Raw genomic sequence first — 53,825 nt, 5'->3', positions numbered from 1 at the left:
TTATTGCAAGATGCCATTTTGCTTTAAGAAACATGTTTATTGCACCATTTTTTTCAAATTTATTTTTTGGGGGGAGGGGATGGTCAAAGTTCAGAGCCTCTCTGGTTGGCATCTCCTGGTCAGAGAGAAAGAGAGCAACGGGATGAGGGTGGCAAGGCGTGGTTCTTCTGGCAGGATTTCCTTTGAAAGATGAGGTAAAAATGTTTCCAAATTTCTGGATGGGTTGGCGCCAAGACTTGTCCAGAAAGGGACCCAGCAAGGGGCCATTTTTAAATAAATAAAATAAAATAAATAAAAGCCCACCCAACTTCCAAAGAGTTCAATCATAACAAGAGAAGCCAGGGAGGTGGCGTCAGGAGGGCTGGGCCAGGGTGGGGTGGGCTGGGCTGTCTCCCTTTTCATCACAGGCCTGGATGGAAAGGAAAAGAATTCACATTGATGGGAGATCAGGAAGAGGAAACCACACTGAGGCACTCCTCCCTTACAAGGAAGGCTTGGGTGGGGTCTGTGGCAATGCCACAGAGCTGGGTGCCTTCTTCCATCAGACAGTATTCAATGTGTGGCCAAGCCCGTAGGGGCTCGGAAGGGAGCCTGTGTGTGGAAGCGGAGGGCATCGGCTCTTCCTTCCATCAGATCTTCAGAGCCTCTCCTTCTTGACAAAAGCTCCCCGAGCGGTTATTATACGGTCGTCACCCTCATGACCACTTCACGGCTGGTACCGGACCCCCCACGATGTTCATTAGGCCGCAGGTGGCTGAGAATGTGCAGAATTGTATAACCACAGTGATGGTTCAAAATAGTCCTAACTCGTTGGCCCCGCTGGGAGGTCCTCTCACTCCCTGAGGAGGGATTCGTCCGTGAATTCCGACCCCCTGGCTTTGTGCTCCCGCCAAGGGGTTCCCCCAGGTCCTTGGCTTTGTCGTAATTCAGCACCTTCCATTGCTGGTTCACTGCCTGCCAGCGCTTGAATATTCGATACACCGAGGAGCCTTCGTGAGTGATCAGGCCTGGGGAAAGAGACAAGAGACAACAGTTGTGATCCTTGCACAGACAAAGAGGGTGGCTTGAAACAACACGCTTAGATTACAGGACATTGCCCGATTTGCAAAAGTCTCAGCAGCCAGTAGAAAAATAGTCAACAGCTCAAAAAGATGGGCCAAGACCAGGAAGTGGGTGGCTTGGGCTACATTATTACTTCTCAGGCCAATCCCACAGAATTATTGTAAGGATTAAATCGAGGATGTGTCGCCACCTTCCGTCCTTGAGGGAAGGTGGGGTAGAAATGCAACAATCAATCAATTGCCCATTTTGCATATTCAGTCAGTTGCCATGCAGAACAAATCATTTCCCTCAAATATTTCAGCCCATCTTCTGTGTTCCTGCAGGCCACCTCTCACACCGTATAAAGCTATGATTGGCTTAACTGTAGGATGATGAATAAGCCAAAACTGGCTGGGTTCACAGTATTTGCTAAGCTGTCCTTTTCCCTTATTCCGCTGCTTTATTTCCAACTGAACCTGTAGCAAAGCGTGAGCATTTTATTTTTTTTACCGTTGCCATATCTCCATTTTCTGAACTTCAGACTAAGCTCTTCAGAGCAGGAAATTTCCCCCCACCCCCACACTTCTGTATAGTGCTGGGCACTACCTAATTAGATGAATGAATAAATGAAATAAAGCTCAGGGATAATTGGCTGATGGGTTGAATTCACTTGGGCAGCCCTTCTTTTTATTTCCTCTTCCAACTTTCCTGAAATTCATTACTCTGCCACAAAACACCCATATCTCTCTGATCATTTATCTTCTGCTCCTCACTTGTGTACATTCAATTTTCACGGAGGAACAAAGAGCTCTGTTTTGGGCTATGAGAGATCTAAAGATTTTCATACATTTGGAAGCCAAGAAAAATGATACAGAAATTTGGGGTGGGGGGGTGGGGTGGGGTGGGGAATGAAGTGTTTTTCTTCAATGCTTTCTGTGGATTTAAAATCTCCTTGTCACTTTTGGAATATACATTACATTATGCATAATTTGGTATGCTCTAAAATACTAATCTTTGGCTCCTCCAGTTTAAAAATGTAAGGATCTTTTAGTTTAAAAGTGTGTATAGTGTTCAGCTTTAACCACAAAACTTCTAATAAATAACCGTGACATAGGCTAAAAACAATAACAAAGAGGTCTGAGGGACTTTAAAGCTCATATGCTGGATTGGAAAGTTGAAAAATATTGCAGAAGGCAATTGCAAACTACTTCTGTAGTTTGCATGAACTGTGTCTGTGTAAGTCACCTGATGTACTCATTTTTATTTTTTTAAAAAAACTAATCTATTTATGATCGCAGATATGCTTTTTTGGATTACAATCCACCTAATGAACTACAGGAAGCCCTTGCTTAGTGACTGCCTCACACATTGACCTTTTGAAGTTACAGCAGTGACAAAGAAATACCTTGGCAACTAACCCTTGCAGTCACAGGTTCATCAAGCAAAGGAGAGCTGAAGTAAGACCGTTAAAATCATGATTATTCGCTTAATGACCATTTTGATCAATGACCAAGTTGCTGGTCCCAACCGTGGGCATTAAACAAGAACTACCTGTATATGGACAATGCACCACCACCGAAGCGGTGCCAAGCGCTTCATTATTGTTTTTGCAGGAAACCAACTTGGCTTCTCATCTAAAACTACATTATTGAGGCTACAATACGGCTTGATGAATTCAGCGTTCCCAACATTCAGGACAGAAGTATGTTTTCATTTCTTTTAGCTGCCTTGACCTTCTCTTTTATTTTACAGGGACGGGAAGCAGAGTTCCTTCCAACATTAAGATCTGCTCTTCTGAGGAGGCAGGACTGCTGCTGGGTCCGCTCTGTCCCGCTGACCTCTACCACAGCAAACGTGCGTGCACTCAAGAGAAAAATGGTAGTGAATTCTTGGTTTTCTCTGGTGAAAGCAGCAGTACTAGCTGGAGCCTCCTGCAAGGATTGCATATCCTTAGCATAAAATTTTAATGATTCTGGGTGAACAAAGTCTTCTGGTTGCATAGTCATAACTTGGGTAAACAAAGTCTTTTCCTAGATGTAACTTGGGGACAGAAAAAAAATAGAGTGCACTACCGTATTTTCCGGCGTATAAGACGACCCGGCGTATAAGACGACCCCCCAACTTTTGAGAAGATTTTCAGGGGTTAAAAAGTCGTCTTATATGCCGGAAAATACGGTATATATTTTATTCATCATTCTAAAGGAAAATATTCATGATTAGTATGAGAACTTTCCTCCCATTTTCCCCCCCAAGAAACAAACTCAAACTAACCTTCTCCCCATTTGATTTGTTTTTTTTTTTTTGGTGGTGGTGGTGGGAAATCTCCGTGTCTGTAAAACAAGATTTGAATCTTTTGCTCAAACACAAAAATTGACTTGACCTTCAGCAAGTTACTACAGGTAGTCCTTGACGTACAATAATTCATTTAGTGACCATTCAAAGTTACAACGGTCCTTAAAAATGTGACTTATGACCGTTTTTCATAAAGTTACAACCTTTGCAGCATCCTCATGATCGTATGGATCAAAATTCGGATGCTTGGCCAACCGGTTCATATTTATGACGGTTGCTGTGTCCCGGGGTCATGTGACCACTTTTTGCAACCTTCTGACAAGCAAAGACAATGGAGAAGCCAGATTCCTTTAACAACTAGGTTACTAACTTATCAACTGCAGTGATTCACTTAACAACTGTCGCTGGAAAGGTCATAAAATGGGGTAAAATTCACTTAACAACAGAAATTTGGGGCTTAAGTGTGGTCATAAGTCAAGGACTAGCTGTACTTACTCAGACTTAGAGGGTTCAGTTTTCAGGACTGGGTATCAGAATAGAATTTTTAAAACTGCCCATACGTCTTAAAGGAAGAAACTGTCCATAAAAAAACTCATCTGAATGTTTTCTTCATACAGACAAATTACTGAGCACGTTTATATGCAAAAGAGACTACCAAAGATTTCCTTGGCTAAATTGAGATTATATTTTAATGCTGGTGATTTCAAAAATATCACTGAGCTTTTATCGTATCAGCATACGCTTATGTGGAATGGAAATTTAGTAGACTGTCATCGTTTGTGGATTTATTTCCATTAAGGGCTTGGCAATTACTTGGTCAATATATAGTAAAAAGGACCTTTCAATTCTGGGACTGAAAAAAGCCGGAGATGTTTGGGCCCTGTTGGGTTGTAGACCGGATTGCTGACATTGAAGCTCATGAATATTTAATTTTATGGAAGAGGTCACTGACTTGTATCATATTTTCATTTGAGTTGGCATCTTTTTGGAGCAATATTTTAATGTACGCAAGTCAATTTATGGGGAAATCATTTAACGTTAAAGATGCTAATGTTACATTGGATTATGTTTCAATAATGTGGAATCTGACTATTTTTGAACAGCTTTGGCTATGTTGGGCTTGTGGAATTGTTAAAGACAATTATTTTGAGAAATTGGAAAAATATTATTTTATTATTATTATTATTATTTCAGACATGAAGTGCAATTATCCAGATCATTAAAAATGTCATAGCATCTTTCTCTTTGACACAGATGTCCTGATATTTATAATAATAGAGTCTTATTCTCTTTTAAGTTTGAAAACTAATACAGGTAGTCCTCACTTACCATGGTTCGTTTACTGTCGTGATTGTTCGAAGTTAGAACAGAACTGAAAGAAGTGACTTATGACCATTTTTCACACTTACAACTGTTGCAGCATCCCCAGGGTCAGGTGATCGAATATGGGCTGCTTGGCAACTGACTTGTATTTATGACTGTTGCAGTGTCCTGGGGTCATGTGATCACCTTTTGCAACCTTCTGACAAGCAAAGACAATGGGGAAGCCAGATTCACTTCACAACTGTGTTACTATCTTAACAACCTGCAGTGAGTCACTTAACAACTGTGGCAAGAAAGGTCATAAAATGGGGGTAAAACTCACTTAACCAATGTCTCACTTAGCAACAGAAACTTTAGGCTCAACTGTGGTTGTAAGTTGAGGGCAACCTGTATATTGTTTAATATTGAGGAATAGGTGATTTACTTAGATGGTTTATAATTTTTCCTTCTCTCTTTGTTTATTTATCACTAGTTATTTATCACAAAGTATTCCTTTTAGCTTTGCCCTTTGTTTTTATAATTTTGTGTTTAGGGGGGCACTTTTTGGTGTATTGTTTAAAAGTGTATAACAAAGGGTTATGACCGGAGCAGCATATAATGGCTATAAAATATGTAAGTAAATAAATTGTGTTTGAAAAAATTCTTGTAAGCCATATGTAGCTCTTAACTAGAATAAGAAAAAATTGAACATAAAAAGCTACCCAAGTATCTGACATAAACACTGGCAGAACACATCCTTCTGTTTCTTACTAGTCCTAACCATGGTGTAAGAGTTAACTATTCTATTACAAAATCTTTGGTTTGGAAAACTGCCACCAAATTTTAGATTGGGATGGGGAGAGATGGCCCTTTTGTGATTCGAGGATTTCAACTCCCAGAATTCCTGAGGCTGGCTCAGGAATTTGGGGAACTGAAGTCCACAAAAGGCTATTGTTCCCCAGCCCTGCATTAGATGAGCTCAGCCTATCTATGGTTATTAGCACAAATCGTGGGAAAAATAATGAACATTTATAGTTTTCAGTGAGAAATATTTATTTTACGTGCATAGGGAATTGCCATAAAATTAATTCTCCGAGTTGAACTATTGATGGGAAATGCACATTTGTTGACCTTTTTGTCATAAAAGACAACATAAAGGCTTTGGTTCTGGATACAGTCTTTAGGAATGTCTATGGCAGCGTTTCCCAACCTTAGGAACTTGAAGATGCGTGGACTTCAACTCCCAGAATTCCCCAGCCAGCATAGCTGGCTGGGGAATTCTGGGAGTTGAAGTCCACGCATCTTCAAGTTCCTAAGGTTGGGAAACGCTGGTCTATGGAGATTCTCAGTCATCCAGGTCATGACTTTTGTCCCAAAAGCGCTTTTTCAAGAGGCAACTGGACTTTTTTGTTTTTCTTTGAAGAAAAGAAAGAAAAGAAAAACAAGAAAGTTCAGTTGCCTCTTGAAAAAAAGTACCTTTGGGGCAGTGTGTTTAAGAATAAAAAAAAATTCTCAATCAACTCTCTTTATGTAAATAAATGGAATGATCAGAATGTTCAACCAGAACTTTTCCAGAAACCATTCAGTAGATGAGATGTTAGAATAGGGTTTACATATATTTCAACAAGTGAAATTGATTTCTGATTACAGGTACCTGTATTTTTCTATTTTTTTAAAAAAATGAATTTTGTGAAAGAAATACAAGTCTTCCCTCTTGGTCTGTTCACACGTTCAAACTTCTAGTTCACCAATCAAATATAAATATGTACCAAAGAAGCAATCATTTGAGCGCCCAGCTGCCATCTCCCAAGGTGGGTCATTACCATGTAATACAGGTTCAATCAAATCAAGGGGGAACAGAAAAAGTCATTCATCCATTTCTCAGTGACGGCACATGGCTCCTGCCCACAAGGACCTGCCTGTTATCCTGCCCATCTCAGCACAGCTCATCCATCAGTGCCATAGACTTGGCTCGGTCACTGTGTGTTGTGGGGAGAGAGCACGGGGGGGGGGGGGAGGCTCAGCTAATGTCAATGTACACATGTTGTACTTTGACAATAAAGGTTTATTATTATTATTATTTACTGAATGTCAATAGCTTCCCATTTAAAACGGGTTTCTTTCAAATCGAGGTTGTATAGTGCTAAAGGAAAAATATCCAGTCATTTGATGAGAAACCCACCTGCAACTTACACCACAGGGCGCGCCGAGGACAAATTACTAAGACTGAATATGCTTCAAAAATGATTCAGAGCTCAGGGGGGAAAAAAGGAAGCACCCTTTTTTGTCATTCATTAAAGCACTAGGGTCAGCTTTTTTTTCAATTGGTAGGTGGGCCTAAATAAAAAGATCTGACTCTTTTTAAGGAACCTACTCCTTAAAATTAATACCATTCTTAAAGCAGCCGATTAATGCAATTAAATTCATATTTGTAGTCAACCACACATACTTTTAGAAGCCACTGTTTTTTTTAATGGAAATATCTCAGGAAGGTATTCTTTCCATAAAAATCAATGTCTCTTAAAAGTATGCATTTCAACTGTTATTTAATTAAATAATAATTTAAATAAATAAAGGATTTGGGCTGAATTACTGACAATGTCAATTGGCAATGATAAAGAAGGTCCTTGATTTAACAGATTTTGGTTTAGAAGATTTTGGATGAATAACACCAAATTTTATTTTATACTTTCTTCCATTTACACGTGCCATGTGAAACGCTTTTCCACCCAGAACCAATCTTCCAATCATTTGTGCCTCCAACCTCCTACTATTTTATTTTTTGCTACTCAACTGCGTGCTAGGGAAGGATGAAGACATTAAACAAGGGTCCATCATTTCCCTATCCTCCAAAACTGGCAATATTTTCAATATCCTTTTATACTCAGATAATTTGATTCCATCGTGCTTAGTAAGGGTAAAAAAGTATTTATCACATTTCTTTGTAAGTAAATCTGGTAGTTTTGCACAAACAAAAAAACCCACTACAGAAGGATTGAAAAAAATATTATTATTATTATTAGTATTAGTATTATTATAGATTTAGTCTTCAGTTCAATTCATAGTCTGGGACTGGTAAAAACCTAACAATTCAATCCTATCCAAGGACCTAAGAGCTGTTAAGGTAACGTCTGAGTATATAGGCAGTTCCAAGTAGTGTGGTTTGTTGCAAAGTCAGAATATTCAGGTCTGATAAGTTCAAAATTTCCATTTATCTAGGTAGCCCTTTGGGTATTGCTCCAAGGGCTCCTACTGTATTACTATTGGTATAACCATTGATTTCTTCCTCCACAATTGCTCAACTTCAATTTGCAGATCACAGTATTTCGTTATTTTTCCTAGTTGTTTCTCTTCAATTTGTGCATCACCTGATATTGCAATATCAATGAACCAGATTATTGTTGTTGTTGTTGCCCATGTGGTCTTGAAATATTCAATCTGCTTCCCTCCACCATAATGCTATTCATTTTGCCTGCTTGAAAGTACCGGAATGGGAATTATACCCTTTCAATCTGCTAGGGATTACAAGGGTGGGGACTGGCTCACTTATGCCTGTCATTATGGCGTATTTGGCACATAAGGATAAAGCAGAAGTGAGGGGGAAGAAGGAACCAGAAGGTTGTCCCATGGATGAGAGTGGGTAGCAGAGAAGGGCGGGGTTGATTTGTAAACTAAACAATGATGACATGCCAGCCCAGAAGACAGACGGTTTCTCCTTTCTCCAGCAATGGGCTGTGTGTTCAGCTCTGAAGGCCTCAACAGAAATATTTTGCAAATTCTAAGGCTATGACTAAGCTGCATGATGTAGCGTCATGCAGTTAATATTAGGAAAGTACATGCGTCACAAGAAGAAATGCTTCTGACCGTTTAGAAGCAGAGTTTCCCTCTGACCCCCATTAAAAGATCCAAGTCTTTTGCAGGCTATTGCTTACCCTAAAAATAATATATGCCACCACTTTAAGAGTCCTTTGGGTCCTTTAAAGTAGCAACATCTTTTCTTCTTTTCAGCCCCCACGCTTCACCCTGAACAATGCTGGGCTCCTTTAATTACTGTTAGATGTCTTCCTTAAATATCCCTATAAAAGATAAAATCTCCAACTCAAGCTGAACTCTGCTGCATTCATAGATATATCCATGTAGTTTCTTTGACAGCAATATTTGACTGTTGTCTTTTTAAAGTACTTTTGTTTTTAATTTAACAGCTTAGCCTATAATTCAGGTTTCCTGGTAGTCTACCAGCCAAGCACTAACCAAGTTCAAGCCCACTTGCTTTTTTGAGCTCTGCTAAGATTATGGGAAAAGGGACGCGGTGGCTCAGTGGGTTAGGACGCTGAGCTTGTCGATCAGAAGGTCGGCAGTTTGGCGGGTCGAATCCCGAGTGCCGCGTAACAGAGTGAGCGCCTGTTATTCGTCCCAGCTTCTGCCAACCTAGCAGTTCGAAAGCACGTAAAAAATGCAAGTAGAAAAATAGGGACCACTACGGTGGGAAGGTAACAGCGCTCCGTGTGCCTTTGGGGTCTAGTCATGCCGGCCACATGACCACGGAGATGTCCTCGGACAAGCGCTGGCTCTTCAGCTTTGAAATGGAGATGAGCACTGGCCCCTAGAGTCGGAAACGACTACCACGCATGTGCGGGGGAACCTTTACCTTTACCTAAGATTATGGGAGTCCTTGGTGCTCTCTAAGCTTGACTGTTTTCTAGCAGATGTTTCATTACCAAAGAATGGTGATATTACCTACTTCAGTAATGAAACAAAGTAGAAAACAACCAAACCCCGAAAGGACCAAGGACCGCACATTTAAAGCCTGAGCTACCAATATTCTCTTCTTTTGGTATCTGCTAAGATTGTCTAGGTGCTGACACCCAGCTGGGGTAATTTTTCTATATTTTTAAAAATTGAATTTCTCCTAAGCGCCCAAGTTCGGGAAGTCGGGAATGTGTCTGTCAAACTAAAAGGCACTCCTTATTCTAAGCAAAGCTGATCTTGATCCTAGAAAGAGCAAAAGCAACCTCAGAATTCATGTGTAAGTCCTAAAATAAAACCCAGTGGCTTTGAACACAGTGTGAAAGCTTAGCAATTTAAATCCCTTATTTCAGTGTCCAAATGTTCACACACACATAAAATATATATTATATTTATATTTATTAAATTTTTATACCGCCCTTCTCCCGAAGGACTCAGGGCGGTGTACAGGGCAATAAATATAAAAAAACAATGTACAAAAGTTAAAAAAACAATTAAATAATTTATGCCCGATATATACAATAATTAAAACCATGTTAAAAACCCAACCCCAAACCCATCAGACCAGGCCGGATTGCTCAAATAAATAAGTTTTTAGATCCCGCTGGAAGGAGCGAAGGTCGGGGGCCATCCGGAGCTCAACCGGCAAGCAGTTCCACAGGTCTAGCGCGCCCACAGAGAACGCCCTCCCCCTGGGGGCCACCAGTTGACATTCTCTGATCGGAGGCACCCTGAGGAGGCCCTCTCTGTGGGAGCGCACTGGACGGAGGGAAGTTGATGCCGGCCGCAGGTACTGCCGTAGGTAATCCGGACCCATGCCATGTAGGGCTTTGTAGGTCATTACCAGCACCTTGAATCTCACCCGGAGGGCAACCGGCAGCCAATGCAGCTCGCGGAGCAAAGATGTAACATGTGAGTATCGGGAGACTCCCAACACAACTCGCGCGGCTGTATTCTGCACCAGTTGGAGCCTCCGAATGGTCTTCAAGGGCAGCCCCATGTAGAGAGCATTACAGTAGTCCAAACGAAAGGTCACGAGCGCATGAGTGACTGTACACAAGGCATCCTGGTTCAGATAGGGCCGCAACTGGCGCACCAGGCGAACCTGGGCAAAGGCCCCCCTAGTCACAGCTCCTATATGATCTTCTAAAGAGAGCTGTGAGTCTAGGAGGACCCCCAAGTTGTGCACCCTATCTACGGGGGGCAATAGCTCACCCCCCATAGCAAGAGATGGAGTAATCTGAATTTCCCGGGATGCCGGCACGAACAGCCACTCAGTCTTGTCAGGGTTGAGCCGAAGCCTGTTCCTCCCCATCCAGACCCGGACCGCCTCCAGGCAAGGGGACATCACGTCGAGGGCATCACTGGGGTGGTTTGGGGTTGAAATGAAAATCTGGCACGAACAGCTTACTGATGATACCCAACTCCAAAAACCACGAATGATCTCACCCAGAGGCTTCATATAGATGTTGAACAGGAGAGGCGAGAGGACCGACCCCTGGGGAACTCCACAAATGAGAGGCCTCAAGGTCGACCTCTGCCCCCCTGCCAACACCGACTGCGAACGTCCCAGAAGGTAGGAGGAGAACCACTGAAAAACTGTGCCTCCCACTCCCAACCCCCTGAGACGCCGCAGTAGGACACCATGGTCGATGGTATCGAAAGAGGTCTAACAGGACTAGGACAGAGGAACAACCCCTGTCCCGAGCCCGCCAGAGATCATTCACCAGCGCGACCAATGCCGTCTCCGTGCTGTACCCGGGCCTGAAACCCGATTGGTACGGGTCCAGATAATCAGCTTCCTCCAAGAACAAAGGGAGCTGATGCGCCACCACGCTCTCAACAACCTTCGCAAGAAAGCGAAGGTTGGAGACCGGACGAAAGTTGTTTAATATTGCTGGGTCCAAGGCAGGCTTCTTGAGGAGGGGTCTCACCACTGCCTCCTTCAAGGCGGCGGGAAAGCTACCCTCACTCAAAGAGGCAGTGATCACTGCCTGGAGCCAGCCTCGTGTCCCATCCCGGGCCGCATAAACCAGCCAGGAGGGACACGGGTCCAATAAACACGTGGTGGAGCTCAGCTTCCCCATGATCCTGTCCACGTCTTCAGGAGTCACAGGGTTGAACTCCTCCCAGATAACATCGACAAGAACCAACTACAAAATCACCAACTACATCCTGTCTTCACATGTTGGAGACTGGTGCTGTCTGGTGAATTTGAATTTCAGAATTGACTTTAGGTGCTGTGTAAATTCTGTATGAAAAACAGCTAAATTCTGCATTTTACAGTATCTAAATTATGAAAATAATGCATATTAGTGTGTGGCATATTGTGTGGCATAGTGTTTGGCATATTTTAAGAAGGGAAAAGGATCGTGGAAATCAGCTCATTGGTTCAATCTCTGTCTCTTCTAGAATTATTCAGATATAATTATCTACATATAAAGAGCATGTGTCTGAGATATAGCTATATGTGTATGTTCTGGAGATGAATTAGAGATTTTAGCCGTCTGAATGAGAAACAGGACCAGCTATATTGGCATTATGTGCAGGGAGAGCAGAAAACTTTAAAGTGATTTTCAAGATGTTGAGTTCAGAGTATAGTACGTTTGCATTAACTATATAAACATGCAAAGGACTCCAAGTGTTCAAAGTTATTTTAAAAAACAAAAGAAAATGAAAACAAAAACATAGTAAGGTATGGCAGCAAATTGTTTCAAACTCAAATTCAAGTAGGCCGCAATAAAAACATGTTTGTCACTGCCTGTCATAGTTTCATCCAGCATGTCTCTATACCCATAAGTGTTCCTAGAAGACACTCTAGGAAACCTGGATTTCTCTAATGATCACAATACAAACCTGCTGAAATCTGTCCTGGATTGGCAATTTTTGATGAAAGTATTAGAGAAAATGGAATTTGGGGATCAATTTTTACAACCAATTAGGGCGATATATCAAAAGCAAAAAGCCCGTATAATAGTTAACAATAACTTGACTGAACCATGTAATATTGAGAAGGGCACAAGGCAGGGGTCACCTCTATTATTTGTTTTAACATTGGAAATATTACTGATTAAAATACGTGATTTGGAAAAAAATTAGGGGAGTTCAAATAAGAGATCAGGACTGTAGATTGAGGGCGTTTGTAGATGATCTGGTTGTTACAGTAACTCAGCCGGATTATTCGGTTGTAGAATTGATGGAGATAATAATGCAATATGGAAAAGTTTCTGGATTTAAGATCAATATACAAAAAACTAAAATATTGTCTAAAAATATAACAGTATCACAAAAGGCTGTTTTAGAAGAATTAACGGGATTTGAAATAGTCAAAAGGATTAAATATTTGGGGATATATCTGTCAGCCTCGAATGTGAAGTTATATAAAAATAATTATGAAATGTTATGGGGAAAAATACAAAAAGAATTAGATAGTTGGAAAAAACTACAATTGTCTTTATTGGGAAGAATAGCGGCAGTGAACATGAATGTTTTGCCAAAATTTTTATTTTTATTTCAAATGATACCTATACTTAAAAAGGATTTAAATTTGGAGGAATGGCAAAAAGGAATTAATAAATTTGTTTGGGCAGGAAAAAAACCACGAGTTAAATTTAAAATAATGCAAGATACGCGTGAAAGAGGTGGTCTTAAAATGCCGAATTTTAAATTATATTATGAGGCTGCTGCTTTGTCAGCGATAAGTGACTGGTTTAATTTAACACAAGGGAGATTATTGAATCTTGAGGGTCATTATTTGTTATTTGGTTGGCATGCATATTTATTGTATGATAAGAAGGTGGATAGTGTGTTTAAGACACATATTTTAAGGTGTGCTCTGTTGCGAGTTTGGAAAAAGTATAGACATAAGTTAAGTTACAAGATACCCATGTGGGCAATACCTAAACACGCAATAGAAAATATAAATGTGGGATTTAAACATGATGAGACTACATATAAGGAAATTTTAAGTTTAGAAAGGAATGTATGGCAACTAAAGCCATATAATATGGCCATATATAATACTGGTTATGACCTACAAAGCCCTACATGGCATGGGTCCGGAGTACCTTAGGGAGCACCTGCAGCCAGCATCAACTTCCCTCCACCCAGTGCGCTCCCACAGAGAGGGCCTCCTCAGGGTGCCGCCGTTTGGAGAATGCCGTCTGGTGACCCCCAGGGGGAGGGCATTCTCTGTGGGTGCGCCTGACCTGTGGAACCGTTTACCGGTTGAGCTCCGGATGGCTCCCGACCTTCGCTCCTTCCGATGCAACCTAAAAACCTATTTGTTTGAATAAGCCAGTCTGGTCTGATGGGTTTTGTTTTAATTATTGTTTCAATGTAATTTATTTTCTGCATTTGGGCACTAGGGTTTAATTTGTTTTTAATTTCTGTATTTTGGGTACTTTGGTATTTATGTCCCTATTCACCGCCCTGAGTCCTTCGGGAAAAGGGCGGTATACAAATCAAATAAATAAATAAATAAAATAAATAATATTTTTAAAGAAGAAAAGATTGTACAAACTTGGTTCCAGTATGGGCAATTACAGGCTAGATGGAAAGAGGACCAGAAAACTGGTTTTTCAATGACTGATGAAAACTTGGTAAAGCAAATCAGAGATCAAGGACAAGCACATATAAAAAGGATATATAATGCATTGATAGAAATTGATTCAGAAACGGAACTTGTTAAAGACTGTATGATAAAGTGGGCTCAAAATTTTCAAGAAGTTATAATAATGGATACTTGGGAAAAGATCTGGGTTAGAAATGTAAAATTTACACAGGCCCAAAATTTAAGAGAGAATTTTTATAAAATGTTTTATAGATGGCATTTAGATCCTAAAAAATTAGCAAGTATGTATCCGAATTGTCAGACCAAATGTTGGAGGTGTGGTTGTGAGGACGCAATGTATTTTCATATATGGTGGACATGTAAAAAGGTTAAAGCTTTTTGGATTAAAATTTGGTGGAATATGCAAAAGATATTTAAGAAGAGGATAAACTTCTCTCCGCAATTGTTTCTATTGGGTATTGTTACAGATACTACTGTTATAGATATTAAGTTGATGTTGAATTTAATTACGGCAGCGAGACTTTTAGTAGCGCAATATTGGAAGAAGGAAGAACTGCCGACTATAGAAGAGTGGAATTTAAAAGTTTATAATTTGGCGGAAATGGCGAAGATCTCAGCGTACTTGAAAGAACAGTCGCAGCAGAGATATATTGTGGAATGGAGGAGATGGATTGATTATATTCAGAACAAACATGGGACTAAAAAGTTTCATTTAGCATTTGAATGAGTAGTGGAGTTATATGATGTATAGTAGTTATTTTGTTATTATCTTGACGATGGAGAGTTAAAGTGCGATAGACTTTAATGTTTTATTGTTGTTAGCATATTTTAGATTATGTTTGTTTGTATTTTTATACCCTGTATTCAGCTCTGGGAAGTCGGGGAAGGGGAGGGCGGGGTTGGGGAGAGGGGGGGAGGGTTTTTTTTTCTTTTTTGTATTCTAAAATGTATTTTAAAACTCTTCAATAATAAAAAAAGACTGTTCCTAGAAGACACTCTAGGAAACCTGGATTTCTCTAATGATCACAATACAAACCTGCTGAAATCTGTCCTGGTACTTCTATGCTTTGATTTTCATAGGGCAAGCCTAGAAACATGAGAAATTAGGAGGAAGGAAGTTCTCACCTATGCAGACGATATCCATAAAACCGTACATCCCATAGCAGATCTGGAAGAGCAGGTCCTGCCGTTGCCACTTGGCCGAGGGGCTGAGTGACGACCAAATCAGCCAGGAGATGCTGGCAATGAGGAAGAGGGAACCCAGGATGATGGCTGCAATTTGTACTTTTTCAATCACCGTCAGGGAAATTGCCTGCCACTGTAAGGAGAAAACAAGTGCAAGAGTTGATCCTGACCAATTACTCTTGTGGATCTGATGGGCATCCCTATCCAATAGGGCTGACAGACCCAAATCTGAAGAGCATCTCAGAAGCAATACAAATCACCTTCAGGATGATCAGAGTAAGTCTAATGTTACTTTCCCTCCCATCCTAGTTGCAAGTTCTCTTCCGGTTTCTTCTCTTTGTAGTAAGGTGGGAGAGGGGCAGTGGCCCACCAGATTACTGAAGCATCCCAGCATCCATCACTGGGATTACAAAGGCATTCCTCCACATCTTGAGAGCCCCCAATTCCTTACCCTTCCCTGTCATACTCAACCCCGTCAAATTAAAAAACCATCCATTCTAATAGGGAAGGGTGGCTTCTTTTCATAAAAAGGGAGAGCGGGCATGTGCATACAGTGGACAAGGAAGTCACACAAGCTTCACTCTTATCCATCCCAAAGAGTGTGTCTGGATCATCTGATTATTTGGGAGGTTAGTCAGTGTCCATGACATGTGGTGGCTTTTGTCATTGTGGGTATGATACAGTTAGATTTAAGTGTTATGGATCTGGGTTTGCATATATTGTTGTTTAGTTTTTCATGCTCTGTTAGTTCTTCACAGTCACTGTGGTGAGTTGGGCAGCCACATGAAATACCTAAATAAATCAACACATCATATTTGCTAGGTTGAGTTGTTCATTCCTCTCCTTTAGTCCACTTCCAGCACCAGAACCCACTGCTGAAACTTATATATATATGTGTGTGTGTGTGTGTAAATATGTGTGTATATATATATATGTATGTCTGTGTGTGTGTATATGTGTATGTGTGTGTGTGTGTGTGTATGTATATGTATATGTGTATATATGTATATATATAAAATTTTACAGTTCCTTCCATGGGAAAGGAAGAGAGGAAGCAGCTTCTCTCTGAACATCTTGTCCCTGGAGTTAACGACAAGGATTGATGTTGCCAAGCAAACTGTCCGCCTGTGCATGACTCAGGATCAATTCGTTTCTTTTGTCACTGGCAGAGTCACTACAAGATTTTTTCCCCCTGTCACTTGGTACAATTTTCCTTCTCCATTCACCAGATGAGAGGCTATGCACAGAGAGAGAGAGAACCGAGCACCCAAAATTGAAGGAGACCGTTATGCTACATTGTGATGAAAGAAAGAAAGAAAGAAAGAAGGAAGGAAGGAAGGAAGGAAGGAAGGAAGGAAGGAAGGAAGGAAGGAAGGAAGAAAGAAAGAAAGAAAGAAAGAAAGAAAGAAAGAAAGAAAGAAAGAAAGAAAGAAAGAAAGAAAGACTATGTACGAGACTTTTCCAGCCTAAATGTTGTCTGCCAGATTATGTTGCACTTGCAGAAGTGAAAAGGGAATACAGGCAGATATCTCTTGATCTGCCAAGATCGCTTCCAGGGAGACACTCCTGCTGGAGGTTACTCGACTGCCTCTGCTGATATATTTGGAGTGAATGACAGCTCCAAAGCGGAACCTGCTCCCTCTGGGCAGTTTCTTCAGCAGCATTTGGGGCTGCTAAGGACAGCGTATGGGTGGAGAAACAAAAAAGAGAAGAGGGAAGGGAGATGCGCATCCAAGAACACATACATTTCTGGGGAACCTTCTCATTTGCCCCATAACTCAGAGGGGAACAGATGGAGTAATAATTGAATGTGATGGTAACTTTTATGTACTGGGCTCATTAGTAATACCACGTGGGTTGCTGGAGCAGCTAACGGCTCTCCAGCAACCCAGACTACAAGTCTCCAGTGCTGCTATTGGCTATCTCCAGGCAGCAATGGTTGCTTCAAACCTATTGGCTGCCGCCTAGGGGCTAGACTATATATTGCGGCTAGTTGCAGCCATTTGCCCAGTTCAGATTCAGCACAAAATAAACTGAGTTTTCCTGTACTCATTTACCTGTCTTCATTCCTGCGTCAAAGAACCCGCTACACAACACTGGCGACGAAGGTGGGATCCTGCTTCCCTGAAAAAGAGCTGAAGTCTACGAGGGGAAGGCAGTGCACGCCGGAGGGAAAAGGCATTTCCCTCTCCCCCTCTCAAGGTCGGCTAGCAAGCTACGCTAGCGACCTCGTGCTCAGAGGACTCATTCCCTGAGCCTGGAAAGCAGGATTCGGAAGAAAACGCAGGAACCAGCAAAGACAGAATACCAAAGGTCGGGAGACTTCGAGAATTCAATGTGAAGCACCCAGAGGAATGGCCATCCTATGTGTCCCAGGTAGAAAACTACCTCCGGGCAAATCAGATCGCAGAAGAAGGACTGAAGGCCGCAACGCTACTCTGCCTGTGCGGCCCAGCAACCTTTGATTTGGCTGAGAACCTCTTCATTCCGACGCCGATAGAATCAGTCTCCTACGCAGACCTCAGAAAGAAGCGAACCAAACATTTCCAGCCCAAGATGTCTGAAATGGCTTGGAGGTTTAAGTTTGACCAGAGAGTGCAGCAACCCAGTGAATCAGTTTCAGAATTCAACGTGGGACTGAGGCAGGCCGCTCACGTATGCAAATTCTCAAACTTAGAAGAGAGACTACGAGAACGGCTCGTCTGCGGCTTACAGAACCAAACGCTTCAAAAGAGACTCTTTGCCAGACCGAACTTAACGTTTTCAGAAGCACAAGACGAAGTAATGGCTGAGGCCGCCGAGAGCGCAGTTCAAACAGTACAGCCCGCCAAAACGACAAAGCATGAAGAAACGGTCCACAACAAGGACGCCAAATGCACCGAAGAATCTTCCGAGGAAGAAGAGCCTGAAATCAACAGACTCCAAAAGCAACCCAACGCAAAACACCGCAATAGCCAGCTGCAAGAGAACACTTACAAGGCAGTTCTCTTTCCTAGATGTAAAGGGTGCGGTGGCAACCATTTTCATGCCGATTGCAGATTCCGATCAGCCACGTGCAGAGCTTGCAGAAGGACAGGCCACATTGCAGTGGTTTGCAGAGCCCGCCAGAGAGATGGGCCACCCAAACACCAGTCGAAAGAACCGACTAGGAGAGGTACTGGAGCCCAGGGTCCAGTTAGTGTGGGGTTTTTCAGAAGCCGTAGAAGCGTGTGCCGCACTGGGGCCCGACGCCCACTCAAACCTAAACTCAGACTCTTGGTAGAGCTACAAGGAGTTCCACGTAAGATGGAATTGGACTCTGACTCTGCAGTCTCAATTATTTCTCAAGATACTTTTAACTTCGTGTGTAGGCGCAGTAAAAATTGGGTGAAACTAAGGCCCTCAAACATAATCCTAACTGACTTTCAAAATGCTCAAGTTAAAGTTAAGGGAGAAGCCACTTTGACGGTAAAATTTAAGGGGTTTTATGGGCACCTGGATGTCATAGTAGTAGGGGGCCAGAGAATGAGTCTCATTGGACTCGATTGGTTTGATGCCTTAGGTATTCAGATTACTGGTATCAACCAGACACAAACTGTAGACCTCGCATCAGTATGCGAGGACTATGCAGATGTTTTTGATTCAGCCCTAGGAACATACACAGGCCCATCTATCTCATTTAAGCTAGATCCCAACGTAGTTCCAATCAGGGTTAAGCCTCGCAGGGTCCCCTTTGCCTTAAAACATAAAATTGATTGAGAAATTGATAAGCTTGTAGAACAGGGTGTTTTACAGCCTGTTGATGGTGGGGAGTGGGAAACTCCTATAGTCACTCCACTTAAAGCCAACGGGGAAATTCACATTTGCGCTGACTATAAATGCACTCTAAATAAAGCCCTCAAGCAACACGCTTACCTGGTCCCAGTGGTCAACCACATTTTAGCCTCCTTGCAAGGGGGTACTATCTTTGCTAAACTTGATTTAGCACAGGCCTATCAGCAATTGCTGGTTGATGAGGTCACAGCTGCAGCTCAGATGATCGTGACTCACAGGGGGGCTTTCAAAGTTAAACGCTTACAGTTTGGAGTCAGTGTTGCACATGGCATTTTCCAGGGGATCATGGAGTGTACACTTAAGGGTATTCAGGGCATCTGCCCATATTTTGATGATGTTCTTATTGCAGGGGAATCCCCAGAAGTGCTAGCCAGTAGGCTCAGAGCTGTTTTGCAGAGGCTTCGCAAAGCAGGCCTCAAATTAAAAAAGAGCAAGTATAGTATTGGGGTTCCTTCAACAGAATTCCTGGGTTTCCGAATTGATGCTAACGGCATTCACCCTACTGATTCTAAAGTGAAGGCCATTAAAATGGCTCCTAGTCCCAGATCCAAAGGAGAGCTACAAGCATTCTTGGGCCTCCTAAAGTTCTATCACACATTTCTACCTCATAAGGCCGCACTAGCAGAGCCCCTCCACAGGCTTCTAGATAAGAAAGCTCCATGGAAATGGACTAATTTACATGAAAAAAGGTTTCCAGGACTTAAAAGCACTTTTGTCAGAAATGTCCACTGTAACTCCCTACAAAGAGTCTAAACCAGTATGTCTTGCATGTGATGCATCTCCCTATGGGGTGGGGGCAGTTTTAAGTCACATAGAAAGGAATGGAACACAGGTTCCTATAGCATTTTAGTCAAGGACATTGTCCTCTGCTGAGCGCAACTATGCTCAGATTGACAAAGAGGCCCTAGCCATTGTTGCTGGAATAAAAAAATCCCATAACTATTTATATGGCAGGGACTTCACGGTCTTTACAGACCACAAACTTCTGTTAGGACTTTTCACAACAAACAAACCCCCCACATACTTTCACCAAGAATGCTGAGATGGTCTATTTTTCTATCTGCATACACTTTTAAATTGATTCACAAACTGGGTAAAGAAATGGGCCATGCTGATGGCCTCAGCAGACTACCACTGCCACTAATGGAACCAGATCCGGCTCCAGCTGCTAGAATACTGTCCATACAGGACCTACCTGAATTCCCCCTCCATGCGGGGGACATTGCTGCTGAAACTGCCACAGATAGAACACTTAGTAGAGTATTGCAATGGGTACACATGGGCTGGTTGGATAAAAGCCCAGGTTCTGAATTTCAGAACTATTTTGTCAGGAGGCATGAGTTATCTGCCCACAAGAATGAAAGCTTTAGCTAGAAGCTACCTTTGGTGGCCTGGTCTTGATAAGGACATTGAGGCACAAGTCCATGGTTGTTATACATGCCAGCAATCTAGGCCTGAAATGTCACAGGCCCCAGTTCACAGGTGGGAGGAAACACACACTCCCTGGTCTAGGATTCACATAGACTATGCTGGGCCCTTTCAGGGACAGCTCTTCCTTATAGTAGTGGATAGCCATTCCAAATGGCTGGAAGTAATTCCAGTTCCTAACATGACTACTGCTAGGACCATCCAGGTGCTGAGAAAACTCTTTGCCACACATGGGCTGCCAGATGTCCTTAGTTTCAGACAATGGGGCCCAATTCACTGCTGCTGAATTTCAGGCCTTCCTTAGAGCTAATCTTATCAGACATGCAATGTCTGCGCCTTTTCATCTGTCTTCTAATGGTCAAGCTGAACGCATGGTGAGGACAACGAAGGAATCACTCAAGCGCATTGTAACAGGTGACTGGCATCACAGATTGGCAGATTTTCTACTCTGCCAGCATTCCACGCCCTGCACTGCTACAGGCAAAAGTCCTGCAGAACTACGTTGGGGGGAGGCGTTTGATCGCTAAACTAGACAGGTTGCATCCAGATAGAGTGGCAGCAGAAGCCTGTCGACCAAAACCCGCTAGGGGGCTGCAAATGGGTGATTGGGTTTGGGCCAGGAACTATGGTCATGGGAATCTTTGGGTTCCTGGTCAAATTACCAAAGCATCCAGGCCCCTGTCTTATGAAGTGGGGTTGGAGGGAGGGCGAGTTGTCAGATGCCACATTGATCAACTCAGAAAACGGTTTCCAAGGTCCTCAAACTTGTGGCCAAGCCAGTCCTCACATGAACTCTCAGAACTTTTCTTTCATAACTGAGGAGGAACCAGAGGGAGAAGTGGGGAGTCCAGGAATGCAACATGGATCCCCTGAAGGAGCAAGCCAGCCGGACTTCAGCAACTGCTGTGCCTACTCTGCTGATCAGTCTGACTCTGGGGTGGGTCAACCTGGACAGGCCAGCCAGAGAGCATCTAATCCCCTTGACTCAGGAGCACCAAGGGACACAGGTCTCCCCAGCCCACTGGGTAAACTGGTAGACCACAAAGTGACTGGAACTCTGAGATGTTCCGCTAGGACACACAAGCCTCCTTCATATCTTGTTGATTACGTTGTAAAATAAAGAGCTATAATATTGTTGCATTGCAGCTTGCCACTGTACTACAGAAAGTAGTGTTATGATGTTAACTGTCTAGTGTGCTGTCAATGAAGCCTATTCATTCAGACGTTGTTTAATAACATTGTAACCTATATGGGTTTTTTTCTATTACTATTATTTAAGTTTGTTTTTGATAATGAGTCTTGATAATTGTATTAAGACTAACTTGTGTTAATACTGTCTGATCTAAGAGGGGAGGGGTGTTATGTACTGGGCTCATTAGTAATACCACGTGGGTTGCTGGAGCAGCTAATGGCTCTCCAGCAACCCAGACTACAAGTCTCCAGTGCTGCTATTGGCTATCCCTAGGCGGCAATGGATGCTTCAAACCTATTGGCTGCTGCCTAGGGGCTAGACTATATATTGCGACTAGTTGCAGCCATTTGCCCAGTTCAGATTCTGTACAAAATAAACCATGAGTTTTCCTGTACTCATTTACCTCGTCTTCATTCCTGCACCAAAGAACCCTCTACACAACAGTAACCATGTGTGTGTGTGTGTGTGTGTGTGTGTGTGTGTGTGTACGTGTGTACGTGTGTGTGTACATGTGTAAGAGGAAGAGGAAGACAAGGAAGAGGAGGAGGAGGAGGAGGTTTATGTAAGGTACATGGGCCAGAGGCAGTGGTGGGATTTTTTGTTGCCCAGGCCCAGAATGGACTTCCGGAAGCGGCATCCACACAGAGAACTGGTTTTTCACATATTTGAATCCCACCACTGGGCAAAGGTACTATATCCACCATCGTCTGCTCTTGAATCGTCTATTTCTCCTTCCAGCCAATATTCCTAAAGCTCCTTTGCCAGGCAAGGCTTACCTGCAACGGATTCTTTGTGCTAATGGCTAAGACCTGGTACTTGAAGTAGCACAGCTCACAGCTCCAGGAGCCCCTCTCACTGATCCAGCGAATCAAGCAAGGCTGGTGGGTACAACGGACAGAACCATCACAGCGGCAGGGGCTGAGCAGCTCCCCCTGCAAGAAAAGAGAGTTGGAAGAGTCACATTAAAGCAGGGAATCCTTCATTACTTAGAGCAGAGGAACAGACTCTATAGTCTTTGGCTGGACTCCTAGTCCCAGCATCCCCAATAATGATCCAGGATAGCTGGGGATGATGGACACTGGTGTCTGGCGACATCTGCAAAACTATAGTTCCCTATTCGTAACGTATATCCTATATCCTTCCATATCTTGGCTAATATCTAATAACAATAATAATTAATAATAATAATGCCACAAAGAGGAGGGACTCAATTTATTTTCCAAAGCACCAGAAGGCAAGACAAGAAACAATGGATGGAAACTAATCAAGGAGAAAAGCAACTTGGAATTAAGAAGTGAGGACAATTAACCAGTGGAACAGCTTGCCTTCAGAAGTTGTAAGTGCTTCATCACTAGAGGTTTTTTTTTTAAAAAAAAGACTGGACAACCACCTGTCTGAAATGATACAGGGTCTCCTGTTTGAGCAGGGGTTGGACTAGAAGACCTCCAAGGTCCCTTCCAGCTCTATTTTGATTGATTAATCTCCCATCGTGCCAAGCACACCCAATCTGAGCAAACAATCCCCTGAAAGCCTGCTCAGAGAATTCTGGGTAATAAGGCCCATCTCTAGGCTGGCTATCCATTAGGCCTGTTTCATTATTTTTAAAAGTGGCTTGTTACGTCTCCCTGCTTAATGTGCTGCTAGGCAAACCAAAAGAGCAATTAGCATCAATATTTCAGACCTGCTTTCAGGAAGTATTAATGATGTGTTATGGATATAAGCCTCAGAAAGGAAATTGCTGTGGGTTATTGTCAAATGGAGGACAGGCAACACAGGGGTCAGCAACAGTTCTCTCATCTTGTTTCAGATGCGACTGATCACGTTCAGAATCCCATTACTCTGAGCATTGCAACAAAGAGGAGACCAAGTACAAAAGACTAAAAGACACTGACTGGGGTCACCCGTTTCTAAAGCAAAACTCAGACACACACGCATACTCACACATGAATACTTTTTTACTTAAGGTGCTGGGCATTTTCACTTTGAAAGAAAAACTGAAGTAGTGGACCTCTGTCCACACTGCATTCCATACCGGCATCCTGCTAAAAAAATATCTCCCAACCTATGAACACACAGAGAGATACAAGAAGCAGTTAAAGGACTTCAGAATTTAATCAGAGATTTTGTTGGGGATGGCTTCATAGATATGCCTTTGGGTACACAGCTTTCACAGCAATGACCACACACACATAACGCACAGTTTATGAATGTTGCCCAGCACAATAACAGATAACAGAAACGAAGCGGAAGAATTATAATTAAAATTAGAATCATGATTTACAGTACATGCTCTGAAGGGAGGAAAAAGACTCCCCTTTCAGAGCCACAAACTCTTGGAAAGAAAAACATCAATGACTAACTGAATTACTGAATCCCTCCGTGGGATTTGTGAAAGTCTAGGCTTCTGGTTTGCTTTAGATAAATAGGAAGATGAGGGACAGGATAAAGGGGAAAGGGGAACAAGATATGGAAAGACAAGATGGGAGGTATATATTTCCGTTTGTCAACAAGGCGAGGAGTTAAAAGCTTCAGGTCAGAACAGCAATTGCTGTTTCAGGCACACAGTACAGTATAGTCATAGCAGAGGTGAAGTCTAGTTGGGTCCTAGATAGAATATGAATTCCATATGCAATCTATACACTGTAACAGTACAAAATTGTAGTGCTGCAGCTTTGTCTATGCTAACAACCAACTCTGGCTTCTCGTGATGTGTACAATGCCATGATGTTAGACCTATTTGAAGCCATTCTGCCAAGCAAAGTGACACCCCACTTTTAGGTGTAGTAACAGCCACTGCAGTACATCAAAGCATCTGCTTGGTGAACTAAGGTCTGGAGATGGCAACTGTGCAAAGCGGTGTGACTGTGTACAGTCTAGCACACCTATAATCATGCATGTTTCTAGACTGGGTTCTGGAAGCCTCAAGAATACCTCCTTCTGTTCATGAGTGAAGAACAACTGTATTGATGGCTATTAAACAAGATATTTACATATTATCTGCATTTTCAGAGTTCAAAACCTCTCAGTGCCAGTTGCTGCAGAATATGAGCAGCAGAATCCTGCTGTTGCACCCATGTCCACCCATTGTCTGGTTGGGATTTGGTTAGGAACAAGACACTAGATTAGATGAGTCTCCAGTTTGGTTCAACACAACACTGTCTTTTCCCCCTCTTATTTCTCCTTGTATATTAAAAATGATCAGGTGTGGACTTATTTTCTGTGTGCCTCTAAGTCAGACATGTCAAACACAAGGCCCAGAGGCTGGATCCGGCCCGCAAAGTGGTTTCATGCGGCCTGCGAAGCCATCCTGGAAACAGTGAGGGAACGGCCCCCACTGCCTTGGCCCTGGCCCAGAGACCCTCCTTCTGCCAGAGACCCTCAGATCTGTCCCACTCCTGCCCAGGCCCCCATAGGCACCCTTGATGCGAATGATGTAGAGCTGGCCACGCCCACCCAGTAGGCCATACGCACTCTAGCCACACCCACCCAGTAGGCCACGCCCACCCAAGCCATACCCACCCGGCCCCCTGAGGGCAACCGCAGTGCTGATGCGGCCCTCAATGAAATTGAGTTTGACACCCCTGCTCTAAGTGTTGATTACTATCCCATTTTTTTTTATCTGGCAGCTCAAAATGGCATCCATAGGCCTTCATCCTCCAATTTTATTCCCACAGCAATCACTCTGTGAAATGTGTTGATTGCAGAGAGAGAATCTGGCTCCAAGCTGCTTCATCAGTTTCTACAGCTGACAGGATGGACTTGGACTTGAATTTCCTTGGTGTCTTCCCATACACTAACCTTCACACTATACTGGTACTCAAAAACTTCCTCTATAATTGTGCTTTCCTGCTTGAATGCACCAGTTTGCCTCTGAATTTTAGCCAGTTAGTTACAATCTTTAGGCTTTCAGGAAGACCCAAAGTAGTACATCTGGAATAACTAACACTAGCTTTTTAGTGGATTTCATGGGCTTTTTTCTGTGAATATAGTTTCACTGAATGTTATAAGGATCATCGTACTTTATCAGGATTCTTACACTGTCTGACTTTTAAATTGTAGGGAGTTTCAAAAGCCTACAAAAATACAGCAAGGCACGACACACATGCATACACAGAAATAAAATGCTATAATCAAGTGGTGACAAAGCGCAGAGATGTCATACTTTCTGAGAAGGAAGTAAATGTTGCAGAGAACCACTCTAAGCACTCTTGGGAAAGTTCCAGCTTGATCTGTCCTGAGCATGGCAGCAGACATAAATTTATAAATTAAAAAAAAACACCATTTATAAATATAAATTGGGCTTCGTAGCCCCCAGTGAACATGGCAGAGAATTGTGGGAGTGAACAGATTTGGAAGGAGCCATCTTGAAAAAGCAATCATACTCAACCTCAGTATAGCCATGCAATACCATTACTTCGTGAGCTGCACTGGCTCCAGATGGTTGGCTTCCAGATGACTTTGAATATTGCCTACAGTATTGTAGAGGTGTACAGAGACGGCTTTGAAAAAAATACGCAGGTGACCAATGTTAGGTAAACATGAATTTAGCTTAGAAATACAGAAAGGCATTGGGTGGGGGCAGTGCTTTTTTTGTAAGAGAAAAAGGTGCCGGAACTCACACATGTCATATAACCCGCCTTGCCTACCCTACAAGTTTCCATCCAAAAAAGGTGCCGGAACTCCATTCTGAGTGTTCTATGAGAAAAAAAGCCCTGGATGGGCGGGGAGAAACCCCTCAAGACTGCCCTCATATCAACACTCTGGTATAACAGGGAACAAAGGAGAAAAACCATTAGGCCTTCAAGTTTCAGTTATTGTAGCCTAAATCAATAAAAGTCTAGCATTACTTGTGATATCTGTTTCCTGAGCGGATTTGCCTTGGATTGCTGACCCTTACAAAGCTCTACAAGGTACAGGACTGGGTTCTTTGTGGGACTGCCTTTCTCCGATTATCTGCCCATTCCAAAGTCCTTTCCCATTGCAACTCCTCCCCCCTAGATTCAGTACCTCTCCCTAACCCTCCAACATACAGGTTGTCCTGGCCTTTCTCATTTTAGAAAGACATCAGAAACTTGGTTCTTCTCCCAATCCCCATATTTTGGGGCCTGGATGATAGGAGATCCTGCCTTGTGAAGTGTAGTGTATGTTGAGATATGCTCATGGTCTCCTAACTATTGTTATACTTTTAATTGTATGAATAGAATAGAGCTGGAAGGGACCTTGGAGGCCTTCTAGTCCAACCCCCTGCTCAAGCAGAGAACCTATACCGTCTCAGACAGGTGAATGTCTAGTCTCCTCTTAAAAATCTCCAGTGATGGAGTGCCCATGATTTCTGGAGGCAAGTTTGTTCCATTAGTTAATTGTCCTCACAGTCAGGAAGTTTCTCCTTAGTCCCAGGTTGCTTCTCTCTTTGATCAGTTTCCAACCATTGTTTCTCGTCCTGCCCTTTGGTGCTCTGGTGAACAACCTGACCCCCTCTGCCTTGTGGCAGACCCTCAGATACTGGAACACTGCTATCATGTCTCCCCTACTTCTTCTTTTCTTTAGACTAGCCAAACCCAAGTCCTGCAGCCGTTCTTTGTATGTTTTAGTCTCCAGGCCTTTGATCATCTTAGTTGCTCTTCTCTGAATTTTTTCCAAACTCTCAACATCTTTTTTTGTGATATGGTGACCAAAATTGGCTGCAGTATTCCAGGTGTGGTCTTACTTGTAACTGAATTCTTTTGGTTTTGATAGATATATGCTGCTCAGAATCACATTTAAATGAGTTTGGCAGGTACATCAAATAATTTTTTGTTCTTTATGCTTGACCAATTGTTTGCTCACCACCAGAATATACTAAAGGATTGTGCCCTCCTATTTTACAATTGTCTAGACTAAACTCAAAGAAAGTCATCCGTAAGTCACTCTTGTAGCATAGCAACCATTAGCCCTGTTCCTTCTGTCCATGAAATAAGAAGGGTCAGGCTTTCAAGGATGCTGCCTAAAACCTTGTATATGTTATGTGTCTGATCTGGAATGTGGAATAAGGAAGGCACTAGATCATGTAGAAGCTTAATCGTGCACATTTTTGAATGCACAGTTCAAAGTTGATTGGAATGTCGGAAAGCAAGGTAGCATTGTAAGATATGATAAGCTTTATTGACATTTTTTTACTGTGGGCACACTGGCACTCATTAAAAATGACATTCTATTGTTTGCTCTCAAAAGTGTACACATACATAACACACGTATAAACATGCTATATACAACATATGTATATGCCTACACTCTTACATATAAATATTAATCACTGTCCATCTGGAATACATAGCAGAAAGAGGAAGCTTGAGAGTTCACAAAGTAAATACTGTATGGAATAAAACTGTGACCGAACATGGACTGTATTGACCTTCCAGAATAGCTGAAGCTCAACATAACTAGAAATAGCCTGAAATTCAGAGTAACATGGCCGATGCTAGGGGTAGGAAACCTTGGCTCTTTTATGACTCGTGGACTTCAACTCCCAGAATTCCTGAGCCAGCCATGCTGAAGGAAAAGGGAGAGGTTTCTAAGCTGAGCCATGCTGGCTCAGGAATTCTGGGAGGTGAAGTCCACGAGTCAAAAAAGAGCCAAGGTTGCCTACCCCTATGCACAATCCTCCCTTCCAACAGGTTGTTCCCACTTCTTACCCAGCAACTGTTGCTTCACTCTACCCAACAATAGGGCCAGCCATGAGGTGGGCACGATGCTTTCTTCTCACAGCACCTACAGCCATGACTGTACAGCTGAACATATGACTACAGCTATTGTCATCCAAATAAGTCTAACTACTTCTCTTGAGGCTGAGGGCAATCTGCATCTAATAAAATCAAATTTAATTAAATGGGAAAGTCAAATGTTACAGTGCAATTTTCATAATTATTCAGCTCATGTCAGGGTTGGTTGCAGAATCCGACTGACAACCCACCCCCCTCTTCACAACCTCTCGGCATCCTCTCCTGCCTCTTCACACTCAAATCATTAAAGCCTCTGATACAAATTCTGGAGACACAGAGCCTTTTCACACATTCCTAAGCAGTAAACTCCAGTTTGTTCCTAAAAATATGCCTAACAAGCAGCTGCAGATATCTCTGTGGCTTCCTAATGAATGTATGTTTGCAAACAAGTTTGCCCCTATTTGTTTTTCACACTTTGTTTCCCCAAGGAAACATCAAAGAGAGCTTTCCCCACCTGGCACCTTGTAGATGTGTCAGAACTGCAAAATCCGGAATTCATAGCCAGCCAGCCAGCCCAAGGCATAGACTGTTACTAAGATGAGTAACTTGTGTCTCAGCTTCATACATTGCAGTTGTGCTGATGATGACGACAGTGTTCGTGTAAAGAAGTGTTACTATTAGAAGTGTGCAGAGGCTTTTGTTGTCCTGTTCAAAGGAGAAAAACCTGTTCTGCATCCCTTGCTTCCACCTCAGTTGTTGAACTTCTGTCCACACAAAATGCCTCCCTGTAGAAAACAGGGAAGCAAGGAGACTAAACTTCTTTATCATAAGGCATCCTTCGCAAGCATATCAACATATGAAGAATGGTTGTAGGAATTGGGTATGTCTAGTTTAATGAAGAGAAGAGTGAGGGGTGACATGATAGCAGTGTTCCAATCTCTCAGGGGCTGCCACAAAGAAGAGGGAGCCAAGCTATTCTCCAAAGCACCCGAAGGCAGGACAAGAAGCAGCGGATAGAAACTAATAAAGGAGAGAAGCAACCTAGAACTAAGGAGAAACTTCCTGACAGTTAGAACAACTAACATTCACCAGAGGCGGTGAATGCTCCAACACTGGAAGTTTTTAAGAAGAGACTGGACAGCCATTTGTCTGAAATGGTATAGGCCAGGGTTTCCTGCTTGCAGGGGGTTGGACTAGAAGACCTCCAAGGTCCCTTCCAACTCTGTTATTCTGCATTTCTGAAAGCAAAACTCCAGATGGTCACTAAATGGCAGCAAGGAGACATGAGAAAATTTGGTTATCTAGAATTTGGCAACCCAAATGTAATGCTTATGACAGTCCTAGACCGGCATAAGGCAACCCAAATCTGTTGTCAGGGACTGAAGGTCAGTACGTGCTGCTGCTAAGGCATTGCACAGAGACTACATTTGAACTCTAAGCCTGCCTTTCAAACGTTCGGTTTTGGTGATCGTTTTCTTTAATTGGGATAAAATTAAAGCTCTCGCCTACCAGAGCTGAACATTTTTGTGCAATATCACTCAAAAATACGTGAACATGGATTTATCTTTACCTGGACATAATCATGTTTGTTTGCCTGTCGTTACAAAAGAAATGTAAGCAGGCTGGGGGGGGAAGGGCGAGTAATACAGGCAGCCTTCGACTTACAACAGATCGTTGAGTGACTGTTCGAAGTTAGAACAAAAAAGTAACTTACAACCATTTTTCACACTTATGACCACTGCAGCAACCCCATGGTCATGTGATTTACTTTTCAGATGCTTGACAACTGGATCATATCCGTGACAGTTTCAGTGTCCTGGGGTCATTGCGACCCTCTGACAAAGCCAGTGGGAAAGCCATTGTGACTAATTTAACAGCTGCAGTGATTCACTTAACAAAAAGTGGCCAGAAAAGTTGTAAAATGGGGCAAACCTCACTTAACAAATGTCTCGCTTAGCAACATAAATTGTGGGCTCAATTGTGGTCGTAAGTCGAGGACTGCCAGTAATGTTTTTGCATTCTCACCAGATCTCCTAAGCAATGAAGAGAATTTAAAACAGTTTGTAGCATAGGGCTTTTTTTCCCCTAAGGAAAGGGAGAGTTAGAAACTCAATCACACACACACACACACACACACACACACACACACAGAGGCATTACACAGCCTGAGCAGCAGGTATTCTGCCAGAAGGGAGCACACAGGCATGCATTGCTGGCCCCATGAAACATCAGGCTTGTCTGCCAAAGTTTTCTCCAGCTCTACAAGCCAAACTGGCACTTCTGCTTCTTTCAATCTCGCTTTCCAACAGACTGTAGGTTTAAAATAGGCAGGTCAAGTTCAGCCGCCTGCAGTGGGCTTATTTTTCAGTTCCACAGAAAAGGCCACGAGCCACTCAAGACCACTGCTGTCCACTCTTAACCAAGCCGCACACCTAGATGGACAGATGCAGAGCGTTTTGACTCCCAGCAGATCTTCAACGGGAAAGAAGGTGGCTTTCCCTAAAATGTGTACGGAGATTCTCAGTCATCTGAGTCATGGTTGTCCCAAAGGTGTTTTTTTTCAAGAGGCAACTGGATTTCCTTGTTTTCCTTTGAAGACGTTTCGCTTCTCATCCAAGAAGCTTCTTCTGCTCTGACTGGATTAAAAAAAGCACCTTTGGGACTTTCCCTAAAATGACTTCTTTGCAACCCCTTCATGGAAACATGTCTTGGTTCTCTCAAACCTCCTCGTCAGTAGCTGTCGATGAAGGGATGGCAGAGGATGCCTTTCCTGCATTTATATCTGTATGACGATTCACATCAATTGAGCCAATTTTAAGCTGCGGAATCACTGTGTGGTGCTAACCACTTTGCTTAGCTATTTATGACACACTTGCAGGTTCCGGTGGTATAATGGGATCCATTTTACACAACAGGGAAAATTACTCCAATTGCTGTTACTACCAATTTCTACCAGTCTTCCACACTCCCCCTTAGTTTTAGCTTCTGAGTGCTCACGGGTGGGGCAGGGGGGGGAGTCCATCAGCCTCCTCCATCTGCTAAATGCCAACTGGAATTTATCCTGCCCCCAACACGGGCTTACAGGAGCCCATGGAAGCTCAAACCGGCTAATACCCTCATAGGAAGTACATATGCCAGTGGATGATATGTCTCACTAGCCAGTTGTGCCCAGGATACATTTGCCAATTTGTGCCAGGAGCGCTCTACCGGCATGGAGGGATATTGTAATCGGCAATTTCACAGCTAGCTAATTCCTTTTGCTGCTGCCTTGTTCGCCCTCATTCCAATGTGTGTGCTCTGCCTTTCTGTCACAAATGCAGACACATACATTTACTGGGAGGAAAAAAAAACCACCCTGAAGGCTGCTGAAAATAGAAGAGATTCTGGAAGCCGGCAGTGAAAATATGTCAGAAGCTCACAGGAGGCAAGTATCCTTGTTGCCCTGCTTAGTTCAGTTGTCCACCTGAGCTTCTGTCTGTTATCATGCCTAGATGCTAAGGGTATATTAATCTATGACATATCCAGGGATTTCTATGTTCAACGGAAGACCTTTAGCTCCTCAAATGTGGAAATACCACACTGGGTAAAAATAAAGCAGGGAAAATGGGCTGAGGTCAGTTTAATACCAAGACACCATCACAGATGCCAGGTTGACTTGAAGGATGCTGGTAGATGTAGTCAAATCCTCCTCTCAGATGAAATATCACTTATTGGGCCAGGATCGCAGGTATCAAGGCAGGAGAAAACACATTTGTAGATGAGGGTTGAACTGTAGAGTCTTTGATGCTCTCTGAGCTTGGTTGTGTTCTTGCGAATGTTTCATTACCCAACTAGGTAACATCTTCAGCATTAAAAGGCAGTGTGGTTTGTTCTCAGAAAACAACATTCCCACCAAGACTGACAGGGCAAGCCACTAAATACAGAGAGCAAACCTATTCCCTTCTAGCACTGAAGGTGTTACCCAGTTGGGTAATGAAACGTCTGCAAATAAATTAAAAAACAACAACAACCAACCTCAGAGAGTACCGAGGACTCTCCAGAAAACAGTAGGCTAGAGGATGGCCTTTGTCTGGGCCAGGGGTAGGCAACCTTGGCTCTTTGATGACTCGTGGACTTCAACTCCCAGAATTCCTGAGCCAGTATGGCTCAGCTTGGAAACCTCTGCCTTTCCCCTCAGCGTGGCTGGCTCAGGAATTCTGGGAGTTGAAGTCCAAGAGTCATAAAAGAAACAAGGTTGCCTACCCCTGGTCTAGATCATGCTCTATAATCCATGCCAAAGCTCACACCAGGCCCTGGTTTGGCTTCAAGTGAAGCAAGATCTTTGTCATCTCAGTCTTGTCGGGGTTGAGTTGAAGTCTGTCCCTCCCCATCCAGACCCGAACCGCCTCCAGGCAACGGGACATCACGTTGAGGGCATCACTGGGGTGGTTTGGGGTTGAAAGGAAAAGTTGGGTATCATCTGCATACTGATGATACCCAACTCCAAAACCACGAATGATCTCACCCAGCGGTTTCATGTAGATGTTGAAAAGGAGAGGCGAGAGGACCGACCCCTGAGGAACTCCACAAACGAGAGACCTCGCGGTCGACCTCTGCCCCCCTGCCAACACCGACTGCGAACGTCCCTGGAGATAGGAGGAGAACCACTGTAAGACCGTGCCTCCCACTCCCAATCCCCTGAGACGCCGCAGCAAGATACCATGGTTGATGGTATCGAAAGCCGCTGAGAGGTCTAATAGGACTAGAACAGAGGAATATCCCCTGTCCCGAGCCCTCCAGAGATCATTCACCAGCGCAACCAATGCCGTCTCCGTGCTGTGCCCAGGCCTGAAACCCGATTGGTACGGGTCTAGATAATCCGCTTCATCCAGGACCAGAGGGAGCTGATGTGCCACCACACTCTCAACAACCTTCGCAAGAAAACGAAGGTTGGAGACAGGACGGAAGTTATTCAATACAGCTGGGTCCAAGGCAGGCTTCTTGAGGAGGGGCCTCACCACTGCCTCTTTCAAGACGGCGGGGAAGCTACCCTCGTTCAAAGAAGCCAATATAACTGCCTGGAACCAGCTGCGTGTCCTCTCCCGGGCTGCATAAACCAGCCAGGAAGGGCACGGGTCCAATAAACATGTGGTGGTACTCAGCCTCCCCATGATCCTGTCCACTTCCTCCGGAGTCACAGAATCAAACTCATCCCAGGTGGTATTGACAAGACCGCCCGTGTCCTGATTGCCAGACTCTGCCCAGTCAGAGTCCAGACCGGTCCGAATCCGAGCGATTTTGTCCGACAGATGCTGGTTAAACTCCTCGGCACGACCCTGCAAGGGGTCCTACCTCACCTCCTGATTTAGGAGCGAGCAAGTCACCCTGAACAGGGCGGCCGGGCGATTATCTGCGGACGCGATAAGGGTGGCGAAGTGGTTAGACCTCGCCTCCCTTATCGCAGCGAGATAAGACCTAATGTGGGCTCTTAGTCGCAATCGGTCGGATTCGGATCGGCTGGATCTCCAACCGCTCTCTAGGCCCCGTCTCCGACGCTTCATCTCCCGGAGCTCCGCAGAGAACCATGGAGCTCGACGGGATCTGCACCGGGTCAGGGGCCGCAGGGGTACAACTCAGTCAAGAGCCTCAGTGGCCGTCCTTTCCCAGGCTTCCACTAAGGCATCTGCCGAGCTGTGAGCAAAGGAGGCAGGTGGGGACCCCAGCGCCGCCTGGAACCTCTGGGGATCCATTAAGCGTCTGGGGCGGTACCATTTAATTGGTTCCATACACCCACTGCGGGGGGTGGCAAAACGGAAGACCAGCCGCAGGAGATGATGATCGGTCCATGACAGGGGCATAATAATTGGAGAGCCCCCACCAAGATCATCTAACCACCGTCCAGATAAGAAAACTAAGTCAAGGGTGTGGCCTCCCTCATGAGTCGGTCCCAAAATTACTTGCGTCAGGTCCATGGCCGTCATGGAAGCCATGAACTCCCGAGCCAACTCAGATGATCCTCCCAGCGATGGTAGATTGAAGTCCCCCAAAACTATAAGTTTTGGGAACTCAATCACCAGCCCAGAGAGGACATCGAGCAGCTCAGGCAGGGCTGCTGCTGCGTGACTAGGCGAAAGATACACCAGCAGCAAGCCCAACTGCGCACCAGGGTCGCATCTCAGAAAGAGAGACTCACACCCGACTATCTGGGGAACGGTGGCCTCCCGCGGACACAAGGTCTCCCTCATAACAACAGCCACACCCCCACCCCTACCCTGAGCCCAAGGCCGGTGCAGCACCCGGAAACCTGGTGGGCAAAGGTCAACCAGAGGAATCCCGCCCTCTGGGCCCAACCAAGTCTCCGTGATGCAAGCCAGGTCCGCCTGCTCACCCTCGACCAAGTCGCGGACGAGAGGAGCCTTATTAGCGACAGACCTGGCATTCAAGTACACCAGCCGGAGCTCAGGAGGCTGCACAACCTCACTCCCGGGACCTTGGGGCAGAGCCAGAGGGTCGGAGTGCCCCACCGCTTGTAAGCAGCGGAGAGGCCTTCCCTGAGATCGATACGGCCCTCTGCTCCTACATCTGCTGCCATTCCCTGATGTCGTGGGAATAGGTAACCCCACGACCAGCCCTGAAGCCCCGGAGGCAACCGACCCCCGCTCCTCCCCCCTGCGATCTACATCGGCACTGGCCTGAACAGAGGTTGTTGGATCGCCCCCCTTGTCCAAACAACCAAAAGAACCCTCCCGCCTCCCTAACCCCCTAAAAAATTTAGACAAGAAAATAAGCAGGGGCCTCTTGTTAGGCCTCTACGTCGAAGGCCCCTACCCGTGCCCAGCCAACTCTCAGGGTCCCAATAAATGGGCCCTTCCTCGAGGTTATAATCGGCTAGAAAGGCGGGTCGCACCCAGGAAGGGGGAGCACCCCTGAGGGCGAACAAGTCCGTGGAAGAATATTTAAAGGAAGGCATAAGAAGCAGTCCGGATCGCAGGCAGTCCATAGATAATAGTCCGTGAGGAGGATCTGTTCAGAGGATAGATAGGTGTCCCAGGCCTACGTCCAGCCGCTGCCACTCAGCTGGGTAAACCCCCCGGGCAGGCCCACCACCGTCCTCTCACGACGGCCGCAGAGCCAGTTCTCAGGGGGATGGTAGTCTGGAACAACCGCTCTGGGTATAGCATGCCCCCTAGAGCTCTCACCTCTAGGGGCAGCAGATGGATGCCGCTTGTCAGTGCCAGGAGTTGGGATTAATTCAAGAAGGAAAAGCAAGCGAGTGGATTTGTTGTCATTTGCAAGCCCATCTGCGAGTGAGGAGCAGCCACAGCAGAATCCATTGGCGGCCCCACAATCGGCAAGCAGTGTTCTTGTGTATGGCCTGCCCATTTCCAGGCCACTCCAACTAACTTCCTCCTTTCGCACTAAAAGAGAATTCAGCCTGCCAAACTGAATAACCCGCTAGGATCTCCAACAACTTAACTTCAGCAAGATTTTGGCTACCGTGCCCTCCTGTAATTAGTGGCACACTCACACAACTCCGGGAATGGCAACTGAGAATCAGACACCGCTTGCTGATCAAGCAGCTGTTTTGTAGGCAGAAGAAGTCAGGCTCCACTGAGGCTACTCCAGAGGACTCTTTCAAGTCAGTTTTACTTCCATTAATACCAGTTGACCTAGCCAGGAATCCAACTCGGGGCAAGATAGTTTGCTGTTTTGCTTATGGGTGTCAGAAAGAGAAGTGGGGGGAGATCAACATCTTTATTTAGGGATTTAGAGGCACAATGTGGTGTACGCCTGTTTCTCCTGCTTCTCTCATGAAGTAATGAAAAACCAAAGTATTAGCAAGGATCTGCACATCCTAAAACCTAATGAACCTGCTCTGTTCCTGCTTTGGATTCTGAAATTTTATGGCATGCATATCTGTTGAGACAACTCACTAATTTTGCAGGTAAGCAAACAACAAGGGACGCGGTGGCTCAGGGGGTTAGGACGCTGAGCTTGTCGATCAGAAGGTCGGCAGTTTGGCGGGTCGAATCCCGAGTGCCGCGTAACAGAGTGAGCGCCTGTTACTTGTCCCAGCTTCTGCCAACCTAGCAGTTCGAAAGCACGTAAAAATGCAAGTAGAAAAATAGGGACCACTACGGTGGGAAGGTAACAGCGTTCCGTGCGCCTTTGGCGTCTAGTCATGCCGGCCACATGACCACGGAGACGTCCTCGGACAAGCGCTGGCTCTTCGGCTATGAAACGGAGATGAGCACCGGCCCCTAGAGTTGGAAACGACTAGCACGCATGTGCGGGGGAACCTTTACCTTTACCTTAAACAACAAAAGTCATTCTGCCTAGAGATGTAAGAATTTTAAAAAGGGGATTTTTCAGGATGTACCATTCTCTCAATTCTCCAGTATGGTTCACAGTACAACCCCAATAAATTGATGATGATGATGATGATGATGATGATGATGATGATGATGATGATTTTCTCTAGCAAAACAGGTAGCTAAGTGGAACTTTCAAACCATGTCTTCTCCAACACTGGTCCAAATTTCTATCAGCTAAACTGAAGGTGGGCAGCTCCGAGGCTTACAAGAACTATTTTATGTTTTGATAGAACCTTGAGATTTCCCATCTACAGTTTCATGAAATTTATTGGCAGACAGCTCAGAAACAGAGATCATCACTCTTTATGCAAACTTAGCCCAAAATTATAAATCAAGGTAATGTATCTTTTTTTTTTAAAAAAAAATTGCCACTCCTAGCTTTTCCACAAGCAATCTTTTTCCTCCCCAATGTTCACTTTTAGGAGGAAAAATGGTTCTTAAGTTGTTACTGCTATAGAGAATATATTACCAAAAGTCTTAAACCAATCCAGTGCAAATCAGCTAGAATCTACCAACAAATTCCAATCGGTCTCTTCCTTGTTGCTGTTCTATATTACACCAATTTTGTTCTCATGTTAATGTGAGACACAGCTGCTAGTAAAAAAAAATAGCAATGTGGTTGGCCTCAAACCACAGTTATATATTCTGTCGATAAATAACCACATGAAGAAAAGTTATGTTCAATGTTACAGCTACCAGCATTATATATGCAAGTCTGACTGCTGCACCCACAGGCATGTTCTCTCTAAATTTGGTCCTCCTTAGTATGTTGCCAAGCCACGAATCTTATGAATGCAATCTAGCCTTCCACCATACAAAGAGTCCTTGGATCACGATGGCAATTGGAACTAGAATGTCTGTCACTAACTGATGCAGTCATAAAGTGGGATGTCAAATGACTTTGTTTACTAATGGCAATTCCAGCAATCCTGGTTAAACGAGGCTATTAACTGAAGATCTCATGTGATTGCTCCTTCTGACTTCCTGCTGGCTTCCCAAATGACTTTGCTTGTGGGAAGCTGGCAGGGCACATCAGAAATCATAATCATGTGACCGTGCTTGTTGTGAGGTTGTGATACTGAGCTGGGTGCTGAGTGTGTGGATTACAATCATGTGGCTGAGGGGATGTGGTGATGGCTGGAAACTCTAAGGACTGATCATAAAGCCTTCTATTCAGCATCATTGTAAGTCTGAACAATTGTAACTGTACAATTGTGGTTTTAATTGAAGGACTACCTGTATTGACTAGAATATAGTGACCACTGCAGTAAAGCAATATTGCAATCCTGCATTTCAGTACATTTTCAGTACAGGTAGCCACAGGTGGCAAGGAATTGCATGCAGAATGAAAGAATGAAATTTCATGCAGGTGAGGTGAGTCAACATCCACACTCAACATAGAAATCAGCAATCTGATCTCCTCCTCCTCCTCTTTCTCCTCCTGCAGCTGTTGTCTTCTTTACATTCTAATAATGACTGCTTTAGAATCAGTGAGATCAACAAAATACAGTGACAGTTTCAGAATCGGGTCACCGTTTCAGACCATGCAACAGCAGGTCCTGATATACCTCACCAAGGATCTGAGGAGTGGTGCACATACAACTTCATGATACTTAGCCCCTTAAGCAAAGAGCTGTCACTTCAAAGCTCAGCACAGTTCCTAGCAAGCTGTTTGGCATTGAATGCATGTTAAGTGGTAGTAAAGCAAGCTGTCACTCACTGCCTGTAGTCATATTGTTTCCCTGCCCCTACAGTCTTGTTCTGTGTGACCAAATTCCAAAGGCAGGACAAGATATGCCATTTGCCTAAGTCAGGAGGAGGCAACCTTGGCTCTTTTGTGACTCGTGGACTTCAACTCCCAGAATTCCTGAGCCAGCCATGCTGAGGGGAAAGGAAGAGGTTTCCAAGCTGAGCCATGCTGGCTTAGGAATTCTGGGAGTTGAAGTCCACGAGTCATAAAAGAGCCAAGGTTGCCTACTCCTGGCCTAAGTAAATTTATTTATTTTTTAATCCCATTTATATCCCGCCCTTCTCCGGAGACTCAGGGCGGCTTACAATTTAAGCACAAACCAATGTGCTTAGCAGTAGCCTTCATTCTATGTATATGCCTGCTTATCAGGGCTTTCACACACACCCCAAGCGGCATTATTACAAAGTCAGCTTAATTGCCCCCAACAATCTGGGTCCTCATTTTACCTACCTCGGAAGGATGGAAGGCTGAGTCAACCTTGAGCCTGGTGGGATGTGAACCTGCACTAATTGCAGGCAGCTGGTGTTACTTAAGGAGGCATTAGCCCACTGTTAATGAAAACCCAAATGTCCTAGCTTCACTACACATAGTCCTCAACTTATGACTGGAACTTCTATCACTGAGCAATGCAGTCATTAAATGAATCATGCCTGATTTTACAATCTTTTTTTGCTGAGGCCATTATCACAATTATTACGTGAATCACATGGGCATTAAGTGAAGCTGGCTTCCCCATTGACTTGGCTTGTCAGAAGCCTGCTGGGAAGGTCCCAAATGATGATCACATGACCCTGGGATGCTGCAACCATCCTAAGAGCCCTGGTGGCGCAGTGTTTAGAATGCAGTATTGCAGGCTGATTCTGCCGACTGCCAGTAGTTCGATCCTGACCGGCTCAAGGTTGACTCAGCCTTCCATCCTTCTGAGGCTGCTAAAATGAGGACCCAGATTGTTGGGGGCCATAGGCTGACATTTGTAAACTGCTCAGAGAGGGTTGTGAAGCACTGTGAAGCGGTATATAAGTCTAAGTGCTATTGCTGTTGCTATAAAAGCATGTTGGTTACCAAGGGCCCAAATTTTGATCATGTGACCAGGAGGACATAGCAATGATCATAAGCGCAAGTATCAGTCATGAGTGTTTCCTTTCGGTGCCATTGTAACTTTGAGCAGTCACTAAATGTATAGTTATAAATTGAGGACTACCCGTAGCCTGCGGAGAAACCAAACTGGATTACGCTTCCTGAAAACCCTTTTCTTTCCTGCACACATTTTTAAACGAGAAGACAGGAAAGAAAGAAATAATAACACACATTATGATCTCCTTACATGATGCATTTGATCCAAAAGTCCCCATAGGTGGCTAATGGAAAGCAACATTGAAGTGCCAAAGCTCAACTCAGCTATCTGAACAGATGTTGTAATTAATTTATAGCTGGGAAAAAAATGCTGCAAAGTTCATCCTGCGTATCTTTCAAAGCACAGTTACCTTGAAATTCAGAAAGGTTATAGTGCTCACTCATTAATTCCACGGAGTGCCAGCAGTAGCAATTCAATATGTTTTGGAGCTACTAATTGGCACGGGGTTTCAGAAAATTTCCATGTTCGATCTTTTACTGATCTTGGTCTTGTGAGGAAAGGAGGACATAACAATTAGTGTAATTAGAAAATGTCCATGTTAGGAAAAATACTTTAGAAAGATGAGAAATTAATATTGGCATTGACATAACCATGACAAATATTGGCCTCGATGACCATAACTCTCTAGGCAGCCTCATCTTAGTTACCCAACACCACAAAATTCCAGAACAAGTTAAGCAGGATCACAAGAGCTGGAAAAGAAGGAATTCTTTCGCAGTGGTTGACAAATAAATAAACTCATTAAAAGTCACAATGAAAACTGCAGATGGATGATAGGAGAAACAAAGATCTTAAAATCCACAACAAAATTTTGCAAAGGACTAAAGCACTCGTCACAGAGAAAGCAGGTAGAAAAAGACAATAGAGGAGTGGAGACAAAGAGGAAGAAAAAGATTCTGATGATGACGATGGGGGAGGGAGATAGGAAAAAGAAAAAGAATCAGAGAGCTATTTGCCAGTTCTGGCTTCACCCACTTTAGGCTTCAGATTCACCCTTCACTGATTTCCTGATTTATGTCCCCAGAGATTTCCGTCTCCCTGGAAATTTAGTTCTTGACCTACAAAAGATTTCCCATCTCTCTTTTATTTTTTTCCCCCTTGCTCCTGCAGTTGTGCTTTAACCATTCTCCTCTATTGTATTCTGATTCAGATTATGCTTCCTAGCATTTCCCCACCTTTGTTCTCTTTTTGTTCCGCCTTTTCGGCATTTAGCAATAGTGTCCCCATGGCTTACAAGGCAATGCTACCCTCTTTACTAGGTCCACGCTTTTGTCCTACTTCTCCTTCCCGGCTTAGTTTGTCTGACCTGAACCTGCCCTGAGATGGTTAAACCAAGGGCAAACCAACCTCCTCCTGGGAGTTAGCCAAGCAGCTCACATGCTCAGATTCTTGTTTAACTCCTGTGATGTTAGTCAAAGAACTTACAAGCTCAGATGTCCACTTTAACGCCCGTGACATGAAGATGGGTGGCATAGCTAAATCAAGGAAGATGAAGCTTTGGAACCATTTTCTAGACAGGAGGAATCTGAGGTATTTTGGCACCTTGGATCTGCTCATAAATATATGTGTGTGTGTATATATGTAATATATTAATGTATGTGTGTGCATATATGTATTATATTTATGTATGTCTGTGTATATATGTAATACATTTATGTGTGTGTATATATGTAATATATGTATGTGTGTGTATATATGTAATATATTTATGTATGTGTGTATATATATGTAATATTTTATATGTGTGTGTGTGTGTATGCATGTACGTATGTATGTGTATGTATATTCTTTTGAGAGCGGGCATCAGAATTTCAATTTTTAATGTGTGCCAGTATGTTTACAGAAAAAAGTCACAATACAGGTTGTTGTTGTTAGCTGCGAAGTCGTGTCCGACCCATCGCGACCCCATGGACAATGTTCCTCCAGGGCCATCTTCTGGAGTCCATTTAAGCTCACGCCTACAATACAGGTTATCTTATCTTAAATGTGGAAGGGGAGTTGATTCAGGAAGTTTCAGCATAGACATCTGGATCCACTTTTTTTCAAAAAGATCTGTTCGAAAGAATTACAATGGAAACCACTCTTCCTGTGTGAGTTAGTCGAGGAACTTGTATCATCTAATGAGCCACTTATCAGGCAGTTTAGCTCCACCGATCTATCATCATGCAACCATACCAGAAAGGTGGTTATGAGGCATTGTGCATGCGTTCAGAAGATTCCCCTTCTTATATAGGTTGAATCCTGGCACAAAGTATATAAACCTCAACTGATTTTTAAGTCCTTCTTATCAATTGGTTAGCCAAAGTTTCAACAGGGACATCTCTGCATCAGCTGGGAAATGTCTCAACCATTGCCAGTAGGATAAGTCAGCCCTACAATTAAAATGACATTTCCGTGCACAACCTGCCTCTCCAATGACTCATTCCTTTGCCAGACTCCATTCTCTTGGAAGCCTCCGGCGCTAACAGCAACACAGTCTGATTCGCTCAAGGAAAGACCTCTCGCTGGGCACATGGCCATGCCACCTGAAACAGGGGAGGCCCAAATCACAGGTTCCAAAGGTGGCAAAGGAGAATTTCAGTGTCTTCTTGGAAGTAGGGTACTAAAATACAGCTAGTCCTCAACTTACAACAGTTCATTTAGGGACCGTTCAAAGTTACAATGACACTGAAAAAAGTGACTTATGATTATTTTTCACACTTAGGATGCACTTGTGGCATCCCCATGTTCACGTGATCAGAATACCAGATGCTTGGCAACTGTCTCCTATTTCTGACGGTAGCAGTATCCCAGGGCCGTGTGATCACTTTTTGCAACCTTCTGACAAGCAAAGTCAATGGGGAAGCCAGATTCACTTAACAACCGTGTCACTAGCTGAACAATCGCAGTGGTTCGCTTATCAACTGTGGCAAGCAAGGCTGTCAAATGGGGGCAAAACTCACTTAATAAATGTCTCACTTAACAACAGAAATGTTGGGCTCAATTGTGGTCATAAGTCAAGGATTACCTGCAATAGCGACAACCATCATTCAGAAGCAGGAATGAAAATCCATCCATTAGGCGGAGGGAAAGCATGTTGGACCACACAAAAATTCTTTTTATATGTTCTTAAATGATAACGTAACCTCATATTTTTGTATCCAATAAACCTGAGCTGTGAAGCCCTATCACTTTTACTGGCCATTCCCATTTCACATGCTTCTGGTGTAAGTACTGAAATGATTCTGACAAAAGGCTAACTAGCTAATCACACAGCAAAGACCAAGATCATTTTCTTCTGAAATTCATTAAACATTTGAACCATATGTTTTGTCCCAGTGGAGACACTCCCACTCACTCCTTCCAAGAACCTTTATGGAGAGGGAAATCAGCTGTGATCCATCTGTTTCACGTGCAAAACCCAGGGGCTTATTGCTAACAAACAGCTTTTTTAAAAAAAGATCCCTTTTGGGATCTGCATTTGGTCAGCCACAGGGACTAGGAGTATGGCCACAGCAGACTGGACAAATTTACAACCCTTCAGTTAAAAATTAAAGAACTGCTTTCCTAAATCAGAGCCAGGCCAGTCATGCACTGTTCTGCACTTAATGGCAGCCAGCTTGGTTTTTTTCAAAAAGTGAAGATAGGTGAAAGGCTTTATTCCACTGTTTCTGATATACAAAGACATGATGCCTCTGTCTCAAAACTAAAAGGAAGCAACATCAAAGAAGATGAAACAGGATACAAGTTTACACGTAGCCTCCCCCCCATACTAATTTACATCTGCAGATCCCAATTTAGAAGGTATAATTTAAATCTGCGTTTCCCAACTTTGGCAATCTTTTCTAGATGCTTGGGCTTCAACTCTCAGAAGTCTCAGCAATGACCTTTGCTGATTGGGGGATTCCGGGAGTCAAAGCCCACAAATCTGGAAGAAAGCCAATGTAGTGGGATGGCTAAGATGTTGGACTATAAGTGCAGAGATCCAGATTCAGGATGATTTTGGAGCAACCTGAACTCCTGATTGAAAAGCGGGATATGCATTTAATAAAGACAAAAAAATAGAAGTTGGACTCTGTGTAGGAGCTGTCCAGGTGCTGATGGTTGAAAGGCAACATTAGGCTGCTCCATAGTCCCTTGGCTCTTTTATGACTTGTGGACTTCAACTCCCAGAAATCCTGAGCCAGCATGGCTCAGTATGGAAACCTCTCCCTTTCCCCTCAGCATGGCTGGCTCAGGAATTCTGGGAGTTGAAGTCCACGAGTCCTAAAAGAGCCAAGATTGCCTACCCCTGCCTTGGACTCTGCTAGTTAGAAGCCAGCTGGGAAGGTTGCAAATGGTGGCCATGTAACCCTGGGATGCTGAAACCTTTGTAAACAGGAGCTGGCTGCCAAACACTTAGTTCATGATCATATAACAATGAGCGTGCAGTGATGGTCATAACTGTGAAATCAGACATGAATCACTTTTTTCCAGTGCCGTTATAACTTTGAATGCCACTAAATGAAATGCTGTAAAGTTGTAACGGTCCTTATTCTTAAATCAGCTTTGAGTCAAACTTTGCAAGAGAGGGATGCACTTCTCAAACTTGAATATCTGCAAACTTCCTACACAAGCAAGGTATATTTAATTATGGGGTCATTAATCATGATGCAACATACGTGTATGGAATGTGCCTCATCCTTACCAGGCAAACAAAAAGTCATCTCAGTTAATTGACCTCATTGCTGCATCTTATGGAAGTTGATTGCATTTTCTAATTACCACTAGATGGGCTTAGCATTTGATTTTAGCAATGAAAAAGTAGGGTAGACATTTTATAAATCAAGCAATCAAGGAGATCAGTCTTTTCCCAATTCAAAGAGTGAGGGGCTGTAACTCCTACAATTCACCATCCAGACAATGCTACTAGGCATACCTGCTGATTGTAAAACTCAGTCATTGGATGCCACATAGAAAGGTTGATTCTCTCTGCGCCATCACAAGCTCCCCAAAGGGAACAACCCTGCTAAGTCCTGAAAATATATTTCTGAAAACCAAGATCATGTAGTATTGTTATAGGAGCCATTTCTTCAGCTTAGTTTTCATTTCTACAAAGAGATATTTGGCCTGTTTACATTATTAGAGCAGGGGACTTCAAACGTGGCCCTTTTATGACTTGTGGACTTCAACTCCCAGAATTCCTCAGCCAGGATGCCTGTTATAGAGGAAACTGCTGAAGGTGCCCTTTAATGGGAAATCTTGCTGTCTTGCTCAGCTGGAGTTTCCTGGTGTGTACGTAGGTCTGATGAGTCAGGAAGCAAAAGTGGATAGTCATCTTCCTTGGTTACCACACATCAGGAAGGCACCAAGTTGGGCAAACTTGGTTGATTTCTGCTACATGATTTCAGATGATTTACAGCTGCAAACCCTGAAGTCCATTCACCTTCTTCTGAATGGACTTTCAGAAATCCAGTTCAGTAGTGCCATCCTAGAGGAAAGCTCTGTTGATCATCCTTTGTTGCCTTTATAACTCTGAATGCGCTTGAATGTTTGATTCAAACAGATGGGCTTCACACATTGCCCTAAGCCATAATGTGGTTTGTCTGATTTTGGCTTGGTATAATTGTACAATTCTAACTATTGTGGTTTGAAAATCATGACTTATGGATTAACATTCTGTGTTATTGTTTTTATTATTTGAAATTTGGCTGGTTTTATCTCATTCTGTTGGCGATTATGCTCTCCTTCAAGTTGCTGTTTTATTGTCATCTCTGTTAATCATGTACTAATGTTGGGATGAAAGGGCTCATGGCCAAAAAAGAGATAAAAACATTTTAAATAAGCAATAAATAAATAAGGAGCTCAGCCTGGTGTATACAGATCTGCTCCTACCCATTCCATCTCAGTAACAAACTGTAAAATATATTAAGCTAAGGGGCAAACACTGTGGCCTGCATGTGTAACCTACCAACATCCCTTCAGCAGACCCACAGCTCTTCAAAGGAAGTAAAGCCTTTAATTTGGTGGGCACTGGAGTGTACACATGAAAAGGCAATGCAGGCAGTCCTCAACTTACGACCACCGTTGAGCCCAAAATTTATGTTGTTAAGTAAGAATTTTTTAAAGTGAGTTTTGCCCCGTTTTATGACTTTTCTTGCTACATTTGTTAAATGAATCGTTGCAGTTGTTAAATTAGTAACACAGTTGTTAAGGGAATCTGTGTTCCCCCTTGACTTTGCTTGACAGAAGGTCAGAAAAGGGGATCACCTGGCTCCAGGACACTTCAAACATCATAAATGTGAGTCAGTTGTCAAGCATCCGAATGTAAATCTCATGACCATGGGGATGCTACAGCTGTCCTAAGTGTGGAAAATGGTCATAAGTCACTTTTTAAGGTGCCGTTTTAAATTCAAACAGTCACTATATGAACTGTTGTAAGTCAAGAACTACCTGTATACACTTCATAAGCTTTACAGAAGTTTAAAGCAGGGGTCCCCAACTCCCGGTCCGTGGACCAGTACTGGGCCATGGCATGCCAGCAACCTGGTCCACACAAACAAGTAAAGCCACATCCGCGGGCTGTGGGCTGCACATGAAACCACACCCCCTCCGGTCCATGGAAAAACCTCTCTCCATGGAACTGGTCCCTGGTGCCCAAAAGGTTGGGGACCTCTCGTTTAGAGCATCTGTGTTCCCCCTGAAAACTGATATTTTCAGATTGTATCCCACAGTGTCCTATGTAAAGTTCACAAGAGCTCTTGAGCTAACTGCAGGTGCACTCAGCTGACTAAAAAATAGCCACTAGCTTAAGGTCTTTTAATGAGCTTGATGGCCAAATCAAGATATGCACATGAGTTTTCTGACCTGGGAACAATGTCTCCCTGGAGGTATTGGATGGTTATTATACATTCGGCCATTTGCAATCTACCAGCATTTCTTCAGCAGCCCAAAGCTCTTCAAAGTGAGTGATGCCAAGAATGTTTGTCCTTTCTTTCATTTAGGGGGGAGCACTGGAGTGTAAGCTTTACAAAGGATTAGAACATCCGTTACCCCTTAAAACAATGAAAATGGATATTTTTCAGAGTGTGTCCCACAGTGTGCTATGTAAAGTTGATGCAGCTCTTGAGCTGACTGAAGGTGCACTCAGCTGACTAAAAAATAGCCACTGGCTTAAGGTCATCTAATGAGCTTGATGGCCAAATCAAGATGTGCACATGAGTTTCAGACCTGGGAACAACATTTCCTTGGGGGTATTGGTTGGTGATTATACGTTTGGGTAGAGAATCTTCTCCTTGTGGCCTCAGCAAGGCCCAGTTAAAGCACTAGAATAGAAACAATTAGATTTCAGTCCCATAAATGTATACATTTATGTCCTGTTTCCAAGAGCCATCTAATAAGCACATAAAAAGGTAAGCAGATTTGGAATTATGTATGAGCCACTTTCTGGAGAAGTGCGGAACAGCACAAATAATGTGGTAAGATTCTGTACTCCTATAATTTATTACCGGGATCCCAAACTGGTATTTTTAATCTACAGCCATCACATGCTTATATGCTTGGGAACATTGAGTGACAATACCGAAAGCGGACTAAAAATGAAAAGTAGAATGGAAAGAAATCCCACAAATTTGTAATTGTGATGTGGGTTTTCTGAAAAGTTTCAAATTGTAAATTTTTGCAGTGGTGACTAGGCTAGTTTGCACCAGGCAGTTTACACCGGAAAACATCCCATTTGTACCGGAAAAGCTTCCGATGCATGACATGTATTTCTGATCTCACATATTTGAGAAAGCTAATCACTTGACAAAAGCATAATTACTGTAGATTTAGAAATGACTAACCCCGCCCAACATTGTAATTAATACTAGTAACAATTATTGTTGTTAAACTTATGAAATGCCGCTTGGGGTGTGTGTGAAAGCCCTAATAAGCTGGCATATACATAGAATGAAGGCTACTGCTAAGCTTGTAAGACGCCCTGAGTCTTCGGAGAAGGGCGGGATATACCGTAAATGGAATTAAAATAAAAAATAAAAAAAATAAAAATAAAATGGAGTATTTTCTTCAGGGGAAAAAAAAAATCAGGCACCTGAAAAATAGACCTGTCAGATCATTGGGTATTTTGGAACATATCCCTGTCCCTGACTTTGGGTAGCCTAGCACATTTCAGAAGATTAACGTTCACTCAGGTATGAGTGAATCCCTGCATTGAATCAGGCCTACCACAAACACATGGATTCCTGTAATTTCGGCCTCTTGCAGACAACAGAAGAGCAGAAATCCAGCATTTCTGTTATCACTAACTTATATTTAGAGGAGAAATGATGAAACGAAAAGACCAAGCCCTTTGTATCAGGATAGCAGAGAGAGGGACAATAGATTTTGGGGAGGAAGTGGGTGTGGTAGGGATTTTCTGTTGATCAGGACAGAAGCCGCTGCTATCAACATGGTGAAACAATCTGTTTGCTTAATTCAGTATTGCTCCCTTTGAGGGAATGAACTTTTCCAGGATCTCAGCTGGAAGGCAGCTTCCCCCCCCCCCCCCATCGTCTGCTGCTTGATCCTTTTAATTAGGCATGCCAGGAGCTGAAATTGGCATGAGTTGAACCACAATAGTTTCTTCCCTAAACTGTTCCAAATGCTACACCACAATCAGATGAGGTGCATCGGGCTGAAAGGGAAGGACTGACCAAGCCAGCTTCCACGCCTAAGGTGGGACTTAGAATTCAGTCTCCTTTAGATCAAAATGGGTCTTATACTTAAGTTTGATCTTGAAAAATACAGGTAAGCAGGATTGATTACCGCTTGGGCAGGAGGCCATAAGAAAATCCCAGGACTGTGGTCTTGACTTGAATTTCCCCCCAACCCCGGCCCCCGCAATTTCTGGCCACCAAAAGCAACCTTATATAGGCCTATTAAGTGCCCCAAGAACTTTAAGCCGTGTTTCTTTTTTGAGCGGTGCTCAACTTCTACATGACTTTTTAATAATTCCAAGAATACCTTCCACTTTCAGACCAAATTTTTGAAGCCAAAAATTTTTAGGCAACTCTCCGAGAATCAATTGCAGGCATTGCTATCGTTCCTAGCAAGACTTTCAAGCTTTAATTTATCCTCTTTTTTTTTTGCTAAGCAGAGGGTTACTTCATACATTATGCAGAAGCAAACCCAGGTCTGCCACCAATAGTGAGCTTCTGGCCAGTTGTGGCTCCCTGATCGGGTGCACGTCTAGATAGATGAGCGTATGCAAGTTATAAATAGGAGGATGTCACGTCTGTCGCCTGCACTATTTTATATTTGGGAATAATATAAGGCGAGGTTGTCAGAATACAAGCTAACTTGAGGGCTAATCCACATGAAGCCCCATTTCCATCTGTCCTGTTTGCCATCGTTCACTCCCTAGAGACTAAAATGGACAATGTGAAATTTGAGCGGGCCACGATTCTACAAGGAGTATATATCGGAGGTGGTGACCCTTTGAGAGCTGTATGCAACAAAATTTCATTTTGATGTATGCCGATTGGTGTACATTCAAAGTGACAATAAAGTTATCATCATATGGGAATCAAGACAGATAAGCCTACCATGAGGCATCAGAAGTCACTTTTATGTGCTCCAAAAACATGCAGAACAGAAGCACAATTAAACCCAGGAGTGTTTTCAAGAGTCAAGGCGCTTAGGCCGTGTAAATTGGGGGTGGGGGGGGGGGAAGGAGCTGAATCAATTTGATCTTTGCAACATAATCCCTCAGGGAGGTGCTCTGCCCAAGCCCTCTTGGAATGAAGGGAAGCTACATGAGGATGCTCTTGTTTCGCCATGTTCTGCCACTTCAGCTGGACTCTACTCTTTATTAGCAAGCATTTTTGGTGGGCGGGTGCCTATTTGTCTCAGTAATATGCTTATCCTGTACCATTATTTTGCATGCTGCACAGTTGAACCTTGGCAGAATAAAAAGTCTGGGGCTCATTCTGACTCAAATTAAGAGTTAACTAATGAAGAATTAGAGAACTCACTCATGTCATCTATCCCAGGATCCTCCAAGGTGGGGGCATCCAATTGTGTTGAAGTGCAGCATTCACTACCTCCTAAGCACCATAGGCTTTGTCCCGTTGGGTATGCGATGGGAGTTATAGTCACTATATCTGGAGAGCTCTAGCTTGCAAAGGATTAGTTAAGTTTACATGCATATGAATGGCCACATGGAAATAAGATCACATGTGGATGCACGCAACAAACCTGAGGTACAGTATATACATATACTCATCAGAAAGCAAAATGTACCTATGCCTCTCCTCCTGAGTCCAAATTAGGTCTCAGGAAAACACACAACTACTTAGAAACGAGAATCTGGTTACATATACACATATTATTTGCTGGCTTGAGGCAATACACAACACACCAAGAAGCTTGAGGTGGAGGAAATATCAGTAGAATACTTGTATACCCTGTACTTGTATACTTCTACAACCCTATATAAGCATGGTGTACATCCATGTGAGCCCAAAGACAGATGTGCAAATGCTCAAATATTCCTTAAATCTAAGGACACAGAAAGGGAGGTGCAAAGGAACATGGATGTCTCATTGTGTGAACACAGTTTTACCAACATTCTTTGAAGCACATCAAAATGCAGTCATGGTTTGCATGGGTTCATCAAGAGCTTTTTATCTGAGCAACAGGCACACAAAAGTGCATGGACACATTAGTTTTATTTACCTCCCTCCAATTTGTGAAAAGAAAATCAGTGTGGTTTTTCATGCCAACATGTGTAGTCACTCAAACAAAAAAATCAGCCACACCCTAAAGTAATGCCAGCTCAGTCGCCTGGCTTTTCATAGAGCTTCCCATAGCTTTTCATTCATTCAATATGTGAAAGAATGCAAGCGGCCTTACAATCAATGCTGTCTTCTGCACAATAGCCTCCCTTCCTCAGACTGAATCCTGGCGTAAGGCAAGCATGCACAGGGCATGATCTGAAAAGAGCTTTTCCTTGCGTGCCTCACGGACACCCAGCTTCTCTCTACCTCTTCAGCTCAGCTAAAAAGTGGGGGAAAGATCCATCTCCATCAGACCAGCTGAACTGCCACCCTGCAGAACAGATAGATCACTAAATGGTCACCTGCTCGACTTCAGCACTTTCTCCCTGGTGCACCCAACTCTCTTAACACTTTGGCTGATCTTTCTGAAAATCCTGGCCATTCCCAGTAGTAAAGCACATGTTCCGCGGGAGGGAAGAAATCAATTCCTGGTATCCCTAGTTAAAGTGACTAGAGGATCAACTCTTTTTTTTTTTGCTGAAGAACTTGAATAGAGCAAATACTAGTTAGAATAGGTAATGCTCAGCAAGATTAACCCATCCGATCACTTCAGATTAACTAATCAAGAAAAAAAAAACACACCCCAGTGCAGTACTGTCCAATTCTGTAACTGGGTATAATCTGCACGGTTACTACTGTTTTTGCATTTCTCAGGGATGTTTCACATAAATATTGTGTCTTCCCACTTGGGGTGATCTTGTCATAGGACAACTTTTGCCAGCCTGATAACCTATGATGGACCAGATTTCAACTCTCATCGTTTCCTACCACGGCTTTAAATCCACGCTGTCTGAGAATTAGGGGAACTGCTTAAGTCTAATGCATCTGGTGGGGATCGGGCTGGGACATATTAAATAAAGGTCATCAGCCACTCTCTGGGCTATTTCGTCTTTTCCAGAAAAACAAAAAAAATAAAATGGAAACTTCACAGACCAATGCTCTCCCTATGCCAAATGGGACAGTAACTACATATTCCGACTTTTGTTCCTAACCACACAGATGGAGAATTACCTAGTGTTAATTACTGTGGCTAACTGGACCCTAATAAAATGATTAATTATAAATTCCAACATACACTCTTAGTATCTACTCCACAATCTATGTTTAAATGAGCCCGCATAAGAGAAGGCTGAAGCAACCCAACATAGGAATTGTAAAGGTAAGCCATGCCCGTATTCGGTTTGTTCTCCCTACACGGTACAATCAGTATCAATTTCATAGATCCTGACTTCTCTAAAGTGGGAGACTTGAGACGCTTTCGAACAATCCTCCCATTGTCTCTCCTATGAGTATCTCTGAGACAAGGAAGCCAGAGGCACCCGGGGTCTACCTTTTTTGCAAACTGTTGTCTTTTTTGTGCATTTCAAAGCTCTAAGCCATAGGTGACCATCACTGGCATGCCTGGAACAGCCTGCTTCTTGCAGGAAAACACAGCTTTGCTGCAAGAGGTGGCGACAGGGATCAATAGGTGGCATTTATTTCTCTGAGCCAACCAGACAACTCCTGGAGGTGTGGTCTTCTTCCCATTGACACACAACTCAAGAGGCCTTTTGCCAGGTTCACGTTGAAGCCTCCTGCTGCTTATTATCCCCTGGAACTCCCCAAATTCCCCATCCAGACTCCTTTCAGCAGCTCATTACTACCCAGTCTTTTTAGAATAGCCTTTCCCATCCCTGCAGGGAGCCACTACAACTGCTGTTGCTGCACAGGCACTCCAAAGGAGAAGTCTGCTTATTCTTTGTCTTAGAGCATAAAGCCCATCACTCTGCACTCTTAGAGGCAGTAGGCTAAGGGAGGAGAAATCCTAAAGACACCCTGTCGGCACGTGCAAACGTAAAAGGCTCTGTGCCAGCCAAGGAAATGGAATTCACAGGGAGCACCTCAATTGCTCTCAGGTCCCAGCGCATGGCCTTCCTGGCAGCTCAGGAATGTTGCATTTCCAAGCACCTTCAATAGCACAATACGTCTTTGGTAAGCCCAGGGTCCTCTTTACGGTCTCAGAGCAGCTTGCACTTCCTCAAACGCCAATGAAAGCCATCTCAAGAGATAGCATGCTTCTCCTGTGGTTCCCTACTTAGATTAAGTGGCCTGGGTTGATACCCAGACTGTCCCCATATCCACAATGAGGTCATCTAATACAGCTTCCCCCCCCCAAAAGGCTTTTGAGGGTTTTTTTGGGAAATAAATTGCAAGCAAGCCCACATGTGGGATTGGAGAGCTGGCAGGAAAAGAGGGAAGCCACAGGGATTAAGAACCATTCTCACTTGTGCACGCACTGTCACTAGTTTCATCCCATGGCACCATGTGAGCTTCTCCAGAAACAAAAATAAAACAAATCTTGAAACGTGTCTTTGGGGCTACGTCCCCAAACAGATCTCAAATCCTTGGCATCCCGGAAATCAGGTTGCAGGACATGATGTGGTCTCCACCTTGACACCAGGTGACATCCCGGCATCCAAACGCCTCTCTCTCAGCATTTTTTTAGTGGCTAACTTCACTGACATCTCGATAACTTTATGGCTTTTGCTGCCACTCCTGTCACTACCTTGGCCTTGGTGTTTCTACCCTCTGCCCCCACCCCCACCCCAGGACCTTTGAAACCGTGAACTGACAGGAGTCCCCAATAAGATGCAGACACTAGGGAAAATTGGGGAGGAAGTTGTCCAACGGTCCAACCCATCCTCCTCTAATACCCAGCTGGTCTGGCATCCTGCCATCAGACTCCAACTTGACCCAGACACAAGGGGCTTTTTCTCTGGGGTTCGGCCACACCTCAAAACCCAGGACAACCTTCTCCTTTCCCCCCTCTCCCCCAAACGTTTCTTTCAGTCCACTGACCTGCTCTGGTCCCTGGAAGCAAATCCGGCACTGCGGGGTCCTCATCCCACTATCCAAGCTGCTGCTGAGCGACACTGAGTCCAAAGCTCCTCCGGCCCCACCCGCGGTGGGCTGATGCCCCGGCTGGTGCCCCGGCGGCTGAAGGCGAGGGTCCTTCTCCTCCAAGGCCAGGCTCCGGGGCCGCGTCTCGGCGCCTCCTCCGCCGTAATACTCCGCTTCATCGTCCTGCTGGACCGAGCAATCGGCGAAGGGCGGCCATCCGCAGCCACTGCCGCCCAGAGCTCCCCGGCTTCCCCCAGCTCCAGGCTCGGGCTCCGGGCGGCCCCGCCGCATCAACACCAGCAGCTTCAGCTCGTTGAAAAACATGCGGATCCGGTACTTGAACATCATTTACCTTCTTCCAGGGCGGCGGCGGCGGCGGCGGCGGCGTGTCCCTTTCGGGATGGGGAGGGGGGAGAGCCACGGAGAGGTGGGGTGCGGGACGCCGCCGTCTAGCTGCGCCCCTGCCTAGCATCGGGGAACGGAGAAGATCGGGAAAGGGCCCGGCAGGTGGAAGACGGGCGGACGTCGGGAGCGAGACTCGCAGCCCACATCTCGTCGCGGAGGGGAAAGGCAAGCTGCGCGTTTACAGGTGTCGGGGAGGGAGGGAGGGGGGTCGCAGAGATGGACGAAGGGCAGGAGGAAATGGGGAGGGGGGAGGTGG

The 53,825-nt window shown here is 44.0% G+C and overlaps 1 protein-coding gene across 1 annotated transcript; it reads right to left on the bottom strand.

Moving 5' to 3' along the window:
• Nucleotides 1-446: 446 nt before the first annotated feature.
• Nucleotides 447-53,625, bottom strand: MARCHF9 (membrane associated ring-CH-type finger 9). The gene is made up of 4 exons (XM_083351217.1): nucleotides 53,123-53,625; nucleotides 22,349-22,504; nucleotides 15,080-15,272; nucleotides 447-1,007 (listed from the first exon to the last, which is right to left on the bottom strand). Exons 1-4 carry the CDS (start codon nucleotides 53,510-53,512, stop codon nucleotides 679-681), a joined length of 1,068 nt encoding a protein of 355 aa, XP_083207343.1. The 5' UTR covers nucleotides 53,513-53,625; the 3' UTR covers nucleotides 447-678.
• Between the last annotated feature and the right edge of the window lie 200 nt (nucleotides 53,626-53,825).

The sequence above is a fragment of the Vipera ursinii genome (genome assembly GCF_947247035.1).
Source record: "Vipera ursinii genome assembly, chromosome: 2".
Classification (NCBI taxonomy): domain Eukaryota; kingdom Metazoa; phylum Chordata; class Lepidosauria; order Squamata; family Viperidae; genus Vipera; species Vipera ursinii.
This window is presented reverse-complemented; position numbering and strand designations above follow the sequence as displayed.

Excerpts from the sequence above, each read along its gene's own strand:
- MARCHF9 (XM_083351217.1), bottom strand. The coding sequence starts at position 53,512 with ATGATGTTCAAGTACCGGATCCGCATGTTTTTCAACGAGCTGAAGCTG. Across the intron at positions 22,505-53,122 it reads GCTTCCAGGGACCAGAGCAG|GGGGAGCTGCTCAGCCCCTG; the intron begins GTCAGTGGACTG and ends CTTTTCTTGCAG. Across the intron at positions 15,273-22,348 it reads GCACAAAGAATCCGTTGCAG|TGGCAGGCAATTTCCCTGAC; the intron begins GTAAGCCTTGCC and ends TTCTCCTTACAG.